This window comes from Benincasa hispida, chromosome 5 (genome assembly GCF_027475165.1).
Source record: "Benincasa hispida cultivar pf3 chromosome 5, pf3_genome.v1.1, whole genome shotgun sequence".
Taxonomy (NCBI): Eukaryota; Viridiplantae; Streptophyta; class Magnoliopsida; order Cucurbitales; family Cucurbitaceae; genus Benincasa; species Benincasa hispida.
In genome coordinates, this window is record NC_143482.1 from 26328072 (window position 1) to 26400160 (window position 72089).

Genomic DNA, 72089 nt, shown 5'->3' on the forward strand with positions numbered 1-72089 from the left:
TTCTTTAAAACATTGTAAATATTTAGTCACTTACCTGGGTCGTTTAGGAACCTTTCTCTCTAGAAGTTCCTTGGTTACCTCGGGCTCCCTTTTGAACCCTAAGATCTAGATTCAATTTAAAGCTCAGATTACTCATAGTTCTAAGCCTTATCTTGAGATACTTCCTTCTGTAAACATGCTCTATAATGTCTCAGGAAGCCTACCTTAAAATATTAGCTTAGAACTTCTCATGGTTTGACCAGAATCATCAAATCCTCAAGACTGGCCCAAGCTCACCCGACAGCTTGATCCTTCTGTTTTTTCTTCACTTTCCAGCCCTATTCCTTCGAGCTTCTTCTCTAGAAACCCTACCCTGAAAACTAGACTCGCGGAGTTTTTAGGTGGCTTTGAAATCACTCCAAATGCACGAGTATGCTGGGAGATATCCTCATCCTAAGTTGATGTTATTTCCAGACTTCACTGTCCAGCTGCGTCTCCTCTTAAAGCTTTATGACCGAAGCATTGTTTTGCTACCAACGCATGCGTTCTTCCATCAATGCATAGTTTCCTCACAATCAGCCTTCATACACTCTTCTTAATGTCCTTTAAAGAGAATTTGATTTATGATCTAAAGTCCTTGTCCCTATTTATAGGCATCCAAAAATCTCTCTAAGGCCGACACCTCCTACTTGGTTGCATGTCCAAGTGTCTTTTCCCCACATTATCAATGCAACCTTCATGCCATCGCAATCTAAGGTGTCCTCCTCTTCCTTAGCCAACACATAATGCTTAACTTTGCATGTCTTCTTGTGCATCCACCTCATTTGCTTAAGGCCTAAGATTTCTCCCTAACAAGCCACATATCCGGATGACGACCTTGAATGCATCCATTGATGACGAGAAATTAGGAATCAATTTTACTCGACAACCAACTTTCTTTCATCAAGTTTTTGGCGCGTTGCTAGGGACTTGGCAACTAAATGTTTGTTAAGTTTTGTGTCTCTGCGAGCAAACTTTTTATCTTGGGTGTATTGCAGCTTGTGCGACCAGGTTGCAAACAATATTGAAGTGTAGGTGATGCGCTGAAAGTCAGTATTGACCCAAGGTAGAAGGGCAATCAGTCGCAAAAGAGCCGAAGGCAGTTCTAAGCTCATGGTGGCCAATATATGCCCAACAATTGTCGGAAGTTCCAATGGTCAAGGCAACTTGACCCAAGCAGTTGAAAGCCATCTCCTGCATGGAAGACTCCTTGCGGTGACAACACTCTTATTTTTCCAAGGACGTCTTCTACTCTATCTTTACTTTGCTTTCTTAGTATAGGTTATTTCTATTTTATTTTTATTTTGGATATATGGCTGCTTCCTTGGTTTTTGGTACATTTTCTCTTATAGGTGCAACAATAAGTCTCCTCGGTTCGTAGTTCAACGGAAGAAGTCCTTTCACCCTTCAACGCAAGGCTTCAATCGCATGGATTCCAACGCATGAGCGCATGCATTGTTCCGCCTAAGGTCTTTTCTTGTTATTTTGTATGCCTTATCCTTTTGAAATTCTCTTTGTTCCCGATTGCATTGTTTTGCGATGTTTCTATGATGATACGTATAATTCACCACATTTTCTAACTAATCAATGCAAGGCATTCTTTACTTTTATTAGCTTCTTCAAATTTTGAAAGTCTTAAGTTTTATTTTGCACAAACCCGTGTTCAAACATTTATTATCGCATTCTTGTAACTTTGTTTCTAGCTTTGCGGTGAGAATGTTGCCAACCTCTAAGTTTGGGGGTGGCAGCGGTCTCGGAGAATTGCATTCATTATATTGCGATCATTTAAAAAAAATGAAAAATGAACAAAAAAAAATTGAAGTGAGATTTTGGGAATAATAACTCCACTGTCAACGTAATAGGGAAATCCATGTTGATAATAGTTAAGTTGTGAAAGGCACTTGCTCGTACTTGGATGTCCGCATGACACACGTGGGGGCAAGCCAAAACGAAGGCAAGTCACCAGGATCAGTGCATTAGTGCAACTCCTCTGTCCGACGCAAGCCAAAACAAATGAGACAAGAGTTGAGTTGAATATAGAACGCAACCGAAGTTGGATGCCCGCATGACACACGTGGGGGTAAGCAAAAACGAGGGGCGTAACCAGGTTCAACGCCACATTTGAATAAGTCATCGCAAAGTTTTGAAGTACTTTTTTTTTTTTTTTTAATGAACGCAAGCTTAGAAGCTAAACAAAAAATTGCGGTGAATGAATAAAAATTTTTTTGAGCAAAGGCTTGTCGGATTTAACTTAGACAAGATCTTTTTTAAGAAGCGGTTAAAGTGGAGGAGAGCATTGCGTGATAGTCAAAGGTGCGTGTAAATTATATTCTGAGAAGCTGGTCATCGCAAAAGAAAGCAAGAAGGTGAGTTAGAATTTCTTGAGTATAACGCATGCTTGAGGACAACCATGATTTTAAGTTTGGGGGTGGCCAAAAACTTGATGATGGGAAATTGGGAGTCAATTTTACACGACAACCAACTTCCCTTGGACGCGGTATGTGATGCATGTTCCTAATATATGTGTTGATAGTCATGCGTTGGAATGAAAAATGCGTTAATCGAATGTATGCGAGGACCATACGTCCTGCCACAACTTTTCTTGTGTTCACGCCAAGTATAACATGAACACAAGTTTCTTGGGTAATCCGAGGTCGAACACAGGGACTTGTACTATATCTTTGCAGTGATTGTGCATGCGGCAGTTGAATAAAAGAATGGAGGGGATGTTGTTAAGTTAATCCTACTCCTACTCCTATCTATTAGGCAACGCAATGAGAATATGTATGAAAGATAGAGATGCGACAAACCTTGACATGAAATAAATGTGTGGGAAAATAGATAAAATGCGGAGATGTTTTCATTGCAGAACTTAAGAGTGATCGCAAGGGCAACCCTAGTCAATGCAATCCATGCAATCATGCCACAACCATACACGGTAAGTCATTTTCCAATGGAAATGTGGTGCTCTTAATTCTAGGACGAATGTGTTGAATGCAAAAGTGTCCATAGAGCTTATTCCTAAGTCTCTATTCTTGTCCTATGCGATGATGCAAAATGCATGAAAGCAAGGTGACCGCATTCAATTGTATCCTATCTCAAAGATGCATGCGATGCATTAATAACAAATAGTGCTTATTTCTAAGCCTACCTTTTGTATTATGTAATCTAATCTGGCTTTCCCAAGCCTAGATTCTGACCTGACCTTCCCTAGATCCTGTCCTTAGACTATCCTCCGAGTATCCTTAATGGATGAATGAAGCATACATAATACAAGATAATCGCATAAACTTTGTTGACCTAAGATTGTTACTATCCCTAGTGAACAATGCATACTTTGCTTAATGCGTCCAACCACTTAACCTCTCGGGCAGTTGATTGTTGCTGACTTCACTCATAGACAAGCAATGTGTTAGCCCATAGACAGGCGTTGCAGTAGCTTCACACTAAGCAAATAAGATTACTCACATGCTCACACAATGCACACCTCTTGGTGGGGTGCTATATGCTTTATATTTCGAATCCACATGACTAAGTATGCAATACCCAAGCACTCCTACTAAGTGTTGCAATGAAAGTAAAGATGCTAAGTAAGAAGATAAAGATGAAGTCAAAGGAATAGATAAATGCATTGAAAAACACATTGTATTAATTTCTTAATTCCAAAATGTCATACAATACAATATAGAAAAAGAAAGGAAAAAGAAATGACCAGCTGGAAGCAAAACTTTACTTCCAGCAGATGCGCGTCAAGGCTACCGGTGGTGCCATGGATGGGTGGAAAAGCTGACTCTCTCGAGATCTAACTCCGGTCGAAGTCTCCGGTCATCACTCGGAATTGATGAAGGAGGTGAAGAACTCTCAGTCATCTAGTTGTCTGGATCGCGGGAAAAATCCCGGTTGAGGGATAATCTTTGGATCCAAGGATCCTCCCCGGATGATCTGAATTTCTACTCATCGGCTTCTATTTATAGAGTTTGGATCGCCGACAACATTAATTGAACTACTCTGACTCTAACATTCAGACGTAGTTCTTTCTGAACCTCTGCCACCAATGGCGCGGTAGGTAAAATGTCAACATCAGCTTTAGATTTTCTCGAGGTAGATACGTTGATACATTCATTCCGCCTACCTTGTGTTGATCCCATTAGAATTGTTGTCGTATAGCCGATGTCATTCAATGGCCGCATTCACTTAACACCACAACTCTATATGATGACCACAATCGCTTGACGAGTGCAATTCCCATGCGATGTACGCATACGACTAATTACCGCAACATCCATGCGTTGATCGATGCGTTTGCCTTGCGATGGAGTGTTTCTCTGCATGCGATCGTCTATGCGATGGTTCGGTTTCCGCGTTTGTGTTCACTTCCTGCATTGGCTACAAACATAGAACATTGAACGCATAATTAACGCAAGTAATGGGTTAGCTGAGATTCGACATGCTGATCGACGCAAACTCTTTTTCTCATGAATTCCTAGCACGATCGACGCAATTTCTACCTAACAACCTTCATAATTCTAAGAAAAAGGAAGATGACATGCATATCTGCATGTCATCATCCATCCAATCTCATATGCGCCTATTTACCACAAATGCGTTCATATGCGTCCAACCTCATTTGCGTCCATCCATTTGGCGCAATATACTTATGTCCGGACACCACCCCTTGGCGCATACGTCCATCCAACATCAAAATGTGTTCATTCAATCTTACCTTGTGCATCCAATTGACACAACTTGGTCACATATGCTAGATGCTTGCAAGGCTCATCTTTGGCCGCATATCCTTCTCTTTCGCATGGCTTACCTTTCCCTTATGCGCTCATCTAGGATAATGACCAACACTTTTCCAACGCATAGTATTAGTCTTGTCCTATGCACCCACATGCCCTCGAATGTCCAACGCATATGGCACATCACCAATGCATAACAACCTTATGTACCGCAAGCCTTAGCAACACAAGACATTTCACCATGCGTCCACCATGGCTCGTCTCATCGCCGTATAGCTCATCGTCTAGTTCTGTCGCTGCATAACACCATCGCATAGCGTTGCCGCATAGCACTATTCTACCGCAAAGCTCTTACTCATCGTGTAGCGCTGACGCCCATCATCTAGCGAAGCATGGCTATCGTCTAGCGCACACGCCCATTGTCATCGTCTAACGCTGATGTCGATCGTGTAGTGCCAACGCCTCATCGTCTAACGCTACCGCCCATCGCATAGCACTATCGTTTAGCGTGACTCTCTACATCATCTAGCGTCGCACTTTATCGCACGATCGCATACCGCATCACTTAGCTCCCCGTATTACTACATGATCGTCCAGCGCCCACTTACACGATCGCCTACCTCATCATGTAGTACCACTCCTTTGCTACATGATCGTCCAGCAACGCCCATGCCCGCGCAAACTTGAGGCTGTCGCATGCTTTGCTAACCTCTCAAGACATTGGCTGCCGTATGCGTTTCTCTTGGCCACACTTTGGCTTTCTTCAACGTCTAAAATGAGCAAGGCCAATGCATGGAATAACACTTAGCCAATTTTCTAGCTTCCAACGTATGTGTTACACTTGGCCAATTTTTCCAAGCTTTATCCAAGAGTCAAGCTTTCAAATTCACACCCTTCTTCTAATTTTTCACCCTTTTCTCTACAATTACACATTAGTTTCCACATCAACCTACTCACCACACTAGTCTCAGTAGGGAACATACTCAAGTAGAGAAATTAGGGCTTAGGGTTCACATTCACTACCCTCCCTTCCGATTTCTTCCCTTTTTTTAAACCTCAGCTTCTCCCAACGGCATTGACAATATTATTTTTTTGATATTGCAACATAATTGGAGACCCATCAATAGCAAACAATTTAATTGTTAGGAAACTGATTCTTAATAAGACTTTGATTAACGTAATCGGTCGGCACAACAACTAAACGAAGACTAAGTTCTTTATTAAACGATAAGCGTCAAATAGGACTAAATGATCGCTTACAGTTGTTACCCGATCGTTTATCAAATGTTAAACAATCGTTTATAAATTCTACATGATCACTAAGAAATACTAGACGATTGCTTACAAAATACTCCGCGATCGCTTACAAACTCCTACACGATCTCTTACAGATTATAACACGATCGCTTACAGATTAAAACACGATCATTTACCAACTACTACACGATCACAGGGCTTTGCTACACGATCGCTTAGAAGAAGTAAACAATAATCATTAATTACACTTATAAAAGGGAGAGCGAGATATGCGAGAGCGAGTCATTTCCAGAATGGTTCACAAATAACCAATAATTTAATTACACTTATAAAAGGGAGAGCGAGATAGACGAGACATCTAAAGAGATTCATGAATAGACAAACTTTAGTAATCAAACTTATAAGCGAGGCATTTTAAAAGGGATTATCGTTCAATCGATTGTCCCGCACATGGATCCTATAACAATCAATCAGCTCAACTCGATATCGTCTGCCTTTGTCACACTCAGTTGCTAATCGATTTTCATAGTAGTCTGAGTGTGATGTCATTCGAGATGCCCAATAATTTCTCCGTTCATAAAACCATGACTGGATGAGGCCTCGAACATATTCCAACAAGCACATTATGGGTAGTTGTCGATATTCTTTGGTCAATGAATTGAAACACTCTACACTATTGGACGTCATGTTATCGTATCTTCGTTTTGTTTGATAAACACGTGCCCACCTTTCAAGACCAATATCCTCTAAATATTTCGATACTGACTATTTCAAAAAGTACGTAGTTGGTCCCACTGTGCTTGGAACTCTGACATGCGAAATGCCCTGGCTGCATCCTTGAACATCCCAACAATCGTGTTATTCTTAAAGTTGGAAAGAATATTATTTTCTAGGTGCTAGTTGCACAATCCATGAAATGTTGTGTGAAAAACTGCACGAATGGCATTGCCAATAGATACCGCTCGATCGGACACAAACACCAAGTTAAGAGGTTCTCCAATGGCACACTTGAAGTTCGACATAAACCACTTCCAAGCTCGATCAGTTTCATTGTCCACTATGGCATATGCTAGTGGGTAAACTTGGTTGTTGCCATCCATGGAGACATTGACCAACATGATCCCTTTGTATTTTCCTTTCAGATGCGATCCATTAACAATTATCACAGGCCGACAACTTGAAAAACCTTTAATTCAAGGTCCTAATGCCATAAACATGTACTTGAAATGGACATCATTTTCAAGTTCGATTTCAAACCTTGTGCCTGGATTCTCCATCTTTAACGTTTCACCATATGTATGTAAAACATGTGTACGACTCTTCTAGAGAACCCCTGGTGAGAGCATAAGCGGTTTCCCTTGCACGCCACGCCTTACCGTAACTTATGTTTACGTCGTACTCTTTCCTCATATCCTCGACGATGTGACGAGGTTTATAAACACGTCCTATGCCTGTAAACTTGTCTTTGATTAGTTCACCAATTACTGTAGTCATTGCTTGTCTATAGTCATGATTTAAAATTCTAATAGAACATGTGTGCGACCGCATATACTTCATGATCTTAAATATGTCACACTCTGGAATTTTAACTGCATGAAGGCTCCACTTACAATTATCCCCTATACATTTAACAGTAAATAAAGACTTAGTTGACTTCCTTACCTTATATTCAAAATTATTGTTTATGCACAGAATAAACAATCTCATTTTTAAATCACTCTTACTAAAAAAAAAATTGACCAACTTCAACATCTATCTCGGATGAAGAGGTGTTAGGCATAATCAATTCCCCTCTACGACATGAAGACATGGAATTCAATCCTGCTGATCTCTCAGTAACAACCACTATAGGTCTATGCACCTCTGAAGGACTACAGTCCATAGAATTTAATCCTACTGATATTTCATTATCGACCACGAAAGGATCACGCTCTTCTGAAGGATCACAATCCATAAAATTCAAGCGTGCTGATCTCTCATTACCAAGCGCAGGTCTGTTACATTGAGTTTCTCTTTCCAAGTTCATTGCACGAATGCTGTCATTGTCTATTAATAATGTTGATGGTTGAATTTTCATAGACAATGAAATATCACCCTCTTCTCGATTAAGCTCATATGATGCCTCATATTTTCTGTCTACACCTATACAATCATCACTCATATTCACATTTTCATCGTGGTATGATTTTAGTGTTACATATAACTGAACTGTAGAAAGATCGTCCCGACAAAGAAGGAAGTAAACATCACCGTCATTCCGTATGTACTGTGGAGGGGCTTCAAAGTCAAGCTTATATTTAACTCTCATAACAACATCAAACTCTGAGAATTTACATTTGCAATCCTGTAAATGTGAGCTTTAAGTTCTTCATACTTCAAGGTAATAGGCACAACGATTCCTGTTAGCTCGCCTCCAACATACAAATTTTGGTTCTCATCCTAATGACCTCCATATCAAATTAGTAAACACTTTTATGTCATCCTACAAAGCAAGAGAACAGTTTTTATTAAGCAGATAGCAATACACATGGATCTCTCTCGTTGTCGCTCCCATGTGCTCTCGCTCTCGCGCCTCTCGCTGTTGCTCAATCTCACTCTCTCGTTTTCGCTCAATATCGCTCTCTCCATCTTTCTCGCTGTCGCTCAATGTCGCTCTCTCCACCTTTCTCTTTGTTCCTCTTTCTCACACCCCTTTCGTTATGCTATTTTATAATGTCTATTTACATACCTGTTTTGAGACCACATTTCTACAAACACCAATAAAACCAAGTTCAAGAAAAGTATGTTCCATTCTGAAAAACCCGTTCTGAAAACGCCGTTTGGTTCCAAAAAACCCCACTCTGGAAAACCTCGTTCAATAAATCTCCGTTCAACAAAATGAGAAGTTTAGATTTTAAAGAATTCACCATTTTGCTGTATGTTAACGATTTTATGTTGTAGACATATTTCATGAAAATTGTCAAATCAATCGTACAATGACAAACAATCACATCACGATGGAAGATGAATAGACAGCGAGAGCGACATTAGCGAAGTGAGAGTGAGATGGTTATCAGGGGCAATTCATGTGATCTCATCCCGTGATGACGTAAGCAGAGGATCAATTGACATTAATTTTTAAAAAGGGTCATTTGACATTTTGGACCCAAAAATTGGGTCATCCATACAAATTTCCCTTATTATTTTGAGGATTTTGTATGTTACTATAGGGATGTTGGGGGTGCTGAGATATGATGTCTGAAAAATTGTTTGGTTTGAGTTCATATCTCTCTTTTTCGGTTAGAATTGAGTTCATATATATGGACTGATTTTTTTAACTCTAAGCCCCCATTGAGTAACCATTTGGTTTTTTTTTTGTTTTGTTTTTTAGAATTAAGTTTATATCATTTACATTTCTTATAATGACTTGTATCTTTCTTAAGTACCATGGTTGAATTCTTAGCTAAATTCTAAAAATAAAACAACTTTTTGAAAACTAGTTCTCAAAATTCAACTTGGTTTTTTTTAAATTATTGGTGAAAAGTACATAACAAATGAAGAAATTCGGAAGTGGAAGTAATGTCTATAAGCTTAATTTTCAAAAACAAAACCGGAAAATAAAATAGTTACCCCGAGGTCTTATAATTTGATTTTATGATTGCTAATTTTGTTTTGAAACTTTTTTATTCAATAATTCTACTCATCTTTGTTTGAATAAAATATGGATTGCAATTTTTTTCTTTTAATTTTTAAAGCTTTTCTTTCTTTCTTTTTTTCTTCTTCTTTCTTTTTCCGGTAATGAACAACAATTAATCCACTACATTTCTTGCAAAAATATATGGTTAAATAAAATGAGAAACCACAGAGAAATCAAAACTTTTGATCCCTATTTTTTCTACATGAATTTCATCATCACATCTTTTTTTTTCCTTCTTCTTCTTGTTGCTCTGTATTTTTACTCTGTCATGATTTTTTTAATTGAATCTCCTCCATCATCTTAAGAGCCAATGGAATGTCACCACATTTCTTTCAACAACTTCACTTTCAATTACTTTAAATTTGGAGGCAAACCCTCGACTCCTTTTTCCCTACATTTAAGCTTAAGATGCCCTATACAAACACTTGAGCCAAGAATTTAAAATGGGATGCATGCTAGAATTTTTTTAAGGTAAAAATTTGGCTAAGTGTCCAAACTACGCTTTGAAGGAAGCAATGGTACTTAGAAAATTTCTAAGTGTTGGGACCATGGAATGGTATTTTGGACATCTAGAAGGTTATTTGAACACTATCTTGGACACATGAGAAGCATAATCGAAGCATGAAACAACTACCTTGAGGAGAGTTGTACCAAGAAACCAAAGGAAAACTTCTTGGACACATGCTTTGAGGAAATGAGAATACTTGAGCACATACTAGGGGAAAATATGAGTTTGGATGCATATGAGCTGTACCATTAGATATCAACACTAAATAAGAGGAGGGAAGGTCATCTTGGATGCATAATCTCAATGATTTAAGATATGCATTGATAGTCATGCGTCGATGGTCATACGTTGGAATGAAAATTGCGTTAACGAATGTATGCAATGACCATGCGTCCTGCCACAAGTTTTCTTGCGTTCACGCTAAGTATAACATGAACGTAAGTTTCTCGGGTAATCCGAGGTCGAACACAGGGACTTGTAACTATATGTTTGCAATGATTGTGCATGCGGTGGTTGAATAAAATAATGGAGGGGATATTGCTACGGTAATCCTACTCCTCCTATCTATCAGACAACGCAATGAGAATATGCATGAAAGGTAGAGATGCGACAAACCTTGACATGAAATAAATGTATGGGAAAGTAGATAAAATGCGGAGATGTTTTCATTGCAACCCTTAAGAGTGACCGCAAGGGTAACCCTAGTCAACGCAAACTAATGCGATCATGCAACACTCACACAATAGTAAACCACCTTTCAGTGCGAATGTTACGGCTTCTAATGCTAGAACGCATGCGATGTATGTGCAGAGGTGTCTATAGGTCCTACACATAAGCCTCTAATTCTTGTCTATGTGATGATACACAAACAAGGTGACCACATATCATTATTCCTATTCCTAGGATGCATGCGATGCAGTGTCGACAAACAGAGCTTATCTTTAAGTCCCTATCTCTTGCTCATGCCAATCTAATCTCGCTCTTTCGAGTCTAGATTCTAACCTAGCTCTCTTGAGTCATTAGGTTCTTTCTTTAGACTCTCTCTCGAGTAGCTCTAAAGGGGTGTTGGGCACAACATAAGACAAGATAAATGCATGAACTTGGTTGACACAAGATTGTTACTATCCCTAGTGAACAACGCATACCTTGCTTAATGCATCCAACCACTTACCCTCTTGGGCAGTTGATTGTTGTTGACTTCATTCATAGACAAGCAATGCGTTAGCCTATAGACAGGCATTGCAGCAGCTTCACACTAAGCAAATAAGGTTACTCACACACTTGTACAACGTACACCTCTTGGTGGGTTGCTACATGCTTCATATCCCTAATCCACATGATTAAGTGTGCAATACCCATGCAATCCCACTAAGTGTTGCAATGAAAGTAAAGATGCTAAGCAAGAAGATGGAGATGAAGTCGAAGGAATAGAGAAATGCATTGAAAAACACATTGTATTAATTTTTTAATTCAAAAAGTTATACAATACAATATAGGAAAAGAAAGGAAAAAGGAATGATCGGCTGGAAGCAAAACTTTGCTTCCAGCAGATGTGCGTTAAGGCTGCCGGTGGTGCAATGGATGGGCAGAGGAGCTGACTCTCTCGAAATCTAACTCTGGTCAAAGTCTCTAGTTGTCACTCGGAATGGATGAAGGAGGTGAAGAACCTCAGCCATCTTCTCACGTGTTTGTCTGGATCGCGGAGAGAATCTCCAGCTGAGGGATAATCTCCGGATGATTGAATTTCAGCTCATTGGCCTCTATTTATAGAGCTTGGGTCACCGACAACATTAATTGGACTGCTCTGAGTCTGATGTTCGGCGCGTTCGTCCTTTCTGAACCTCTACCACTAACGGCGTGGTAGGTGAAATGTCAACATCATCTTTGGATTTTCTCAAGGTAGATGCGTTGATGCGTTCATTCCACCTACCTTGTATTGATCCCATTAGAATGCGTTGTCGCGTAGCCGCAATCATTCAATGGCCGCATTCGCTTAACATCGCAACTCTACATGATGAAAACAATTGCTTGACGAGCGCAACTCCCATGCGATGGACGTATATGGCTGATTACCGCAACATCCATGCATTGATCGATGCGTTTGCCTTTGCGATGGAGTGTTTCTCCGCATGCGGTCGTCTATGCGGTGTTTCGGTTTCCGCATTTGCGTTCATGTCCTACATTGGCTACAAAAATATAGCATTGAACGCACAATTAATGCAAAGTAATGGGTTAGCTGAAATTTCGCCATGCTGATCGACGCAGGCCCATATTCTTGTGAATTTCTATCATGATTGACACATATTCTGCCTAACAACCTTCATAATTCTAAGTAAAAGGCCTAAGATGACATGCATTTCTGCATGTCATCAGTAAGCTTGAGCACTTAGGAAAATAATCAAGGGGAGAAACCATGCTATGAGAAGGAGACCAAAACCAAATAAGGAAGAAAAAAAACAAGTTGGGCACATGGTATGGACCATGCATCCAAAATAAGTAGGTAGGATGCGTTGAGAGAGGTTACTTGGGGAACAAGGCTAAGTTGACAGTTAGAAAGTGTATGTGGCGAATTTGGAAAAAGTCTTGACTAAGTTCAAATGGGACGTGGCCACCTATGGAGCAAGGAAAAACCATGCTACGAGCTGGTGAACATACCTCAAAGGGGAGTATTGTGTTGGGATGTGCATGTGAAGTCACCTAGACATGCATGCAAGAAGGAGGTGTCAAACAAAATGGTGAGCTAGGAGTGACAAGGATGGTTTGGAAAGGCCTATAAATACCAAGATGAAGAGATCATTTACTTCATAAATTTGTGAAGCTCTTAAAGAAACTCAAAAGAGAGGTGTGAGAGGAATAACTTAAGAAATTGAAGTGAGAAAAATGAGGTCGACCGTCGTCGACATCGTCCGTCGACATGCTTTGTGCTCAACTGGTGACTAGGATGCATCCAAAAGGCTGAGTATGAGCTGAGGAGTTCATCTAGGCGTCCAACTTAAAGGGCTATATGTCCAACCTAGCCAGGGAAGCTGGCTATGTGCCCAATTGAGCAAATTATGCACCCAACAAGTCTGAAAATGTCATCTTTGTGCCCACTTTTGCTGTTGGTTACCGAAAGTCTAGTTTTACATCCATTGGAGTTAGTAAGCTAAATTAGGGCTAAGAAGGTATTCTGAGGTTATTTTTACCCCTAATTTTGGATTCTATGCTAAATTTCGACAAACTCAGGGTAAGTTGGTATTTGGAAGAAACTAAGAATCCAAGAGGAAACTAGGAAGCTGGAGAGGCTTGGAGAGAGAGGAATCCTCGCCGGTGAACAGTCAGTGGTTTACTTTCAAATTTTTTTATTGATATTATATACATATATATATGTATGATTTGGAATGTTGGCATGGTTTGTTTTATAAGCCTTTTTGCTAATATAAACTATGGATTTAGATAAAAATACTTTATCTATGAGAACATGTTTTAAGTCATATTTCATTTACTATTTTAACATGGAAATGGTTTATGAATTTAGAACTCTAGAATTGGTTGATTTAGAATTAATGGTGGTTTTGATGGAACTGGATATCAAACCACTGGAATGCCATCATATTTTGTACCCTGAATGAAATAAGGATTCCCTACACTTAAGTACATGGAGAAGATATAAGAGAAATCCATAACTTCCTATACTCAAGTACAAGGAGAAGGTATATGAGAAAACTTATAACTCTCGATACTGAAGTACGAGGAGAAGGTATACGAGAGACCCGTTACCGAAGTACGAGGAGAAAGTATATGGGAGACCCAATACTAAAGTACGAGGAGAGGGTATTTGGGAAAGATCTCTAGAACCCACCTTGGTACACATATAGGCTTTGGACTATGTGCAAGAGGTGCTTAGCCTTTTGGGGCATTTCTGCATACACATATGAGAGTTAGAAAAATAACAATGTTGAATTTTAAAGGTTACTCTTCATTAGTCAAGGAGATGAAGCTGATGATTGACAGTTCTCAGCTTCAATTAAGGCTTGAGAGTACAAGATTTGGTTTGGCTTTCGAAATTTGGATATGTTTGAGGAAATTTATGATCATGCCATATTACTATTTATTATACCTTATCGGTTGATGCTCGTGTTTTGGAAAATAATTGAATATTTTAGTATTCTAGTTTTGATTTACATTTAAAATTATTTGAAAAAGGTTTTCAAAAGAAAAACCTATGTTCATATTAAAATCACCATTCACTGGGCTTCCCAGCTCACATTTTCTAAATGTTTTGTCTCATCCCCCAAGTAGCGAATGAAAGGAATCGAATTTCCGTGGAAGTGTGAGATCGCCTTGCATTTTAAAATTCGATTTTACAAAAACAAAATGCAGCAAACAAAACGTGAAGAACAGAGGATAAACATCATAATAAGCATGCTTTAGAAGGAGAAGCAAAGGCATAAAAGGATCTTACCTTTGTCGAATCTCGATCTTCATGATTTTCTCTCCGTCTTCTCACGAACGCCTTTTCAACGAACAAGGACACCACCATGAGTGTTACCTTGTTATTCTTTAGGATTCCAAGAGTAGAAATGTGGTCTCTAGCACTTAGAGGAGGAAGAGGTATGGAGGAATTGTTGAGAGAGTAGATAGGTTGTTTTGGTGAGGACTAGGATTTTTCACACAAATGAAACCTTTGGCCCTAAATGGGTCAAAATTGTGAATTTATATGGAGAAGGGTTAACCCATTCTCCAAGTTTTCTCTTTTCCACCATTTTAAGTTAATTAATTATATAACCTTTTATTTAATTAATTGGCATATAAATTAAATAACCATATATTAAATCCACTTTAATATATAGTTAATTAATTAACATAAATATTACATATTTACAATATATAGTTAATTAATTAACATAAATATTACATATTTACACTAGCCTCTAATCTCCATCATAATCAATTAAATAACTATATTAAATCATATTTAATATAGAGTTTATTAACATATAAATATCATATATTTATATGTATACATCTCTTTAGGAATCCAATTCATATAAATCTAGTATTTGAATCTCATTCAAATATATCTCTTTTATACTGCAATCCTATATGAATCTAATTCATATGCATTTAATATTCAAATCTCATTCAAATATAATTTGGATTACATATCACATCTATAATTAATATAACATTCCCTCAATTGATTTGAACAATTCAAATCATTCCTTATTACTATCCTCAGTGAGCTAATAAGGGGACCTTATGGACTTATATATTAGAAGCTCCAAAGATATGAGATTAATTCATTAAACTCTTTAATTAAATTAATCAATATTCATTAACTGTCGGTCACTCTACTAAAGATCAATAGCTGCATTTTTTGCACTGCAAATATATTTTTGTGTCCATGGATATAACCAATTAACAGTGTGTTGACCCTTTACAAATTGCTCATAAATACAATTAGGCCAAAATTATCGTTTTGCCCCTGTAATTACATCTAACTCCTTAAGTATCACTGATCTCTCTAATGAACAATTAGTTATAGTTCAACTATAACCAAACCTTTCTGAGGCCAATGAGAGGGTGAGGCCTCATTGTTCAAGACCCGAAATCAGCTATTAAGGGAGCAATTTCTCTACTTGTCCTAAGATTAGAAGGACTGAATTCCATCTTGTGTATTTGTGTTCCTAGCTCCCTACTCGGATAAATCCCCAAAATGATAGGCTTGTTGAGTCGATTAACATGGCCACTCTTAATTGTACAAATCAAAAGATTTCCTTCATAAACAGGAGTTCACAACTCACTCATGATTAAGGTTAAGTCACCTATGATCATCCTAGTGAAATGTAAATCTCTTCTAACACTGGTTTTTATATGGAGAGATTATTCATTTCGTGGTTTGATCTTATACAAACTCTTTGTATAGAATACTCCCCTCACATGTCTCCACATGAATGATTAGGATCAGATCATTTGTAGCACTTTGCAACAATTGTAACAACTACAAAGTGGGTCATATTCGTAGTGTCACCAGAATAAGGTATCCAACCTTATCCATCTATTATAGACCATTTAGGTTATTACTTAAACATGATCCACATGTATGTCAACCATATACGTGTTTTAAGTTTCATAAAATAACCTTGTATCTTAGTTTATTGGATTGAATTAATGCAGTCTAAACATTAATAAAATACCTCTTATTTTATTAAATACATATTTTTTTTTTTACAAACTACAAGATATATGAGATTTAGGACACAAATCCAACAACAAAAGAGTAGAGTTTTGGGTGCCATACAATGACGAGGACGAGGTCTGCCACACCAGAAGATTAGTCTTCTTTCTATAAATTCAATTATAAGGGTTAGGATAATTGAAGGGTTTGGAGTTTGTAAACAATTTATATGAACATTGAGTTGTATAAACCTTGATTTGTTGCAACACAATAAATAAATTTTCAAGTTCAAACGTCTATTTGGTTTTAAAAGTAGTTAGGTAGGACAGGTCTAAACAGGTAGTAAGTATCACAAAAGGGTGGTATTTGTTGTCTTCACGCCTCCTTTTGGGTGAAAGAGATAAGCCTAGGAAAGGGTGTGACAGAGGATCATCATAAAATATATTTCCATTTTTCACTAATTATTGCTAGAAAATTTTCTAGGAAAAAAGATCTCTATTTTATGGTTTATATATATATATATATATGTTACATACTTTTCAACTCCATACATACTTTTCCAAATATCCTTATAGTGTTTGATATGTGAATTCAATTAAATAAAACATATTTTACAAATTTCTACGTATAAATATTGCACTTAATATAGACAAAACACTATTATTATATAATTAACAACCCTACAACATACTTTAACAGTCATCAATCTTATAATAGTCGGAAGTGGTTGTTGAAGTTGATTATCGAAGATGATTTTCACTGAAGTTCGTAGTTGGAGGTGGTTGTCGGAGCTTGAAGTTGGTCGCATGAAAGTGGTATTGGAGTTTGTCGTCGAAGGTGGTTTTTGGAGCCCATAGTTGGTCCCACGAAGGTGGTCATCAAAGTTTATCATTGAAGATAATTTTCGTTGGAGTTTATAGTCCTAGGTGATTGTCAAAGCCTAAAGGTGGTATTGGAGTTGGTTGTTAGAGTTTGTCCTCGAAGGTGGTTGTCGAAGCCCAGAGTTGGTTATCAGAGTTTCTCACTTGAAGGTGATCATAAAAGTTGATCATTGAAGGTGATTTTCGTTAGAGTTTGTAGTTAAAGGTGGTTGTCGGAGTTGGTCATTGGAAGTGGTTGTCGAAGCCTAAAATTGGTCGTCGAAGTTGGTAGCATGAAGGTGGTCGTCAGAGTTGGGTCACTGGAGTTGTCATCAGAGGTGGTTGGAGCTTGAAATTAGTCGTCAGAGTTGGTTGCACAAAGGTGGTTGGAATTGGTCACGAGATCAAAGGTGGTTGGAATTGGTCGCGAGATTTGCCATCGAAGGTGGTTGTCGAATCCCGAAGCTAGTTCTCGGAGTGTGACAATGATAATCACCGATGGGTGGAGCCATGAAAACATTGGAAGAATGGAGAATTGAAGGTGAATTGTGGTGAGTTGGTAAAATATACCAACTCAACTCTACCAATATTTAAAGTTGATGGATCAAATATTGAGTTGGTATTATACCAACTCAACTCTACCAACATTTAAAGTTGGTGGGTCAAATATTGAGTTGGTATCAACTTAACTCATGTTGGTGAGCAAAACATCCCCTTAAATATCATATTTTGTCAACTACATAAATTAAGCAAACTTATTTTTTAATTTGTGCATAGATCAACGACACTCAAGTTTATACCATTTATTAAAATTGGACCCAAAGACATGCAAATATTTATATAATTTTGGTCCTTAAACTTTTAGTTAGTTATATAAATGTTAAATGTGTATTTTTATTAAAATTTGTGTTTGTATTGGAACTTTTTTTCATACAACTAGATAAAAATCTAAAAAACAATCTTTTTCCTACTTTTAGATATTTTTTACGGTTCATACACCAATTTTGATGCCTAATTTTTACAATGGCAGTCTATAAGTTGGATGTTTCAAAATGTTACACAACTTGGTTTCAAAAGTGTTTTTATTCACAAGTTTTGTTTGATTTTTTATACTCAGTGTGTTGGGATTGATGCCCTAAATCTCGTAGAGTCCTATAGTTTGTAAACCTTGTATGAACAAACATTTCTGTGATTAATAATATATGATATTTTATTCACTTTGTCTATGAAATATTTGATATTTTAGTTGCATTAACCACAAACCAATAAACTAACATCCATGGTTATCGTTGTAACTTAAACATGTATGTGGAGACATACAGGTGGATCATGTTTAAATGATAACCTAAATGGTCTATAGTATATAGATACGGTTGGATACCTTATCTTGGTGACACTACAAGTATGGCCCGCTTTGTAAGTGTTACATATGTTGTAAAGTGCTACAAATGATATCCTGATCATTCATGTATTAGACATGCGAGCGGGGATATTCTATACAAAGAAGTCTGTATAAGACCAGACCACAAAATGTTTAGTCTCGTTATGCCGTTCATAATAGAGACTTTCATTTCATTAGGATGACCATAAGTAATATGACCTTAATCTTGAATGAGTTGTGAACTCTTGCCTATGAGGGCGGTCCTTTGATTTGCATGGGTGAGAGTGGCAAGATCGCCGACTCAACAAGCCTACCATTCTGGGGATTCGTCTGATTAGGGAGTTGGAAACTCAGCTACACAAGATGGAATTCACTCCTTCCTTGAAGTAGAGGTAAGTAGATAAATTGTCACACCCCTCATAGATTACCCTTTAAACCTGCAAGGAGGTGTGATCGCAACAGTTACCAACCCTCTTGCTTGCACTTACTGCCTACTAACCTGTTTAACCTAACTTAGAACCGTGAAATGCATATATATAAATATACTCAATCATCAACTTAAGAACAAATGACAATCATTAACCGAGTTATACACTACTCTTCAATAATATGACTTATACACTTTACATAAGCAGAAAGCCCACCAAACTCAACTATAAGATCGTTTAGTACGCGCGCGTGTTGAACGACAGCCGAGCATCCGATACTCAGCGATCGTCTACCTCATCATCTACACGACTCGACCAACACTTGATCGTCTTCTTCCATGAAGAACAACAACCCTTGCTCCGAACTTCATCACGAACGACTCATGACTCAAACAAACTTTGAATTTACAAACTCGAAAGCAATTAATTGTGCCCAAAAAAATGCAGGGGCCTTAATAATTAACTAGAGAATTCCACAAACTGAGGTTACATCCCAAAAATTTCCATTAATCCACATATCCATAAACAAATTAAAATTAGAACAGAGAGTAGACATGCTGCACCCACCGCGAATGTAAATGCAATTCTTTTGCAGCAATGAATTGGAATATCAGAAACCTGGCTCTGATAAATTGAAGGAACTCTCATTCAAGAGTACCTACGAGCAGAAGCGGATCTTTTCCAATTCATTGTGATATAATTACCACATATACATTCAAACATACTATTATGCATTCATAATGCTAAAGAGATCAAGAGGTCATACCAAACGAAGATTTCTTCTTCATAGTAAGTCTAAAACCCAACCATCTACCTTGAACAATCACACTCGAATAGAATGAAACGGATATGACACCACCACTCAGAGACCTCAGTATTCTTGGAGTGAGAATCCAAAGTGTGGGCTTTGTTCGGATTTGGTAGAGGAAAGGTGGAAGAGAGACCGTACACAATGATCAAGCAAGATGAGGTTGTCTATCGCATAGACAAGATGCTTGATCGTTTAGGTGAAGTATACGATCGTGTAGGAAAAAGTAAGCGGTCGTCTAAATGATCGTGTAGGAAAAGGGTGAGCGATCATCTAAACGATCGTGTAGGAAAAACTAAGCGATCGTCTAGTAGATATCGGGAGCTAGACGATCGCTTAAGAAAAGGTAAACGATTGTTTCGTTAATAGCACGCGAAGGTGTAATTGATAACCGATCGCTTATCAATATCGTATATGTAAGCGATCGTGTAGGCATTATCGTATAAGCACTGATTTTCTAAGCGATGACACTCTCTTTCACACAATATCCGTGTATCTCATGCTTAAAACACCGTCAGCTATTTATGGATCTCAAAGTGATCTTTCAATACACTCATCTATTATTAGAATAGAAGAGACGCCGTCTCATTTCCTTTATAACTGTCCAATGAATGTGATCTCATCATATTCATAACATATAAATTAATATCATATATTAATTACAATATTTTCCTCTACTAGATATAAATCATATTTATATTCAATTTCCTCCAAATTAATGTATCTCATACATAAAGTTAATCATATCATATTTAATTAACTCGTTCAATTATATCATATATAATCGAACTCCCTCTTGTTAATTTGAATATTTCAAACTGACCCAAAAACTACTCTCAATTTGTATCCAAGCTACCAAGGGGACCTTATGGACCTATGGCTCGAAGCTCCAATCGTACGTGAATAACTGACTAAACTCTTTAGTCACGATATCCACCATCTGTTAACTGCCAGGCATTCCATTAAAGATCGACAGTTGAACTCTTCTTGCCATAGATATATTTCTATATCCATTGAATATAATCAATCATTAGTACGATGACCCTTCACAGATGCTCGTAATTACAGCAGGCTAATTTATCGTTTTGCCCCTGTAATTACATCTTTCTCCTTAAGTACCACTGATCCCTTTAGTGAACAATACAACATAGTCCTACTATGTGTGAACACCTCTCGAGCCATGAGAAGGTGTGTAGCGCCACATCGTTCAAGCCCCGGGATCAGCCTTTAAGCGAACAATCTATCTACTTACCCCTACTTTGAGGAATAAGTGAACTCCATCTTATGAAACTGAGTTCTCAGCTCCCAAATCAGACGAATCCCCAAAATGGTAGGTTTGAGTCGGCGCTCTGGCCACTCGCACCCATGCAAATCAAAAGGTCACCCTCAATGGCAGGAGTTCCCAACTCACTAAGGATTGAGGTCATGTTACTTATGGTCATCCTAGTGAAGTGAAGTCTCAGTCATGAACGGAGTTATATGACAAGACATTAACACTTCAAGGTCAGGTCTTATACAAACTCTTTGTATAGGATGCCCCCGCTTGCATATCCACTACACGAATGATCAGGATTAGACCATTTATGACAAGTCACAACATTTGTAACAATTCCACAAAGCGAGTCGCGTCAGTAGTGTTACCATGATAAGGTTTCCCTCCTACATTCATATACTACAGACTATTTTGGTTGTCATTTAAGACATGATCCACTTGTATGTCACTACATACATGCTTAAGTTACATAAAGACAACCAGAGATATTAAGTTTATTGGTTTGTGGAAAAACATCTAAATGTGCAAAGTCAAGAGGTGAAGTAAATATCATATATTATACATCACAAGTGTTCGTACAAAGTTGTTTACAAACTACAGGACACAAGACTTTAGGGCACAAATCCCAACAGTCCCTACAAGACATAGTACATGTGTACTACTTATTACAAAACCCTCACATAGACTTCTAACATTTTGGTCTTGAGTGGCAGAGCAACAGCAGAGCCATCCTCTGGGAATGACCGCTACATGTGGAGAAAACATTTAAAGAGGGGAGCTAGAAGCCCATTGAGTGACTAACCTTTGAACATAAACGACATATACATCAGTCATGTTTAACAAGGAGATCATGAAATGAAAAGCGTTGCTGAAAATGAGAAACTAGCCAAGCAAGTAATTACATAAAACTCTTCTTACTAGAATTTAACCATAACATACGCGTCATAAGCCTCAACTCTGGGAGACTCGTAGGCCTCAGCTTCCACATTAAATATCTTTACAAGAGAGCGACTCCTCTAGTCTACTCTTGTACATAACCTTACTGAACCTCAACTTGGTTGGGGGAGGGACCCTCCGGCCCAACTACCACTATTACCTTAGTCAAAATGTGTCACTTATGACCAATACTTAAACCATTAACTGTAACTCATCGAACAGCTTCATAACACTCGAAGCATAAAACATGGTAACGTTATGTGTATACGTTTTGAACCTTAGTTGAGAATGAGCATTCATTGCTCAAGCCTCCAACGTCTGTATCACTATAAGTGACCCATACTTCAGCCTTAGTTACTAATATGGCCTAGGAGATCCACACATCGACCTTTCGCTTATGGCCCAAGAGACCCATACTTCAGCCTCTTCTTCCGAACCTTCTATGTGCACGTGGAGTTATTAAGTATCGTCAACACCTTAGGTACTTCCTGGACACCTTCCATGCTTTCAGTGTCCGATTTACTAAAGAAATATCATGCTTAACATCATATCTTTTATAAAACCTTCAAGAACGTAGCTTTACACTTAGAATTGGTGGAAACTTAGCTACAATCCTTATAATGCATGCTTCAACATAGGATACCTTTTATGCAATAAGGCTATCATGTTACCTTGGAATGCGATCACCCAAGCACATACTTGAGGAAGATGCTAAGCAACCTCATGTAGCTTATTTTCTTGAGACCTATGAACTTATCAACTGTTATCAATAAATGACATAGTCCATCCCTCTTCAGTCCTTGCTAATACGGAGCCAACTCAACGCATAACATTCTTCATTAACAAGTTTTACTAAAACTTGAATTCATCTCTTGGGATGTGGATCCTCTATCCATCACCTTCCTAGTTATACTGACCTTACGAGTATGTAGCGAGGATTCCGTCATCAATCGTCTCTAAACCCAATTACCACTTCGAGGTATTGAGCTAAACATGCATTACTAGGAGTCCTTCGCCTATACACTACAAGAATTTTGGGCTTTAATGTCAGTTGGGAAAAGTGAAATCGGGTATATAATGTCGGTTTAAAAAAATGGATCTTTAAGGTCGGTTTTGAACCGACATTAAAGATAGGCTACAATGTCGGTTTAAAACCGACATTAAAGATCCACCCTAAATTTTTTAAATAAAATATAAAAATGTAATATTAAAATCGAACAAACCCTAGCCTCTTTCATCTCTTTCCCTTCCTCTTCCCCTTCTCCATCGTCTCTCCCCTTTCTCCACCGTCCCTATGTTGAAATGGTGTTTTAGCCCTAAGGGCATTTTAGTCTTTTTCTTAGTGTCTACTGTCTAGGGTTTCTCTTTGTTTGGTTGTTTATACCTATCTTGTGTTGAGTACCGTGTATCAGAAAAATTAAAAGAATAAAAATTCTCTTATCGTGGTTTTTCTCCCTGATCTAGGGTTTCCACGTAAATCTGTGTTTCTTTTCTTCTCTTCTCTTTTCAATATGGTATCAGAGCATGGCGACGAAGCCCTGGTCATCATTGATGAGAACAAACCAGAAACTTCAACAGAAACCTCCATTGGAACGAAGGGATCCATGAACGCTGAAGTTGCTGTAGCCATAAGAGAAGCCGTTAACATTATTTTCACGCTGCTTTGCCTCAACTCCTCAAATCCATGTCTGATCTAACTTCCAGCCATACCCGACCCAATCCTCAAATCTGTAGCCAGTGGACTTCCTTTGCAGACCCGACCACCAGAACTCCTAGACTCGATCGGCACACAGATTCGAGCTTCTCCACGATGCACGGACCAATGGATTACACAGATCTCATCAAACCAGTAATCGATCGAAGCTGTGCTGACCACGACCCATCTGATTTCCACCATATTCTGCCTCAGATCCCACCGATGCACGGGAAATCATCAACCTTGGGAGTTTTTGCACAACCCGACATCACTGCTCATGACTAGCGGTCTTCAGCCGATCTTCAGCCTGCGTTTGCAAGTCAGTCGTCGGCCCTATCATACGTTCCAGCTCGTCCATGGATGACCCACTCTTCTCAGCCGGTCCAGCCGAACCAACCGATTCAACTAAACCCAGTTCAACCGAACTAGGTCCAACCAAATTCGGTCCAGCCGAACCAGTATAGTCAGCCAGTTCCCAGCCCTTCTTTTGGTTTGTCCTCGAGCCAAAATGAAGCTACCTTTCCAGGGATTTATGGGCAAAACCAACCTATGGCAAATTCTGGCGAAACCGTTGGTTTTGAACAGTAGTTGGCAAACTTATAGTAGCAAATATCGACCCTTAGATCCACGACAAATCCTACGACTGGTTTTCATCCACATTCAAACTTCTCTTTATGCTCAGAAACGCCGGTAAATTCTTACTCTACTTTACCTGTAGCAAATATTATGTCTGGTTCTGTGGGAAACTCTGCAGAGATGTCTATTGGTGAGAAACTTAATGGTGAGAATTACTTTTCTTGGTCCCAATCGGTAAGAATGGTCTTTAAGAGACGTCATAAGTTTGGGTATCTAACTAGATAAATACCAAAACCAAACCCCGGTGATCCCCAGGAACGATTATGGAAAGGAGAGGACTCTCTTCTTCGCTCAATTCTGATAAACAGCATGGAACCCCAGATCGGGAAGCCACTTCTATACTCAGCCTCTGCTCGGGATATTTGGGAAGCTGTCCAGAAGCTCTATTCACAGAGGCAAAATGCCTCATGTCTTTATACCTTGAGGAAACATATTCATGAGTGCAAACAAAGGACTCTTAACGTAACGTCTTATTTTAATAAATTGTCCCTGTTGTGGCAAGAAATGGACTTGTGCCGCGAAGTCGTGTGGAATTGTCCTGTTGACGGAGTTCAGTACTCAAAGATTGAGGAGGCGGACCGGGTGTATGATTTTCTGGCTGGCTTAAACCCTAAATTTGATGGTGTCCGAAGTCGAATTTTGGGACAGAGACCAATACCATCTCTAATGGAAGTATGCTTAGAGGTCAAGTTAGAAGAGGACAGAACCAGAGCTATAAATGGCACTAGCAACAACCACTTAGATTCTGCTGCGTTTGGAGCCAAGTCTTCGGGACCAGAGAGCAAAAATAAAACAGAAAATCCCCACCAATCTGTGAGCACTGTAAGAAATCGTGGCACACCAAAGATCAATGCTGGAAGTTACACGGTCGCCCACCGAATGGCAAGCGATGGTCTGTGAATGATAAGTCAAAAACCGGTCGGGCCCTTATCAGTGAAATAGGGGATGGTACATCATTAGCCACTAGCCAGGTAGAGTCCAGCATGGTTGGAACCAGCAATGTCGCGTAATCAGGTACTTCTCAGTCTTTTAGCTTCTTGGTCGAAGGGGATGAATCGTGGATCCGACCACCTAACTGGATCACCTGATCAATTCTTCTCTTATTATCCAAGTGCGGGAAATGAGAGATTACGAATTGCAGATGGGTCCTTTACTTCTGTTGCTGGGAAAGGTCACCTATCTCCGATTCAAGGGTTGATTTTACAGAATGTCTTGCATGTGCCAAAGATATCTTATAATCTGCTATCTTTCAGTAAAATAACCAGAGATCTGAATTGTAATGTCGTTTTCTCACTGTTAATGTTTTGTTTCAGGACCTGAGCTCGGGGAAGACGATTGATACTGTCCGGCACAGTAGAGGGCTCTACTTCCTCTCGGAGGATGCTTTATCTAGGAGTTTATATAACACTTGTTTACTATCTTCCCTTACTATTTCTGAAACGGATTTCCTGTTATGGAATTTTCATCTTGGACATTCGAATTTTCATTATATGAAGTATTTATCTCCCAATTTATTTCGTAATGTTAATATTTCATCTTTATCTTGCGATATGTGTATTCGTGCAAAACAACCTCGGGTGTCTTTTACTTCCCAGCCTTATAAACCTTCCCAACCTTTCCACCTGATACATAGTGATGTGTGAGGCCCATCTAATATCACAACCGTGTCGGGTAAGTGGTGGTTTGTCACCTTCATAGATGATCACACTCATCTTACATGGGTGTTCCTTCTTACGGATAAGTTTGAAGTGACTACAGTCTTTTAGCAATTCTACACCACGGTCGAAACCCAATTCAATACCAAAATTGCTATCCTTCAAAGTGACAATGGCCGTGAGTTCGTTAATCAGTCCCTCCGTGAGTTTTTAAATTCTAAAGGTATTATTCACCAGAACTCCTATGCCTATACCCCACAACAAAATGGGGTGGCCGAACAAAAAAATCGTCACCTTTATTGAGGTTGCTCGGGCACTCATGATTCTTGCATTCATACCCTCGTACCTATGGGGCGATGTTGTACTCACTGCAACCCATCTCATTAATCGAATGCCTTCCCGTGTTCTCAAGTTCTAGACTCCCTTAGCCCATTTCAAAGAATCCTTCTCTTTTACCCGGCTTTTCCCAGATGTTCCTCTTCGGGTGTTTGGGTATACGGTGTTTGTTCATAATCATGGTTCCCACAGTAAATTCGCTCCTAGGGCTAAAAAATGTGTCTTTGTTGGGTATCTGCTCCATCAACGGGGCTACAAATGTTATCGGCCATCTTCTCAAAAGTATTTTATCACCATGGATGCTACCTTTCAAGAAGATAAACCTTTCTTTCCTATTAGTCCTCTTCAGGGGGAGACTTCGAGTGAAGAGACTAACACGTCATCCACTTATTCCATTCCTGTAGACTTGTTTCTTGAACCAGTTCTTGACACTAATCCTGGCCCTCCCATTCCTGACAATCCTATCCTTCCTACAAAACAAGTTCCTTGGATAACCTACTTTTGGAAGAATCTACGAAAGGAAATAGTTTCCCATGCTGCTCCACCGGAAAGTGTTCAAGAGCCAGAACCCGAGCCAACTCAAGGTAACTATATTCTTGATAATAATAACTTTTTTGAAAGTAATGCAGTGAACACTGACGATGCAGCGACTCTTGACAAAATTAGAGAGGATGAGAGTAATGAATTTCCCCTTGATGATGTTCAGGAGACTGAAAATGTGCAGCAGATGAATGCAGAGGAAAAGGGTAACAAGACCAGTGAAATTGATACCACCCTAGACTTACCAATTTCCCTGCGAAAGGGAACAAGGTCCTGCACCAAGAACTCTATGAAAAGCTTTTTATCTTACAATAGCTTGTCAACAAGATTCAAGGCCTTCACCACTAGTCTAGAAATTGTGACTATTCTGGGAAATGTGTACAAGGCTCTGAAAATTCCCGAATGGCGAACTGCAGTCATGGAAGAAATACGAGCTCTCAAGACCAACAAAACATGGGATCTAGCTATTCTTCCCAGAGGTCACAAAACCGTTAGGTGCAAATGGATGTTCACAATCAAGTACAAATCCGATTGGACTCTCGACAGATATAAGGCCAGATTAGTCGCGAAAGGGTTTACTCAAACATATGGGGTGGACTACTCAGAAACTTTCTCGCCAGTGGCAAAACTCAACACTATTCGGGTTCTTCTCTCTGTTGCTGTGAACCTAGACTGGCCTCTATATTAGTTGGATGTAAAAAATGTGTTTCTAAATGGTGAGTTGGAAGGAGAGGTTTATATGACCCTTTCTCCAGGGTTTGAAGGACAGTTTGGGAGTCAAGGTGCAAGCTAAAGAAGTCTTTGTATGGTCTGAAACAATCCCCTAGAGCCTAGTTCGATCAGTTCACTACCTTTGTCAAAACCCAGAGGTATATTCAAGGTCACTCTGATCACACCCTATTCACTAAGAAATCAGCATCAGGAAAAGTAGCAGTGTTAATCGTATATGTTGACGATATTATTCTGTCAGGGAATGATTTTGTAGAAATTGACAAGCTAAAACAGAAAATGGCAGAGGAGTTTGAAATTAAAGATCTTCGTTCCTTGAGGTACTTCCTAGGCATGGAGGTAGCAAGATCAAAGGAAGAGATCTCAGTGTCTCAGAGAAAATATACGTTAGACCTTCTACAAGAGACTGAGATGACTGAATGTAAACTTGAAGATACTCCAGTTGAGGTCAACAATAATTTGGTAAACTCAGTAGACAACGTACCAGTGAACAAGGAGAGATATCAATGTCTTGTAGGGAAGCTGATATATCTCTCACACACCAGACTTGATATTTCATATGCTGTGAGTTTGGTAAGCCAGTTTATGCAAGCCCCATGTGAGAGACACATGAAAATTGTTACCCGGATTCTGAGATATCTAAAGTCAACACCTAGGAAGGGCTTGATGTTCAGGAAAAATGATAGAAGATGCATCGAAGCCTACACTGACTCAGACTGGGCCGGTTCTGCTACTGACAGGAAGTTAACCTCGGGGCATTGTACCTTTGTATGGGGAAACCTTGTTACATGGAGGAGTAAGAAACAGGGTGTTGTGGCTAAAAGTAGTGCCGAAGCTGAATACAGAGCTATGAGCTTGGGTATCTATTAGGAAATTTGGTTGAAGAAGGTATTAGTAGATCTTCATCAAGAGAGTCATGACTCGATGAGACTCTTCTGTGACAACAAGGCTGCTATCAATATTGCTAATAACCTTGTCAGCATGACAGAACCAAACATGTTGAGATTGACCGACATTTTATCAAAGAGAAACTTGAAAACAGTAGTATTTGTGTTCCCTATGTTCCATCCAGTCAACAGATTGCGGATGTTCTAATTAAGGGCTTACCTAGACAGTTGTTTGACACTTGTATTATCAAATTGGGTCTCGTTGTATTTATGCCCCAACTTGAGGGAGAGTGTTGAAATAGTGTTTTAGTCTTTTTCTCAGTGTCTACTGTCTAGGGTTTCTCTCTGTTTGGTTATTTATACCCGTCCTGTGTTGAGTACTGTGTATTAGAAAAATTAAAAAAATAAAAATTCTCCTATCGTGGTTTTTCTCCCTGATCTAGGGTTTCCACGTAAATATGTGTTTCTTTTCTTTTCTTCTCTTTTCAATACCCTCCCTGTGATGCAACGGTGACTTCTTTGCCTCCATCTTCTTCCCTTCTCCCTTGCAGCCGTTGATCACACTGCCCTCTTCTCAGTATTGTTCACCGCCAACTACACAGCACAACCCACAAGTTGCAACGGTGACCGCTGGCAACTTGTCTTTGCGCATTAGACCCATGCATTCTTGTGCGTTTCCTTGCTCCATGATCGACGATGGAGCTAGCCTGCGACGTGAACACGAACTTCGAACAAGTTTCGTGACACCGTTTCTTCTTAGTCTGATACTCCAACGTGGGCAATAAGTTGTGCATCACGTTCTCGACAACTGGGTGTCTTGCAACAACATTTTTTTACTTGGGGATTCTGCCCACACTCCGATTGGCTTCAAATCAATTTACCCATAACATTTTCGGACACTAAACAGCAAAGATTAGATATTGATTCGGTAAGGATTATTGCTTTACTTTTCTTTTTGAAATGGATTTAAGTGTTCAAATGTTATTCTGAACTCTTGGAACTCATTTGTTGTCATGTTGAGTAAATTTCTAAGTATTTGATTAGTGTACAACTAGGGCGAACACATTTCGGACTAGTTTGAATTTGATTAATGTGCCTTAGATCAGTCTTTGAACTCTTTGTTTCCTTCCGTTTCATTTGCACACTCTTAAGTCCCACGTCTTCCATTTTTAACTGGTACCAATACTATTCTCCTCTTCTTCCCTTTCTTCTTTTCTAATATTGATCACCTCACCCGTTTTCACTGTTAGTTATATTTTAGTTGATAGCGTATGTTTTTCTAATATTGAGCACCGTGGGTTGATAGCGTATGCTTGTTTTTTGATTTTCACTATTAGTTATATTTTAGTTTTAATATTGCAACTTCGGCTTTGTGATTATATTGACATTCTTTGTTTCTTACGAAAAGAGGGAAAAAGAAGAAAAAAGCAAACACTCAATATTGAAAATTTTGTTACCATATTGAATTACTAGGTAAAGTTTGATTCATGATGGGAAGGGGAACTTATTGAGTCTTATTGAGTCTTTTTTCTAAAGTGTTAAATTAAAATACGTGTTGGAGTGTTTTGACTATCCTGTAGTTATGGTAGTCATAACTTAATTATTATTTATGGTTTTCATTTATATTTATGTATTTGTTCAAATGAATTTGATTGTTATTAGTCTTTTTTCTTAGTTTTGATAAGCTTACATGCTTAGGTTGATAAGTTTGTTTATGGCTTCCATTGAGTTGTTTATGTTTATAAGTTTTTTAGTTTATGTTTATAAATTTTGCCAAACGAAATTAATCTTTAGAGTTCCCCTTTCTTATTTGATAGATGGTTATTAAGAGTTCTCCTTTCTTATGCTAACTACTTGCGTTTGTTGGTTTTTGAAATCACTTCTTTTTGTAGATTTTGTGGTTTATTGTGATATTTGTTTGGATTGATGGAATTTTGAATTTTGCTGAGTTTTTGTTTAAACCGACATTAAAGACCCGCTTAATTTATCCTCCAACTTTCTATTTTCCCCCTATTTTCTTTTTCCTCTCATTCTCACACTTCCCTCTTACCCTACCTATTGAGTTGTTTACCCATATATATATCTCAACACTCTCAAGTTCCTTCTGAGTTGGAATTTCTTCTTCTTCTTCTTCTTCTTCCCCTCTGCTCGTCTTTGCCGCTTCATTTCTTTGCTTCTGTAAATCTTGTTTTTCTTCTCTCAAAGTCTCACTGTAACACATTTATCCCTCTGCATACTATTTTTCTATCTCATATTTGTCAATGAAGTCAGCTTTGCAATTGGGGTTTAGGAGTTTCCTTCATCCCTCCAGGTTTGCCCTTTCACCAAATTTCTTTTCTCTTTTTTTATTTTTTTTTTAAAATTAATTTTTTTGTATCCATCTTTATTCATAAGTTAAGGAAAATTCAATCAAGTCTCTTCAATTTGAATGAAAGTTTGGCTCATTTCATATATGAAAAACAAGTGTTAAATTCTTAGGAAGAGTGAGCTCATTCTCTTGACTGAAATGCTCTCTGCATCTCCTAACTAGAATATGGTTTTGTTACTTGTACTAGTAGTATTTCAATTGACTCATTGTTCATCTGGACTAACCCGGACTCCCCTTAGCCTTGTAGTGAATCAGAATAGGTTGAGAGTTGCAACATTGATACCTAATGTGCAAAGGAATGTAATAGCGTCGGATCAATCCTCTATAACTTTATCCACACAGAATTCAGAGCCTGGCGGGATAAGGAGAGATATAAGTCTGGTAACAAATTTCGGAAGAGACTATTGTGAGATGGTTTTTGTTTGAGTATATTTCAATTACCTATTATGCTTCTCTTCTTTATTCGGATTTAGGGCTTTTACTCAACTTTTACATATAGGAAAATGACTGTAAAGCGGACAATCAAAGTTTTAAGGATGACCCGTCAAGAATTGAGGCTATGACGGTCCAAGAACTGAGAATGACATTGAGGTAATAAGAGCTTTATCTTTGAAGTAACACGTTTTGATGCGTTCCCCCTGTTGAGAATTCTTCGTTGGATTTTCAGTTTGGATATTGGCTTGGAGTTTTTGTGCTGCAGCTGCTGGCTGCTGTGTCTCGGCACAAGTGCATTCCAGTTCCATATGTAGTTTGTAATAGTCTATAGATCTCTAGCTTACTTTCTTATTTATCATTTATGTTCACATTTTTCAGAAGCGTAGGTCTTCTAGCCAAAGGGCGTAAGCGTGAACTTGTAACTGCACTGCAATGCTTTGTGGAGAATAAAACAGTTGGTATGCATTATTTGTCTACTGCTTAACATGGCTAGAGATTGGATGTATTGACATGAAACAACAGTTGGTATCATTTATATTCATATAATCATATCTCCTTTTTTTTGCTGTTGGTTTATTTATGAGGCTCAAGAAGAGAAGGGAAGGGGAAAAGAGGACAAATATTTTTAGTCTAGATATTATGAATGGCTATGATGTATTGACATGAAACAACTGGTGAAATTTTATTAGTTGTGTCTATAGGAGATTGGATGGATATTACTGTCTAATAACTGTTTGGCAATGATCATTGGAGCTATTGGCTCTATTGAGAATTAATGTCTATGCCTTCAAAATTACGGAATGAAGTATCTACCGGTTTTGTTTTCCAATCCATGTTGTACCGTCATTTTCTAAAAATTTATTGAAGAAGTCATGAAACTTCTAGTCAAAACATTTTAGCATGGGATTTATTGTGAAATTCTATTAATCCAATCCTTGTAAGTTCCATTCATTACTAATCTTAAGAGCGTTGTCAGAGTTCTGATATTAAAGGTTTAGGTGTCAATAGTCTGTTATAGATATAAGCTCAGTCTTATTATGAAATTGTATGGCAAGTTCTTCCAACTGATTTGTAACCATTGGCCTAGTACTGATTTCAACACTATTAATGAAGTCAGCTTATGCTGTTATTAGTTGCTTACTAAGGTAAGTCAGTTGTTTGTGTGTCTACCTTGCGTTTAAATTCTAATCTTCTTTTACGTATTGCTGGCTTGTTTTGATTTATTTTTAACCTTTTTTTTAATATATACTGTTTGTTTTTGGATCAATTTTTTGTTTGTTAACTCTGTAAAAGAATTGTAACTCATAAATTTCCCCTCCCTTCTTCTTCTTCTTCTTCTTTTTTTAATAATTTATTTCTTCGTCTTTTAGCCTCCAAAAAATTAGATCATTCATCAATAATGTCACATATGTTCCACTTGCGGATATTGAAGAACCTCTAAAAGGTTTCATTTGGGAATTTGATAAGGTGATTCTGAAACTGCATCATCATTTTGTTTTATAGTTACCATGCATAATATTTATGACCTATTTTATTTTATTTTTAATATGCAAGGAGATTTCCATCATTGGGTTGACCTCTTTAATCATTTCAATTCATTTTTTGAGAAGCATATAAAGAGAAGGAAGGATTTGCAGGTTGAGGATAATTTTGTGGGCTCCGATCCTCCATTTCCAAGAGATGTGCCAACTAGTTTGCGATTTTCTCTTCTAACAAGGATGCGATTTGCAAGAGCATTTCATTCTCTATCTGCTCGGCAGCAATATACCTGCATTCGCTTGTATGCCTTCATTGTTCTTGTTCAAGCAAGTGGCGATGCTGATGATCTAGTTAGTTTCTTTAACTCTGAGCCTGAGTTTGTAAATGAGTTAGTTGGCTTATTAAGCTATGAGGATGAGGTTCCTGTAAAAATACGAATCCTTTGTCTATTATCATTGGTTGCACTTTGTTTGGACCGGTTGCGCCAACCAACTGTGTTGTCTGCAGTGACTTCTGGTTGGCACTGTGGCATCTTGTCCAGCCTCATGTAGAAGGCTGTTGATTCTGTGATTACTGATACTACAAAGTGGTCGATGCTGTTTGCTGAAGCAAGGTGTCCTAGATGCAATTCCCGAGGATAAAGAAGTTGGAAAGGAGGAGAATGGAAGTAATGGGTTGATTCGCACAAGAAAGTGCAGGTAAAATGTTGTTCTCAATTCTCTAGGCGTTTTGTGAGTTCAGGAATTTTGGGGTTAATCAAGGTGCTTGAGTTTGTAGGTTGCACTATGGTAGTTTATGGATTATTCATGCATTATGGTAGTTTTTGTGACAACTTGAGATTTGAAGTACATTGTGAGCTAAATTTGCTTATTGATGTATGTATTCTTGAATATTCATTTTTTGGAAATTCTGATAATTCGTTGAGAACACGTGGTTGTGAAATATTTTTGGGAATGTGTTTCTTTGAACAGGTTGAATATAAATTTTTGGTTTTGTTGTGGTAGCATCGTTATGTTGTTGAAAATTTTGAAAAAGAAGATTCTTGAAAAAGGAGTAAAGATTTTGAAAAAGAAGATTCTCTCATTTATTCAACTATTGAGTTTTCTTGTTTTGCAGGTGCAACAAAGGAGTAAAGATTTGGTATCGCGACCTCTTTATGTTTTTTCTTGGGGAACTCTAGATCCAACACATTCACTACAAGAATTTTGTCTTGAATGTACCATTTATGCACATTCCCAATAAACACGGTTAGTTGAATATGAATTCTGATCATATTTTCACTTTCAATCCTTTGTCTTAAACCCTTTTTGTTTATGATCCTTTGAACAACAGTGGTCAGACAAAGATGCCTATAACTAGACACTGCTGAAGCTGGAGGGGTCTGTTCAAGAAGAATTATGAAGGGATCCATACTTACCAAGTGGAGAGGGCTAGTAAACTCATAGTGTTTGTAAAATCATAATGTTTGTATTACTTGTAATTTGTGTTTTCAAGGTCTGAATTATTGTACGACCTTTTAAATTATAATTTTATAGTAGAATTTGTGGATTAAATGTAATAGATTTACAATCCATACATGAATAATATGTCATAGCCACATCGTTCGATGATGATGTGTCATATTATACTTTTTTACCATAAAAATGGATTCAACAACGAAATTTAAATAAAACGGATAGATTACGACTTCAATGTCGGTTAAGAATTAAAAAAAAAAAAACACAGGCTTTAATGTCGGTTGGAAATTTCACTGAAGGTCTTTAATGTCGGTTGCAACCGACATTGAAGGCTGTGTTATTGAAGCCCTTTAATGTCGGTTTAAAATCGGCATTAAAGGCAATCGACATGAAAGGGCTTTAAAAATACTATCTTTAATGTCGGTTTAAAACTGACATTAAAGCCCGAATTTCTTCTAGTGATACCTCCCACTTAGCTTGTCTTATAGACCCAGTTGTCCCTAATAGCATACGCTAACCATTAAGATTCTGTCTAGGGTAACATACTTCATAAGCACTAGAAATTAATTACTTAAGAACATCATGCCCGAACAATAACTATCCATACTCTATAAGTTATTAATCTACCAAGCATTCGTAAACATCAACAAGGTAAATAGCTGTAAACGTTTGAGGTTGGCTATCAATAAGTGACTTTTCATAAAATCATGACTTGTTAAATCATTCATAAATGTTTGTAAGTATTATAGTCACTCACAGCCTTTGAGAAATCCTTTTAAGATTGATGAGCTTCTCCTACTAATGTCAACCCTGTGAACACATCAAATTACTTTAGTTACTAGTCATGGTTTCCTTTTTTTTTTTACACTCGCTTTCAGAATTACGCTTACCTTTATACAATTCGCTTTCAAATCTTCTTAACTTACTTTAGGGCGTCAGGTACCTAGTCAAATTTAAAAGGGTTTAAACTTCAGTGGGTCGCCTTCTTTCTGATGCCCACACCCAACACTTAGTAGGGTCTTTGAGGTGCCAAGCCCACGTTTTGCAAGTAGTTGTCTGTTCGCCCAAAAAATTCCAGATTCAGATTCTAATGTCAATAGCTCAAAATCCATAACTCATTTTAAGAAAATTCCTTCTTCAAACATGCTCGGAATCTTGTTAGCAATGTTACCACAAAGTTTCAGTGTAAAAATCTTTGTGGTTTGATCTGAAGCTTTAAATCTTCCCCAATGGCCCTAGACTGCGAAGCTGCCTATAAATATAATATGGTAAGTTGGTTATCCATATATATATTTATATTAATATTAATTATTAGATAATTATCTCTTTTTCTCTAATAACCAATTGAATGGGAGGTTATCGGTGGTTTTATGGTAACCGTGAGATAAAAGGAAAAATATTTTCCTAAATTTAGAAGAGTTGCTTAATTCGGAAAGGAACTCACGGAGAAGCCATCAAGTGAAATGATTTCACTAAACGATAACTCTATAGAGGCTAAACGATCCTAGAGTGTTACTATATGATAGTTCACTTAGCTAGTCGTAGCTAAGTGATCATAGGGCATTATCTATACGATAGGTTGTCGTCTTCTACACGATTGAGCATTCGTCTATACAATAGACACTTCTTATCTCCTACCTGCTCAATCATCTACACAATTGTTGTTCCTCCAATCTCTTCCTCTAACCAAGTCCACACAAAGCCCACACTTCTGGATTCTCACATCGAGAATACCAAAGTTACCAATAGTGGTGTCCTCACTCAACTTAATTGAGTTCAAGGTATTGAAGGTCGTTCGTTGGGGTCATGATCTTGGATGTCATTATGTGTTCACGGTGTTCGTGTGGTGGTTGTTGTTGATCGTGTTGTGTTGCAGTTGTTGTGTTCGAGCGTTCGTGTTTTGCTGTCTTGGAGATTGAATGATTGTTCATGATCAAGAGAGTTTGAAGAATGAGTCTTCAAAGGTATGTATTTGTTATCCCTTGAAAATCTTAAAGCATGTTATAATTTCAATTGTGCATGACCTGTAAGTTTCCATTTCTTGACTGTAATTATTAATGTTCAATTTCGAATGGAATTTGGAATGATCATTCTGCTGCTCATGGAAATCCTCGTGTTTGATTTCCTTCAATTGGTATCAGAGCCAGGTTGTTCTGATATTCCAAATTTCACTTCTGTTTTGAACTTCTTTTACAGTCATGGTGGGTTTTCTGCATTTGTGTTTAAGTGTTAAATGCATTTGTGGATGGTGTTGATGAATGTTTACAGGGTATTGCCTCTGTTTAAAGCTTTCTTTTCAATTACAAAGTGTTAATTTGTAAGGGCCCCTATATTTTTTGGCATAATTAACAAGCAATCAAGTATGTAATTCAAAGTGTTTGAGTTTTTTGAGTCGCTCGTGATGAAGTTTTGAAGCATGGAGATGCGGTTCTTAGTGAGGAAGAAGACCAAGGGTTGGTCGTATCGTGTAGCCTCAGGTAAACAATCATTGGGATTTGGCTAAACAATCGTGTAGATTTTTCTATGCGATCGTGTAGTATTTACTAAACAATCGTTTAGCTAATGCTAAACGATGGGGTAAAGTGTTTGCTCTATCGCGTAGCGTTGGGTGCCCGATCACGTGTACGCTGGAGGTAAACGATTGAGTGGGAGCATTGGATACTCATCATTTAATAAAAGACGCGTACACTAAACGATCATGTAGTTAGCATGCCTCATTGGATAGTTATTAACTACACGATCACGTGGTACGATACTTTGGCGCTCGCTCAATGATTGTTTAGACGATTGTGCTTCATTGCATCGTTGTCGTTTAGACGGTTGTTTAAGGTTTGCATTATACGTTGCGCATTGCATGATCGCGTACCTCATGCTTCATCGCATAGTAAAAGGTACACAATCATACCTCATGCTTCAAGTGTTGTGACTTGCTACAGATGGTCTGATCCTAATCATTCATGTAGGGACATGCGAGTGAGGGCGTCCTATACAAAGGAGTTTGTATAAGACCAGACCACGAAGTGTTAACGTCTCGTTAACGGCGTTCATGACAGAGACTTCACTTTACTAAGATGACCATAGGTAACATGACCTCAATCCTGAGTGATTTGGAAACTTCTGCCTTTGAGGGCAGTCCTTTGATTTGCATGGGTGCAAGTGGCCAGATCGCTGACTCAAACCTACCACTTTGGGATTCGTCTGATTTGGGAGCTGGAAATTTAGCTACACAAGATGGAATTCACTCCTTCCTTGAAGCATGGGTAAGTAGATAGATTGCTCCCTTAAGGGTTGATCCGGGGGCTTGACGATGTGACACCACACACCTTCTCATGGCCCGAGAGATGTCCACACATAATAGGACTATGTTGTATTGTTCATTAGAGGGATCAGTGGTACTTAAGGAGTTAGATGTAATTATAGGAGCAAAACGATAAATTGGCCCAACTGTTATGAGCATCTGTGAAGTGTTATCGTACTGTTGATTGGTTAAATTCGATGGACACAGAAATATATCTGTGGTAAGAAGAGTTCAACTATCGGTCTTTAGTGGAATACCTGGCAGTAAACGGATGGTGGATCTTGTGGCTAAAGAGTTTAGTCAGCTATTCACGTACTGTTGGAGCTTCGAGCCATAGGTCCATAAGGTCTTATTAGTAGCTCAATGGATTCCAATTGAGAATAAGTTTTTGGGTCAGTTTGAAATGTTCAAATTGACATGAGGGAGTTCGATTATATATGATATGATTGAACTGGTTAATTATATATGATATGATTGACTTTATGTATGAGATACATTATTTGGAGGAAAATGGATATAAATATGATTTATATTTAGTGGAGGAGAAAACACTATGGTTTATATGTGATATTAAACCATAGGTTAATGAATATAGTATGATTATATTTATTATTTTTAATTGGACAATTATAGGATAATTGTGCCGGCGTTTTCTCCGTAACCGTGTGTTAATGGGAGGTTTCATCAGTTTTTGTAATTGAAGAATAAAATGAAAATTGTTTTCATTTTGCAAAGATATCACATAATTCGCTCACGGAGTGTATACAACCTATCACATAGAAAACTGAGAGACCACACGATAGCTCAAAGTTTCTACGCGATCGTATACACACGCGCCTCTTTTTAAACGACCGTATAGGATTTGCTAAACGATCATCTAGCCTTTTCCTAAACAATCGTGCACTCAAGCATTTACTAAACGATCGTCTATACGATCGCAACGTATTTACTAAACGATCATGTACCTTTTTCTAAATGATCAAGCATTGTATATACGATAGACCCGATATTCTCCCACTTGCTTGGTCGTGGTATACGATCTTCGTTTCCTCACCTCCTGGATTTTCACATCGAGAATATCGAGGGTTCTAAATGGTGGTGTCATCCCCATTGCTGTGTTCGTGTAGAGGTCGTTCGTGAGTAGACGACTGGGTGATTTGGTGAACGATTGCTTGGACTTTCCCAACGAGAGCAAGAGGAATAATCCATTCGAGAGAGCGAGAATTCTGTGAAGAAAAGTTCTTCAACTGATATGTATTTCTTGTTCTCTTGTTATTTTGTTTGACAGCATGCCGGTAATTTGTTATATTTTGCACAACTTGTCTACAGATTGTAAATGTGGTAATTCTGTCACACAGAGTTTGGAACTATCCACTTCCGCTTAGAGGTACTCTTGTATAAGAGTTCCTTCAATTAGTATCAGAGTCAGGTTCTGATATTCCAAATTCATTGATGAAAAGAATTGCATTTACATTCTCGGTGGGTAAAAGCATGTCTGCTCTCTGTTTAAGCGTTAAATATTTGTGGATGTGGGATTAATGGAGTTTTTGGGATGAAGTCTCTGAATTGTTTAAATTTTTTTACATTTGGAGTTAATTGTAAGGGCCCTTGCGTTTTTGGGCATATTAACTACCATCAAGTCTATAATTTCAAAGAGTTTGAGTCTGTGAGTCGTTTGTGAAGAAGCTTCGTTGCAAGGGTTGCTGTTCTTTAAGGATGAAGATGACTAAGCGTTGGTCGAGTCGTGTAAACGATGGGGTAGACAATCATTGAGTATCAGATACTCGGGAGCTGGTTGACACGCACGCACTAGACGATCATGTAGCTCAGTAAGCTTTATCGCTTAGTTACTGACTATACAATCGGGGGGTAAATCATTTACCTATCGCTTGTTAAGTGATCATCTAGACGATCGGGCTTTGCAACTACGTTGTCATTTAAGTGATCATTTAGAACTTGCATGTTTTTGTCTTGTGCACTAAACGATCAAGTACCTCATGCTTCATCGCATAGTAATTGGTACACGATCATAGCTAAACGATCGTATACCTGGTAGCATTTACTAAATGATGGGAGCTTTGCCCAGGTGGTTCAAGATCCGGTTTGTTCGATGGAAAATGTAATAGATAGAGTCTTTCCTTTCGGTTTTGAGGTGGTTCATCCCGGTCCATTAATCCTTGTGAATGTACATAGGATGTATGTTTATTTATATGTCATATGGTATGCCATATAGAAGAAATCCCACCTTAGGTTTTGTATTGGTCATACATCATCTCTTTATTATAAGTGTTATGATTTAGAGAAGCGTGATTTAAATTACGTAAGAGCATGCTCATACATCATATAATATAAGAGTTATATTTATGCATGCATAAAGCATTGACATGCATCATCTTTATATTATAAGTGTTATAGTATAAGGGTGTATGGAAAGCATGTGTGCTCGGTTCATTACTTGTATGTAAAAGTTATGTCACACCCCCTCCCAGATTACCCTTCTTAATCCAGAAGTGAATGTGACGACAGTAGTTACCAACCCTTTTGTGGCACTTACTTCCTAACTAACATCCTTAACCTGCTTAGACCCCTGGAGTACATATATAACATTCACTAAACTAATGAAACTTTAAAAATAACCTCACAACACCAGGGATCAACAACAACATAGTTACATCATATTAACACATACAAAGTTCAGCGGTCCCAATATATTTTACTAGTCCCTAAGATGAGCAACACATATGTACAGACATTTAAAGAATAAACACCTAAAACTTCTCTCTAGACTTTGGACTTTTAACTGGAGTCATTGAATGGCAGAGTAGGATGACAGCTACCCTCTGGGGAGATGACCACTATCTGGGAAAAGAAAAACATTTGAAAGAATGAGCTACTCACCCAGTGAGTGACTTAATAAAAACATAAATCTCATGCTTAAACTGAAAGCTAGAAAACATAATACTGGAACTAAAACATGCCAAGCAACGTGTATATAAAACTTTTAAAACCATTGTATTTGAAAACATAGCTAAACTGATTCTCGGTTGAGAGAGAACCCTTTTGCTCGATCTCTCAACGTCGGATATCATGTTTAAGAGAGAACCCTTTTGTTCGATCTCTCAAACATAAGCTTGGGTAGAGGTGAGAACCCTTTTGTTCAATACCTGAGAGAGAACCCTTTTGTTCAATCTCTCAAACGTTAGCCTGGCCTGGGGTGAGAACCCTTTTGTTCAGCACCTTACAGCCAATGCTAGGAAAGAACCCTTTTGTTTAATCCTACTGAACTGATTAACTGTCATATGTGCACGTAAAGCAAACTAAATCCTGATGTCAAAGATCATAACTAAAGCAGGGTACCACTGCTTATCACTGAATTGAATGTATTATTCTGATACCTTCTCTAAGTACTTCAGTATCAGAATCATAACATAACTGAAACTAGGTAGTACAGCTCAGATACCTTCGCCTTGTACTTCAATATTGAGATGAAAATACCTGATAGGAAAACATTTTCATAAAACATGCTTACTAAAAGCTTGATCTCATAAATCATAGTTTTTATAAGAATATCATTTGCTAACACATGCTCAACAACATTAAGAACACATATGCTTTAAAACATAATACAAATACTTGTAACATAAACATGTCATAGAATCTTCTTTTGAAAACTACCATGGTTCAACCATTGTACCAAAACATATTTCATAAACTTTGTAACTAGCATGCGTTTATAAACTTTAGAAAAATGCGTTGCTTGGAACTTCTTATAAAATAACCAACATAAAAGTAACTGTCAATAAAGCATGGATTATTAAAATATTTATAAACCATTTATAAATGATTCATAGTCACTCACAGGTCCTTCAAGTTTGCTTCCTTAAGGCTTGATAGGCTTTTCCAATGGGAGTTGAACCTACACATATAAGCATACTACTTAGTGTTTACATTAGCTTTCCTTTTAGGCCTACTCAATAAATTAGGTTCACATGCCAAATCATCACATTGTGCCTCCTACTATTCACCTTGAGGGTCGGAGCGGGACGTGCGACAGTATATCCCACGGTCTCTCTCGTTAGGTTGAATAAAGTTTCTGTGCATCGCCTCGAGGCACCCTAGGTCCCCCTATAGGATGGTAGTTTTGCAAGTTTCTTTATTTGATCTTCTATATAGGATAAGGTTACTTAGTCTCTTCTCCTAATATGCCTTTTCCCTATGGTGGCGCATTAGGGTGGGACTCTTGCGCCGAAAATGAGGGGTTACACTTACACGAAATTGTTAAGAGTTAACCGTTTTGGACCAAACAAATGGTGACTGTTAGGTTCAGTTCCAAGAGTTGGTTCTGCCTAATGGTTGAGAGTGTCTCATCCTAGTGAAGGGCCATCTGATCACCCCACCGGTGATGTTTGTCCTGCCTCGCTGGGGCATCATTGCGAAATAGAAGTCTTATCACTTAAGGTAATTGGTATCTACTTTGCTAAACCTAATTAGTGTTAAAATGTGGTTTCACAAAAGACTTATAAATGTTTGTTCGTTTTTTAGCAACGGTTTTAAATGGCTATAACCATAATTGCTTTGCTTAGCGTCGATAAGCTAACTGGCAATAATTACGCTAGTTTGATGTTGGATTTTATGACCTAAAACTCGTAGTTTGTAAATTAATAAACATATTCTGTTTTGTTTTTCGATAAAATTGTTATTGAAATTGTAATCTTGAATTCAATAAACTAAGGTCTTGAAGCTATTTAATGTAGTTTGAACTTTATGTAGTGAAATAAATGTGGATCAAGTTCAAATATATAGCCAAAATGGTCTATAGTATATGAATAAGATTGGGCGCCTTGTTCTGGGGACACACTATAGATGAAGCCCACTTTGTAGTTAGTATAAACGATGTAATCCTGAATCGTTCATATAGAGATATGTGAGTGGGAGCAACCTATTCAATGAGTTTGCATAAGACTGAACCACGAAATAGTCACTTTTTACGTTCTAAATGTTGTTTTATGTATAAAACTAACTATTTCGTTAATTGATGACCTAGGTAACTTAATCTTGATCCTGAGCTAACTATGAACTCCTGTTTACTCAGAATTATCCTTAGATTTGTATAGGTGAGGACAACTCATTATCGCTGGCCCAATAAGCCTCCCATTTCAGGGGTAAGATCAAGTGGATAACTGGGAATATAGGGTGTAAGACGGAATTCACTCCTACCCGTTATAGGGATAGTAGATAGGTTGTTCCTTTTAGTACTGAATCCATGTCTTGAACAAGGGGCCCCACCCTCTCCTTGGCCTGAGAAGGGTATGGTTTATAAGTTGGACCTTAAACCAATTGTTCATTAGAGGATCAGTGAAACTTAAGGAACAAAATGTAGTCTTGGGGGTAAAACGGTTTTTATGACCCAGCCGAGATTACGAACAACCTGTGAAGGATTAGCTTACTAATCATGGTTATATCAAATGGACATATATATATATATATATATATATATATATAGTGAGGGGAGTGTAACTACGAGACTATAGTGGAATGTCTGATAACTGGATGAAATGCCAGTTATTATAAGCCTTTTATTTAGAATTATAAGGGCTAACAAGTAGAAAATGCGGTGATAATACTAAGAATTTGTGAAAAATTGAGTTTTCCATCGATTAGCACCTAAATCCTCACTGACCTCAATATTATTCGTTACTCTATGCCAAAGTGTCTATTTTTGTAGCTATCGCAGGAATCAAACGCATGCATTGGAAATAAGTAATCGCAATCAAATGCATGCGCTGAAGCCAGGTGACCACAAAGATAAATGCATGCGCTGAAAGCCGTTATCGCATAGACAAACACTTGCGGTGATTGCATGCGCCCATCGCATGAAAGTTGCGGTGATCGAATGCATCCATCGCATGGAAGTTGCGGTGATCAAGCGAATGTGATAATCACTTGGAGATTGCGGCCACGGAGTGATAACCATAATTGAAGGGTGATCGCAAGATGGGTAGAATGCATTGATACTTCAGTTGAATTAGGCTCGGATGCATACATTGGGAGTATCAACAAGATAAGATGATGTGACATTGCCCATACCGCGACAAAGGCAGCAATGAGACATAACGCAATCATGATAGCTGTCGGCGTTTAAACTCTATAAATAGCCCTTTGGACCTTCATTTCAAGACATCCGAACTTTTGCCCCAAGGTAGAGGTTTGCGATCACAGATGAGAGCATGAGCGAGATTTTTAGTGAGAATTCTTCATCTCTACAAACTAGACCGAGTGATGACCGGAGATAGAGCTCGAGAGAGATATCTCCACCATTCATCCATGGCACCACTAGCAGCCTTGATGCAGAGTCTACCACCAGTAGCCTTGATGCAGAGTCTTTCATTTCTCCTCTAACCTCTGTATTGTATTACATTTTAGCTTGGGATATTAAGACATTTTGTAATCAATGCATATCTTGCTTCCTTCAATGCCATCTTCTTCATCATCTTTATCTTTATCATCGTTTACCTTCATCGTTTATTTATCAAAGGCGATCACATACTTAATCGTGTAGCCTAGAGATAGGACGCATGTAACAACTCACCGAGAAGTGTGCGTTATGCGACTATACTGAGTTAATCCTCTTTGCTTGGTGAAAGGCTATAGCAACGCTTGTCTATGGGTTGTTGCAATGCTTGTCTATAAGTTAATTAGCCGCGTCTAATTGCCTAAGAAGGTAAGAGATGGAACGCACTAAAGCAAAGTATGCATTGTTCCTAGAGATAGGCACAATTTTATGCTCGACGCAACCATGCACTATAGAGATATAGTCATGCGGCTGACCATCGAGAGGTGTGCGATGCGTTAGTGCGACGAGCTAGGATTACTCGAGCGATTTAAGATAATAAACATTAGTATGCATTAATAGTTGTTGTGTATCTACCAATTCTCATCGTAAGTCTTACATTGCTCAATCTGTTTAGTTAGGAGTAGGAGTAGTGTGTAATCCATTAACTTTCTTCTTTTTATTTTTTTATTCATCGCCTCAAACGCATTTCTTCACAAGCATTATTGAGTGACAAGCCCTGTGTTCGACCTCAGATTACCCGAGAAACTTGCATTCTCGTTATACTTAACGCGAACGTAAGAAAACTTGTGATAGGAATGCGTGGTCATTGCATACTAAATTAACGCATATTTTCCATTCCAACGTATGACCTCCGATGCATGGGTATAAATGCATAGCTTAAGCATGTACCATACATGATTGCGTGCATAACCCAATCATTTTTTCGTCAACAATGACCTGTGAGTTAACGAATGTTGATTAGCTCTATCTAAAGAGTTTAGCCAACTAATCTCGTATTGTTGGAGTCCATGATCTATAGGTCCATTAGGGTCCTCTACTAGCTCATATGGAATAAACTTAGACCATATGATAGAATAATTCGAATTAATCAAATTAGGTGAAGAGAGAGAAACTGACAAGTATATGTGATATAGTGGTCCGTTTTTCAGTTTAGAGATACATCTTTAATATTTAAATGTGATTTAAATATTAAGAATATGAATACGTTCATATTCGAAAGCTCGGAAATAATGGAAATGGTCAAAGGTGTACAAAGTCAAAGAGTTGACTTTTGACTTTGAAAAGTCAAATTTTGACCGACCTTATATTCAAATGTGATTTCAATTTCAAAAAAATGAATGTGGATTCATGCTCGGGAGGTCAAAATTAGTCAATGAAAAAAATCATAAAAAGTCAAAATATTGACTTTTCGGTCAAAGTTTGACTTTGACAAAATGACTATTTTGCCTTTTGACTAAAGTTAGTGGAAAAATCCAAACTTTTGTTGGATAATTCCACTAACAAGATAGTGGGCTATGTTGGCTTATAGTGGAGACATTAAGCTCAATTAGATAATGGATTCTAGGTGTTGGGTTTTTATGAATTTGTTACATGCAATTTTGCATTGCCCTTTTCTATAAATATGAGCTTTTCAATTTGGATTAAAAACTTTTGCCACTTTTGCTAAAATAGTTTTCAAAATTAGGCTGAAAAATAAAAACCCAAACCCAACCTAAAATCTATCTTCTAATTCCATCTCTTTCTCTCTCTCGGGTTTCTTCATCCATCGAGTCCTATAATCCGGTTCTGAGTCCAGAGGATAGTAGGTCAGCTTTATTGGTGGTCCGTTCGTGTTCGGGTGGAGATGAAAACGTTTCGGGAGCTTCAAAGGTAATTTCTTAAAAAAAAAAAACCCTAATTAATTAAGTAGAGTTGCATGCTATTTTTCTTTTAATTAAAAGCAATTAGAGTGTAATTAGATCTTTATTCCGCTGCGTATGTCTCATGTTCCATCATGTGATATCAGAGAATGTTTTAATTTTACTCAATTACATGTGGTGAGTTTCAATTTATTAGATAAAATTAAGATTGGAAACTAAAATGGTTTTAGGTTTTGGCAATTAAATTAAGTTTTTGTAGTATTAATTTGTAATTGCTCACATATTTATGAGCATTAATGTGTGAAAAATGGTCTGTAAGTTTGTTGGAGTCATTATAGTTGAAATTAGGATGTAATTACTCGATTTCGGGAGAGAGGACAACATCAAAAATTGAAGTTTTTTGCTCATAGACCCGAAATAGCCTCCAGACCCGAGAGAGTGCTCCCAGACCCGACTCGAGCAGCGATCCAACCTGGTTCGGAGAAGCCCCGCGCGTGCCAGCTGTCGATAAGTATTTGGCCCATTTTGTGCTCTGACCCAGTTTCTCCACCCGCTCCGGTCCGACCCGTTTTGAAGCTGCCTCGCGTGTGTCGTTCGCCCGCGACTCGCGCATGTCCTGCCTCCATGACCCGCGTGCCCGCACGTTCAGTTCAACCCGACCTGCCCCGTGGCTCTGTTGACCGCACCAGCGTGCGTTGACCAGTCGGTCCAAACGGTCTGGACTCGTCCGTTTGACCGGTTCAACTTTGTTTTTGGTGTTTTTGGTGTTTTTGGGCTGGTTCGAGTGGTTTCTGAGCAGTTCCAGATGGTTCAAAGTGTTTGAAGCCGGTTTCGGGAAGTTGGTTGCTGATTTGTGTAATAAATTAGTTATTTGTTTGTTTTTAATGCCAAAATCGGTCCACTTTATTGTTGTTTACCTATTATGCATGTGATGTATAATGTTGTTTGATTATGTGTGCATATAGTATGCCATATAGTTTTAAAACCCCACCATAGGAAAAGTATGTGACATGCATTTGTTATATATTATAAGTGTTATAAAATATATACTATGCATGCTTAGTTTTAATATAAGTGTTATATTAAAACATCTTTGTTTGAAGCTGGTTCGAGACCGATTTTTTGTACTACACCAAATTATTATTTTAATAATTTAGTTGTTAGCTTAATTTAAGAGCCAAAACCAATCCATTTTAGGGTGTTTAAATAATTATGCATGTTGATGTATGTTTTAATTAAACTTTGAATCTTGTTATGCATATAGTATGCCATATAGATTTAAAATCCCACCATAAGTTAACATGTACATGCATTTGATATATGTTATAATTGTTATAATGTATATAGTATGCATGTTAAGTTTTTTTTTTTTTTTTTTTTTTTTTAATATAAAGTGTTATATTAAAGCATGATCATCAAGTATGAATGTATGTTATAGATGTATGATTCTAGGGTTATAATTGTTATAATTTTATTTTATATTTGTTATAAAATAACCTAGACTTCTAAAATCTATAATAAAGATAAGATGCATGCTCACTTAGGGTTAACCATCGAGCAATCCCAATTTTCATAGAAAACAGGTCGATATCTTGTAAAATCGAAGTTACAAGAAAAATCACCCAGCAAGATCTTAACAAAAAGTCAGATAAGATGACTAAGGTTGAAGGTTTTTAAGTTGACGGTTCACAGAACACCTACTACCTGGAGATCGAGCCGACGTCTGAGTTAGGTTAAACCGGTTTTATGAGCATGCATGAGTGGTGTGAGGTAATCACCTAGACATTGTAGGTTAAAAATCTAGTATAAAAGTTATACTCGGATGAATCACCTAGACTTAGGATATGTTTAGTTAGCCGAAATGTATCGCTAAGTATTTTATACCCTAACCGTCTAGAACTTTCAGCTGGAGAGAAGTAATGTACTTTTAGCTCTAGCGTTCCTAAGAGTTCACACCATGAGATTCATGCTTGGCTTTAGGACGCCCTGGGACCGGACTCCATTCGGAGAGTGTTTGCATGAGTCAATACCAAGGTGAATAGGGAAAGTTGTTCATAGTAAGTGGGAGAAGGAAGTGTGTCAACACATCCTACGGTCTCTTCCATTAGGTTGCACCGTGAGATTCCTATAATGTGCCTGCATGTCTGCCTTGGAGCGACCTTACCAATCGGAGGGTTGAATTATAAGATTCAGAACTCCACGAACCCTAGAAATTGATAGGGTCTCTCAGGTCCGTTTTCATTCTTGTCTTTCCAACCTCGGGAGCATAATGATTCTGATCTTTGAGGTCTAAAAATGGAGGGTCACACTTACAAGAATTACTAAGTGTTAGTAAGTTATTGACCAAAGTAGCAATAACTGAGTTACTATAGGAATAAGAGTTATTCTGGTGATAATATCTAGTCAAGATAGTCTTGGTTCAATGGAGGAATAGTCGATCACCCCTCGGTGGAGGTTATTCTAAACCATTGAAATATCGTTGCAAAATATAATAATGAAGGGTACATTATTAGTTTTTTTTGCTAAACTTTATTGGATTTAAAAAATTAATGGTTTTACTAAAAAGGATATGTTTTTCTTTTCAGCATGACTAGCTCTTTAGTTCAACTATTAGCTTCTGAAAAACTTAACGGCGACAACTACTCAACATGGAAAACAAATCTGAATTCAACACTAGTAATAGATGACTTGAGATTTGTCTTAACTAAGGAATGTCCTCAGGCCCCTACCTCGAAAGAAGCACAAGGTAAATATGATTTACTAGTTGCTGAAACATGTTTAGTAGAGTATGATACCTCAACCTGGATATTAGATTCAGGAGCCACTAATCATATTTGCTTCTCTTTTCAAGAAACTAGTTTATGGAAAAAGCTTGAAGAAGGCGAGATCACCCTCAAGGTTGGGACAAAAGAGATTGTCTCGGCCGAAGCAGTGGGAGACTTGAGGTTGTTTTTCAACGATAGATATATCATACTTAAAGATGTTTTGTATGCTCCTAAAATGAGACGGAATTTGATATCTATCACATATATATTGGAACAAATGTATAAAATATCTTTTGAAGTTAATGAAGCATTCATTTTCAGAAAAGGTATTCAAATTTGTTCTGCTATACTTGAAAACAACTTATATAAGTTAAGACCAACTAAAGAAAAATTTGTCTTAGATACTGAGATGTTTAGAACAGTCAAAACTCAGAATAAAAGACAAAAAGTTTCTTCTAATGCCTATCTATGGCACTTAAGACTTGGCCACATAAATCTCAAAAGGATTGAGAGATTGGTTAAGAATGGACTCTTAAATCAATTAGAAGACAATTTTTTACCTCCATGTGAGTCTTGTCTTGAGAGAATAATGACTAAGAGATCTTTTACTGGAAAAGGTCTCAGAGCCACAATATCCTTAGAGCTTGTACATTCGGACTTCTATGGACCGATGAATGTTAAAGCTTGAGGTGGGTATGAATATTTCATCTGTTTTATTGATGATTATTCAAGGCATGGTAATATTTACCTAATGCATCACAAGTCCGATTCTTTTGAAAAGTTCAAAGAATATAAGGCTGAGGTTGAGAACCAGTTAGGTAAAACAATTAAGACACTACGATCAGATCGAGGTGGGGAGTACATGGACTTAAGATTCCAGGACTATATGATAGAATACGGAATCAAGTCACAACTCTCTGCATCTAATATGCCATAGCAGAACGATGTATGTGAAAGAAGAAATAGAACCTTGTTGGACAAGGTTCACTCAATGATGAGCTTTCCTAAGTTACCTAATTCCTTTTGGGGACATGCATTAGAGACTACTGTCTATATTTTGAATAACGTTCCCTCTAAAAGTGTTTCAGAAACACCTTATGAGCTATGGAAAGGGCGTAAAGGCAGTTTACGTCACTTTAGGATTTGGGGATGCCCAGCACACGTGTTAGTGCAAAATCATAAAAAATTGGAACGTCGTTCAAAACTATGCCTATTTGTAGGTTATCAAAAAGAAACAAAAGGTGGTCTATTTTATGATCCTCAAGAGAATAAGGTATTTGTATCGACAAATGCCACATTCTTAGAGGAAGACCATATAAGAAGTCATCAACCTCACAGTAGACTAGTATTGAATGAAATTTCCAAAGACGCTACAGATAGAACTAGTTCATCTACTAAAGTAATAGATAAAACTAGTATATCTGGTCAGTCACATCCTTCTCAAGAGTTGAGAATGCCTCGACGTAGTGGGAGGGTTTTTCATCAGCCTGATCGTTACTTGGGTTTAACAGAAACACAAGTCGTCATACCTGATGACGGCATAGAGGATCCATTGACCTATAAACAAGCGATGAAAGATGTAGACCGTGATCAGTAGGTCAAAGCCATGGACCTCAAAATGGAGTCTATGTACTTCAATTTTGTCTGGAAACTTGTAGATCAACCAAATGATGTAAAACCAATTGGTTGTAAGTGGATCTACAAGAGAAAATGAGACCAAGCCAATAAAGTACAGACTCTTAAGGCTCGACTTGTGGCAAAGGGTTATACCCAGAGAGAGGGAGTGGACTATGAAGAAACTTTTTCTCCCGTTGCCATGCTTAAGTCGATTAGAATACTCTTATCCATTGCCATCTTTTATGACTATGAAATTTGGCAGATGGATGTCAAGACAGCCTTTCTAAACAACAATCTTGAGGAGAGTATCTATATGGCTCAATCAGAGGAGTTTATTGCACAGGGACAAGAACAAAAGGTTTGTAAGATTCAAAAATCCATTTATGGATTGAAACAAGCTTCTAGATCTTGGAATATAAGATGATACTGCGATCAAATCTTATGGCTTTGTACAGAATGTTGACGAGCCTTGTGTTTACAAGAAGATCGTCAATTCTACTATAACGTTCTTAGTTTTATATGTTAACGATATTCTACTCATTGGGAATGAAGTAGGTTATCTAACTGACATCAAGAAGTGGCTAGCAACGCAGTTCCAAATGAAAGATTTAGGAAATGCGCAGTATGTTCTCGGGATTCAGATTAGTCGGAACCGTAAGAACAGAACACTAGTCATATCTCAAGCAACTTATATAGACAAAATATTGTCTAGGTATAAGATGCAGAATTCCAAAAGAGGTCTGTTACCTTACAGATATGGAATTCATTTTTCAAAGGATCAATATCCTAAGACACCTCAAGAGGTTGAGGATATGAGATGCATTCCCTATGCTTTCGCAGTAGGGAGCCTGATGTATGCAATGTTATGTACTAGACCTGACATATGCTACGTAGTAGGGATAATCAGTAGGTATCAGTCCAATCCTGGATATGATCAGTTGATAAAACTCGTCGTTTGTAAATTAATAAACATATTCTGTTTTGTTTTTCGATAAAGTTGTTATTGAAATAGTAATCTTGAATCCAATAAACTAAGGTTCTGAGGCTATTTAATGTAGTTTGAACTTTATGTAGTTGACATAAATTGTGGATCAAGTTCAAAAGTATATAGCCAAAATGTGTCTATAGTATATGAATAAGGTTGGACGCCTTATTCTGGGAACACTATGGATGCGGCCCATTTTGTAGTTAGTATAAACGATGTGATCTTAAACCATTCATGTGGAGACATGAAAATGGGGGCATCCTATGTAAAGAGTTTACATAAGACTGAACCATGAAGTAGTCACTTTTTACGTTTTAAATGTCGTTTAATGTATAAAACTGACTATTTCGTTAATTGATGACCTAGGTAACTTGATCTTAATCCTGAGCTAACTATGAACTCTTGTTTACTCGGAATTATCCTTAAATCTGCATAGATGAGGGTAGCTCATTATCGCTAGCCCAATAAGCCTCCCATTTCAGGGGTAAGATCAGGTGGATAGCTGGGAACATAGGGTGCAAGATGGAATTCACTCCTACCTGTTATAGGGATAATAGATAGGTTATTCCCTTTAGTACTGAATCCAGGTATTGAACAAGGGGCCCCACCCTCTCCTTGGCCTAAGAGGGGTTCAATTTATAGGTTGGATCTTAAACTAATTGTTCATTAGAGGATTAGTAGAACTTAAGGAACAAGAGGTAGTCTTGAGGGTAAAACGGTTTTTATGACCCAGTCGAGATTACGAACAACCTGTGAAGGATTAACTTACTAATCATGGTTATATCATATGGACATTAATATATCTATAGTGAGGGGAGTGCAACTACGGGACTATAGTGGAATGATTCGTGAATTAACGAATGTTGATTAGCTTTGTTTAAAGAGTTTAACAAGCTAATCTCGGATCATTGGAGCCTATGATCTATAGGTCCATTAGGTTCCCCTACTAGCTCATATGGAATAAACTTAGAACAGTATGATAGAATAATCCGAATTGTTCGAATTAGGTGAAGAGAGAAAAACCGACAAGTATATGTGATATAGTGGTCGGTTTTTCAGTTTAGAAATACAACTTTAATATTTAAATGTGATTTAAATATCAAGAATATGAATATGTTCATATTCGGAAGCTCAAAAATAATGGAAATGGGCAAAGATGTAAAAAGTCAAAGAGTTGACTTTTGACTTTGAAAAGTCAAACTTTGACCGACCTTATATTCAAATGTGATTTGAATTTCAAGAAAATGAATGATGATTCATGCTCGAGAGGTCAAAATTAGTCAACACAAAAAAATCATCAAAAGTCAAAATGTTGACTTTTTGGTCAAAGTTTGACTTTGACAAAATGACTATTTTGCCCTTTGACTAAAGTTAGTGGGAAAATCTAAACTTTTGTTGGATAATTCCACTAATAAGATAGTGGGTTAGGTGTTGGCTTATAGTGGAGACATCAAGCCCACTTAGATAGTGGATTTTGAGGTGTTGGGTTTTTATGAATTGGTTTCATGCAATTTTTGCATGGCACTTTTCTATAAATATGGGCTTGCAATTTGGATTAAAAACTTTTGACTATTTGCCAATTTTAGTTTTCAAAATTTTGTTGGAAAAATAAAAACCCAAACCAAAAAATTCTATCTCCTATTTTCCATCTCTTTCTCTCTCTCGGTTTCTTCATCCATCGAGTCCCACAACCCGGTTCTGAGTCCAGAGGAAAGTAGGTCAGCTTTAGTGGTGGTCCGGAAGAGTTCGGGTCAAGATTCAACAAGGAAAAGCATTTTTCGGGAGCTATAAAAGTTGTATTCTATCCCTATTAATTTACTGTTTTTTCCTTCATTTACCTATTAATTTCCTTTTAATTAAAAGCAATTAGAGTGTAATTAGATCCTTATTCCGCTGTGTATGTCTCGTGTTCCATCAGTTATCACACCCCCAAATTTAAAACGATGGTTGTCCTCAAGCATAAACTAAAGATTTTCTTTAAAGAGTTAGCCGCCTTTTCCCTACCTAGATTTCTCGAGGTGCCTTATTCAAATTTTATGAACCAAAATCTTCTTAATTTCTATCCTAGTTTCTTCCTAAAATATTTCTAATACTTAGGGACTACAAGTTTAACCTTTAAAAAGACTTTATTTGTTTCCAGGATATCGCATGATTTATTTCAAAACTTTTTCAACTGGGGTGTTTCCAAATGATTTTTATCCTTGCGCGGTTTAGACATTTTTTTTGTGACCTTGCGCTGATCCAAGTGCCTAACCTTCATTTTGGCTTACCCCCACGGGTATCATGCGAGCATCCAACCATGAGCAAGGCGCTCTTTTTCAGTCTAAACTCATGCCCATTTGGCAGCGGAATTGCGATCACTTGATTTATGCGTTGATCATGATTCCCACCTTCATTTTGGCTTGCCCCCACGGGTGTCATGTGGACATACAACTACGAGTAGAATGTCGAGATAAGAAGCCCAGTAGCAATGTCTTGCTTCTCGTGGCCTTTTACATTGTCTTTTCACTCCAACTCTGCCTAGATGAATATCCTTGCTTTCGCAAGTGTTGGCCCTCTCTCCTTTTTTAGCGCTTCTCGGCAGTTTTTCGAGCTATCCAAGAACGATCTCTCGGCGCCTTCTTCTCTTCGCTCGTCTCCTTCTTCTCAGTATAAGAATGACTATGAACAGACTAATGGCTATCTATCTTATATATGGTCTATATTCTACATGGTGAACTCCTTTAACGATGTGGCCTTCGGTATTTATAGAGCTCAAGGTGAAAAAGCTTTTCTCTCTAATGATTGCAATGATGGGCAGTAATTAAATCTCCTGCTCTGATGCGCCGATTAATGGTCACCGAAAGTTAAGTGTACTTACTACAGTGTGTCGTTAACGGCTTGTTATCTAAATTCGGATTTGACCCTCATCAGCTTTCCATCCCATCATCATTTATTATGCTATCACCTTGATGCGCAGTATTTATGTGGCCACCTTCTTGAGCAATTTCTCGCGAACGCATACGATCCCATGACTTTTCGATCACAATCTTTCAATGTGCGTGGACGCCTAATTCCTTGGATTGCAATTTAACTTGCGCCAACGCATTTTTCCTGCACAAAATAAGTAAATTCGCTGCTTTTATGCGATGGGCACATGCGATCACAATTTCTTCAATTTAGCACTTTTGGACATGATTTTGTATATTTTTATCATCGCATTCCGTCATTGTTTTACTTATTTTCACTGTAATAATGTGCATTTCTACCCGTTATCACTAAGCGATGAAGCTTGCTATCCAAAACGATCGTCTAGGTAAACGATTTACCTTGCGTTACTAAGCGATCGTTTAGTCAGTTAATAAGCGATGAAGCTTACTGCCCTAAACGATCAACCAGATTTACCTTGCGTTAAGCGATACGCAAGCATCATATCATCTACACGACCTGTTACTCAGTGATCACGTAACCGATCTTCGACACAATGCGATCAACCCTTGATCGCTTATCTGATCGTCTACACAATTCGATCATTAGTGATCGCGTACCCTATCGACTGATGATGCAACCAACACTTGATCGTATACCCCATCGCTTAACTGATGCAATCAACAGCGATCGCGTACTCCATCGTCTGCATGATGCGATCAACCCTTGATCGTCTCCTTCCTCGAAGAACCACAACGCTTGCTTCGATCTTCTTCACGAACGACTCAAAACTCAAACAAACTTTGAATATAGACTCGATAACGATTATTAATGCCCAAAAAACACAGGGGCCTTTACAAACAACCGTAAATGTAAAAGCATTAGATCAAACCGAGGTTAACATCCATGAAAACATCAATAAATCTGCACATCCATAGCAATTTAACGAGTAAACAGTGTAGAAATGCACCCACCAGGAACGTATTTGCAATTCTTTTGCAGCAATGAATTGGAATATCATAAAACCGAGTGCTCTGATACCAATTGAAGGAACTCTTATTCAAGAGTACCTACGAGCGGAAGCGGATCTTTCCAATTCACTATAATAGAATTACCACATATACATTCAAACATACTTTCATAATGCTAAAGAGATCAAGAAATCATACCAAATGAAGATTTCTTCTTCACAGCGAGTCTGAAGCCTAACCATCTACCTCGAATAGTCACCACTCGGACAGAAGGAAACGGAGAAGGCAACACCACTCAGACCCCTCAGTATTCTTGGAATGAGAATCCAAAATGTGGGCTTTGTTCGGATTTGGTAGAGGGAAGGAGGAAGAGTGACCGTACACAACGATCAAGCAAGTGGGAGATGCGGTCGTCTATCGCATAGATAATATGCTTGATCGTTTAAGTGAAGTATACGATCGTGTAGTAAAAGTAAGCGATCGTATAAACGATCGTGTAGGAAAAAGGTGAGCGATCGTCAAAATAATCGCGTAGGAAAAAAACTAAGCAATCGTCTATACGATCGTTTAGTAAATATCAGGAGCTAAACGATCGCTTAAGAAAAAGGTAAACGATTCTTTAGATAATAGTGTGCGACAGTGTAATCGGTATGCGATCGCTTAGCAATATCGTATATGTAAGCGATCGTGCAGTCACTATCATATAGACACTGATTTTCTAAATGATGACACTATCTTTTTCACAATATCTGCGCACACCGAGATCAACACACCGTCTGCTATTTATAATGCACTCATCCGTTATTTAGAACGAAGAGGCGCCTTCCCATTTCCTTTATAACCGTCCAATGAATGTGATCTTATCACATTCATAACTTATAAATTAATATCATATATTAATTATAATATTTTTTCTCTACTAGATATAAATCATATTTATATTCAATTTCCTCCAAATTAATGTATCTCATACATAAAGTTAATTATATCATATTTAATTAACTCGTTCAATTATATCATATATGATCAAACTCCTCTTGTCAATTTGAACATTTCAAATTGACCTAAAAACTGACTCTCAACTTGTATCCAAGCTACCAAGGGGACCTTATGAACCTATGGCTCGAAACTCCAACGGTACGTAAATAGCTGACTAAACTCTTTAGTCACGATATCCGCCATCCGTTAACTGCTAGGCATTCCACTAAAGACTGACAGTTGAACTCTTCTTTCCATAAATATATTTCTATGTCTATTGGATATAATCAATCATCAGTACGATGACCCTTCACAGATGCTCGTAATTACAGCAGGACAATTTACTGTTTTGCCCCTGTAATTACATCTTCCTCCTTAAGTACCACTAATCCCTCTAATGAACAAAACAATATAGTCCTACTATGTGTGAACACCTCTCAGGCCATGAGAAGGTGCATGGTGCCACATCGTTCAAGCCTTGGAATCAACCCTTAAGGGAACTATCTATCTACTTACCCCTGCCTCGGGGAAGAAGTGAATTCCATCTTGTGAAGCTGAGTTCTCAGCTCCCAAATCAAACGAATCCCCAAAATGGTAGGTTTGAGTCAACGTTCTGGCCACTGTACCCATGCAAATCAAAGGACCGCCCTCAATGGCAAGAGTTCCCAACTCACTCAGGATTGAGGTCATGTTACCTATGGTCATCCTAGTGAAGTGAAGTAAACGGTGTTATATAACGAGACGTTAACACTTCGTAGTCAGGTCTTATACAAACTCTTTGTATAGGACACCCCCACTCTTATGTCCCCTACACGAATGATCAGGATCAGACCATCTATGACAAGTCACAACACTTGTGACCATTCCACAAAGCGGGCCGCATCCGTAACGTTACCAGGATAAAGTTTCCCTCCTATATCCATATACTACAAACCATTTTGGTTATCATTCAAGAAATGATCCACTTGTATGTTGCCATATACATGCTTAAGTTACATATAGATAACCAGGGATATTAAGTTTATTGGTTTGTGGTAAAATCTAAATGTGCAAAGTCAAGTAGTAAAGTAAATATCATTTATACTATACATCACAAGTATTCGTACAAAGTTGTTTACAAACTACTGGATACGAGACTTTAGGGCACAAACCCCAATAATATCAACAACAATTTATTGAATAAAATACTCAATAATACTTTTATTGATAAATAGAATATGTTAACAATATTTATGAACTGAGAGTCTAGGACATTCCCAATAGGTAAGAAAAGGTCTTAGAGACAAAGAACCCTTAGAGCTAGTACATTCAAACCTTTATGGTTCGATGAATGTTAAAACGAGAGGAATATTTTATTGGCTTCATCAATGATTATTTAAGATATGGCTACATTTACCTAATGCATCATAAGTTCGATACACTTAAAAAGTTCAAGGAATATAAGGCAGAGGTTGATAACCAATTAGGTAAAAAAATTAAAACACTTTGATCAGATCGAGGTGGTAAGTATATGGACTTAAAATTCTAGGACTATTTGATAGAACATAAAATTTAGTCACAACTCACAGCACCTGGCACACTTAACAGAATGGTGTAGCAGAAAGGAGAAATAGAACCCTGTTGAAGATGATTCGTTCTATGATGAGTTATGCTCAGTTGCCATGTTCTTTTTGGGGTTACGCAATAGAGACTGCGGTGTATGTATTGAACATGGTTCCCTTGAAAAGTATTTCAGAAACACCTTACAAGTTATGAAGAGGACGTAAAGGTAGTTTACATCACTTCAGGATTTGGGGATGCCCAACACATGTATTGGTGCAAAATCCAAAGAAACTGGAACATCGTTCAAAAGTATGTCTATTTATAGGATATCCTAAAGAGACAAAAGGTGATTACTTTTATGATCCTCAAGAAGATAAAGTGTTTGTATCGACAAATGCGACATTCCTATAGGAATACCACATTAAAAATAATCAACCTCGCAGTAAGCTAGTATTAAGTGAGATGTCCAGAGAAACTACAGATAGATAAACAAGAGTTGTTGATTGAGCATGTCCTTCAACAAGAGTTGTTGATGAAACTAGTACTTCACATCCTTCTCAAGATTTGAGAATGCCTCGACATAGTGGAAGGGTCGTGCAACAGCTCGATCGGTACATGGATTTAACTAAAACTCAAATCATCATACCTGATGATGGATTAGAGGATCTATTGACTTTCAAACAAGCAATGGAAGATGTGGATAAGGACCAGATGATAAAAGCCATGGACCTTGAAATGGAGTCAATGTACTTCAATTCAGTCTGGGGTCTTGTAGATCAACCAGAAAGGGTAGAACCTGTTGGTTGCAAATGGATCTACATGAGAAAAAGAGACCAAGCTGGTGAGGTATAGACCTACAAAGATAGACTCGTGGCAAAAGAGTTTACCCAAAGAGAGGGGGGTAGACTATGAAAAAACTTTCTCTCCAGTGCCATGATCAAGTCTATTAAGATACTCTTATCCATTGTTGCTTTTTATGATTATGAAATCTAACAGATGGATGTCAAGACAATTTTTTTTTTAATGACTATCTTTAAGAGAGTATCTATATGTCTCAACTAGAGAGGTTTATTGAACAGGGTCAAGAAAAAAAGGTTTGAAAGCTTAGTAGATCCATTTATGGGCTAAAACAAGCATCTCAATCCTGGAATATGAGATTTGATACTATGATCAAATCTTATGGTTTTGAACAGAATGTTGACGAACCTTGTGTTTACAAGAAGATTGTCAACAAAATTGTAGCTTTTCTGGTTCTGTATGTTGATGATATTCTACTTATAGGAAATGAATCAAAATTTCTTGCTGAAGTTAAGAGATGACTAGTTACAATTCCAAATGAAAGATTTAGGAAAAGCACAGTATGTTCTTGAGATTCAAATAGTTCAGAACCACAAGAACAGAATGATAGCCTTGTCTCAGGCATCTTATATAGACAAGATGTTGTCTCGATATAAAATGCAAGATTCCAAGAAAGGTATGTTGCATTTTAGGTATGGAATTCATCTGTCTAAGGAACAGTGTCCTAAAACACCTCAAAAGGTTGAGGTTATGAAACAAATTCCATATGCATCAGCAGTAGGGAGTTTAATGTATGTCATGTTGTGTACTTGTCCCGACATATGCTATGCAGTTGGAATTGTCAGCAGATATCAGTCCAATCCTGGATAGATCAATGGACTGCCGTTAAAAACATCCTCAAGTATCTTCGAAGAACAAGATACTATATGCTTGTGTATCGTGCTAAGGATCTGATCCTTACTAGATACACTGATTCTTCCAGACTGATATAGATTATAGGAAATCTACTTCAGAGTCAGTATTTACTCTAAACGAAGGAGCTATAGTGTGAAGAAGTATAAAGCAATGTTGTATTGTTGACTCCACCATGGAAGCTGAGTATGTAGCTGCATGTGAAGCAGCCAAAGAAGCAGTGTGGCTCAGAAAGTTCCTGACTGATTTGGAAGTAGTTCCAAATATGCATCTATCGATCACTTTGTATTGTGATAATAGTGGAGCAGTTGCCAACTCAAAGAAACCTATAAGCCATAAGTGCGGAAAACACATCGAGTGCAAGTGTTAGTATAATGCATCTGCCGATCACTTACAAAAATACTAAGTGTTAGTAAGTTCTTGACCAAAAATGGAAACTAAATGACTATAGAAATAAGAGTTATTCTAGAGATAGTATTTAGTCAAGAACATCTTGCTTAGTGAAGGAGTATTTGACTGCGCCTCGGTAGCACTTATTCTAAATCACTATAGTATCATTGCAAATAAATAATGAAAATTAGGTACATTATTACTTTTGCTAAAATTGAATTGGGTTTAAAAGAAATTTACTCATTAGAATTTATTTATTTGGGATTATTCGGGATAGTTAATGTAATTAAATGACCCTTATTAATAAATAGTTATTAATGTTTTTATCAATAAGTGTTATTGATTTTTTATTTAATTTTGTCGTATTAACCCTAAAATCCAATAATCTAACATCCTAGGTTGTCTTATGAGTTTTGAACTGTATGTAGAGACATATAGGGATCAATGTTCAAGATACAACCTAAAGGGTCTATAGTATAGGGATAAGGTTGGGTATCTTATCTTGGTAACACTATGGATACGACCTACTTTGTATTTGATACAAACGTAGTGATCGAACACATTCATATAGGAGACACGTGAGTGGGGGTATCCTGTGCAATAAGTTTGCACAAGACCGGACCGTGAAATAGTAACCACTAGATGTAACTCCATTGACTAATTAGGTTTCTATTTCAATAGGATGACCTAGGCAACTTAGTCTTACTCCTGAGTATATTATGAACTCTTGTTCACGAGGAATTGTCCTTTGATTTGTATGGGTGAGAATGGTCAGTTCGCCGACTCAATATGCCTACTGTTTTGGGGATAAGACTGAGTGGGTAGCTGGGAACATAATCATACAAGATGGATTTCACTCCTCCCCGACTTCAGAGTAAGTAGACGAGTGTTCCCATAAGTGATATCTCCGGTGTTGGGGTTGATGCCCTAAATCTCCTAGGGTCTTATAGTTTGTAAATATTGTTGAATAAACTCATTATGTATTTAATAAAATATTTTATATTTTATTCATTGTCTATAAAATATATGATATTTTAGTTGCATTAACCACAAACCAACAAAATAACATCTAAGATTATTTTTGTAACTTAAACATGTATGTAGAGACATACAGGTGGATCATGTTTAAGTGATAACCTAAATGGTCTGTAGTAGATGGACAAGACTGTATAACTTATCTTGGTGCTACTGCGAGTATGACCCACTTTGTAGATGTTACAATTGTTGTAAAGTGCTACAAATGATATGATCCTGATCATTCATGTATAGACATGCGAGTGAGGATATACAAAGGAATTTGTATAAGATCGGACCACGAAATTTTTAGTCTCATTATATAACACCGTTCATAATAGAGACTTACATTTCACCAGGATGACCATAGGTAACATGACCTGAATTCTGAGTGGGCTGTGAAATCCTACCTATGAGGGCAGTCTTTTGATTTTTATTAGTGAGAGTGGCCAGATCGCCGACGTAACAAGCCTACCATTTTAGGGATTCGTTTGATTGAGGAGCTAGGAACACAGCTACACAAGATGGAATTCACTCATTCCTCGAGGTAGGGGTAAGTAGATAAATTGCTCCCTTAAGAGCTGATTCTGGGTCTTGAACAATGTGGTCTCACCCTCTCCTGGCCCGAGAGGGGTTTAGTCATAGTTGGACTATGATCTATTATTCATTAGAGGGATCAGTGATACTTAAGGAGTTAGATATAACTACAATGACAAAACAATTATTTGGCCTAGTTGTATTTATGAGCAATTTGTGAAGGGTCATCATATTTGATTGGTTATATCCAATGGACACAAAAATATATCTGCAGTGAAAAGAGTGCAGCTGTCAGTCTTTAGTGGAGTGTCTGATAGTTAACGGATGGTGAATAATGTAATTAAAGAGTTTAATTAATTATTCATGTATCGTTGAAGCTTCAAGCTACAGGTCCATGAGGTTCCATTAGTAGCTCAATAGGATTTAGTTGAGAATCAGTTTTTGGGTTAATTTGAATTGTTCTAATTAATAGAGGGATTTAATTATATATGATATAATTAAGTTGTTTTAATTATATATGATATAATTAAGTTGTTTTAATTATATGTGATATAATTTTCATAATGTATTTGATACACTATAACTCAATGGAAGGAAATGAGTATTTGAATGAGATTCAAATATAGTTTGTATGGATTAGATTCATAGTTGTTAAATTTAATATAAATAAGATTTATATTAAATTCCATATTTAAAAGAGAAAAGAAATTATAGTTTATATTGTATGTGATATAATATTAAAACTATAGGTTATATGTTATATTCAATATAACATGTAATTTAATATATATATATATATAATATGATAAGTTAGTTATCATACTTATATTACTATTATTTTAATAATAAGGAAGGGAGTTACAACTTCTTTCCCCATCTTTTCTCTCCACCCACATTAGTGAGTGGTGGTTATTTTATGGCGAGGAGAATAAAAAGAAAGATGTTTTCTTCTTTTTATAGGCTGTTTTTTGGATAATTGAGAAAGAGAAATACATAAGTGTTTTGTGTGTTTTGTCTTGGGTTTTTTTTAGAGTTCTCAATCTTCCTCATCTACATTAAGTTTTTCCTCTTAACCAAAATAGTCAGAGCTCACCACTCCTGGATTCTCACCCTGAGAATACCAACGTAACTTTTGTGGTAGTGTCCAATTTTGTTCGAGGTTAATCTTGAAGAAGGTCTTCAAGTTGTTCGTGATTTGTTCGAGGGAAAAACGTGAAGAAAAGGTCTTCAAAGGTGAGGTTTCATGAAACCCTTTAATTCTTTCTAAAGCATGTTGTAATTTAGAAACAAATACATATCTTGTTTATGAAGAGTAATATAACATGCAACGGAAGAATTCATATCAATAAACACTCTAACTACACTTAATTTGAGTTTTAAACATGCTACTCATGATATATTCATAAGAGGGTTTGAACAAAACATTACCTTTGTAGATCTCTCTATGAATTCAGCAAATTTACACAAATTTGAGCTTGATCCTTCAAGTAGACTACCACTAAGATCTTCTCCACTAATCTCAAGAAGGAATGTGTGGTGGAAATACTCAAATTGAGCTGAATTGGTGATGAACTTAGGTGGGTTTTGTGGTTTTCAGTTTTTCGGTTTTGCAGCAATTCAAGTGTGTAACTTAGGTTACCCTCTCAATTCCTTGCATGAAGCTTCAATATATAGAATGAATTCATGCAGGAAGGAGGGCTGCATGTAGGGCAGCTCCTTGGAGTTTAATTGAAGATCAAAATGGATTTGGGTGATTAACCACCCAAATGATGTTAGTGGATCAATTTTTAGAAAAAATCTACTAACTCAAATCAATTTCTATTAAATTGATTTTTTATTTAAACAAAACTATTCTATTTAAAAAATAGTTTTATAAAATTAATTCAAAATAATTAATTTAAATAAAACCAATTCTAATTTTAATTAAATCTTTTTAATTAAAAATTATTAATAAAACACTAATACCACCAATATGATTCAATTTCATATAATTAATATTTAAATCATAATTTAAATATTAATTGATTCTCCAATTTCGTTTAATTTCGACTAAATTAAACGTTTTAATTGTATCGTATACAATCAATTGAAAACCTTAAAATTGAATTTGAACATTTCAAATTCATAATTCTAAATTCAAATTTTATCCAATCAATACTCAATTTGGTATTCCAATTTATGAGCTAGTAGAGGGACCTAATGGACCTATAGATCATGAGCTCCAACGATTTGTAATTAATTGGTTAAACTCTTTAAACTGAATTAATTACTATTCGTTAACTATCAAAGCATACCACTATAGCTCAATAGTTGCACTCCTCTCACTGTAGATGTATTTATGTCCATGTTAACCATAAGCGGTAAGTCGATCCTTCACAAGTTGTTTGTATTTACAGCTAGGTCAAAATTACCGTTTTAACCTTGTAAATGCATCTTGTTCCTAAAGCTCCCACTGACCCTCTAATGAACAACTGATTCATAATACCACTTATGAATCATGTCCCTCTCTATCACGAGAGGGCGGGGCCCCATTGTTCAAGACCAGAAATCAACACTTGAGAGAACAACCCATCTGCTAACCCTAAGACGGGTAGAAGTGAATTTCATCTTGCAAGGCTATGTCCCCAGCTATCTACCCGGTCTTATCCCCAAAATGGGAGGCATATTGAGTAGTGTTGTTGGACTACTCTCACTCATATAGATCAAAGGATAATCCTGAATAAACAGGAGTTCATGGCTAGCTCAAAATTGAGATCGAGTTATCCTAGGTTATTTTAGTATGAAATAGTTATTTTTAATAGTAAACGATCGTTATAAAGAAAAGTGACTATTTCAAGGTCCTCCCATTCACATGTCTCTACATGAATGATCTGTGGATCACATCATTTGTATTACCATACAAAATAGGTTGCATTCAATAGTGTTACTAGGATGAGATACCCAATTTCATCCATATACCTATAGATCATTTAGGTTTTATACTATCAACTTGATCCTGTCTATGTGACCACATAAAGTTAGAGTATTCATACTATAGCCATGGATATGTTTATTGGATTTTCATAACATAATGTAATATCAACAACTTTATTGAATAAGATACTCAATAATATTTTATAGATAAATAAAACGTTTAACACAAAATTTATAAACTTCGAGTTCTAGGACATTCCCAACAGTTTATTTGTTTACTGTAAACTTTGTATTCAATGAAAATGAAATTTAGTTGATCCGCTTCCGCTCAAGGTTCTTTCCCATTAGAGTTCCTTCATCCGGGACTTGAACAAAGAACCCTACCCTGTCACTGGCATGAGAGGGGTTTCTGTTTAATGGTTGGACCATAAACAGGTTGTTCATTAGGGAAGCACTGGTACTTAAGGATGTAGAGGTAACCAAGGAGTAAAATGGTAATTTGACCCAACTTGTGTTACGAACACTCGTGAAAGACTAACTTGTTGTGTTATTGGTCTATATTCGTGGATATAGAAACATATCTGTAGTGAAAATAATACAATTGTGGGTCTTTAGTGGAGTATACCCATAGTTAATAAATATTGATTAATTTGGTTAATGAGTTTAGCCAATTAATCTCACATCCTTAGAGCTTCTGATTTGCAGGTCCATTAGGTCCCATTCCTAGCTTATAAAAGGTATTGAGATAATTTGTCATTAAATTGAATTTGAAATGTTCAAATTCAGAATTGAGAATTTTTTAATGTATGTTGATACATTTTAATATAAAGTTTAATTTTAGACTTTATTATTAATTTTGGAGAACGAAATATTTGAAAATAGTTCAAGTATTAATTTCTCGAAAAGTATAGATGTGCAATGGATACGCATACAAACTATAGGTTAAATGAGAGAAATATTTTTTAATATGATTCAAATGGGAAATTAAATTAAATATGTGATATTTAATTGAATAATTAATTAATTATTTAATTAAATTGATTAAATCAAAACTATATGTTAAAATTAATGTACATTAGATGCACATTAAAACTATAGGTTATGTGAGAGAAAATCATTTAAATATGATTGAAATGATCAATTAATTAAATATGATTTAATTAATAAATTTATTTCATTTAAATTAAACAAATTAACTCCTCATTTTAGGGAAATTAGGAGAAAACGTGGGATCAATCTCACGTTTTTCTCTCCCTTTCTCACCATCTCTTTAACAAAAGGGTTTTGTTTTTGCATAGGGAGGACAAGGCTCTCAAGCTCTCTGTGTGTGTTCTCTTCTTCTTGAGAAAAGAAAGAAAAATATATTCTCAAATCCTAAAAGAGAGAATCCCACAATTCTCCATAGCCTCAATTCCCTACAAAAATAGAGAGGTTTCCAAGTGGTGATACTCAATCCCAATTCAATAGATAATTTCTACACAATTGTCAAAAGATTTGCAAGATAAGGTTTCTTCCCTTGTATAATTAGTCTTTTTGGGAATTGCATGCTTAATCGATATTATTTTTTATTCCAATACAAAATTGTTTTGATTTTAATACCAATTTGAAAAAAAAAAGGAAATGATTTTGTGTTTTGGTTTTCGCTATGCCTTAGGATTTTCATCCCTTCACAAACATGTTGACATTTTTCTATAAAGATCAATTATGTTTAAATTCATTTCATTTCATTTCTTTATTATTTTGAGTTAAGATATTTGCAAGTTTTTATTTTCTTTTTTACATCACAGTGGTATTTGTAATTTATTAATTCGATTTGTTTTGATTAAATGATATGTTTTCATTATTGACGTAGTTGACATTAGTATTTGATATAAAATGTTAAGAAATACAAACATAGCTCGCATATAACATGCATTCACTAGAAGAAATTCGGGCTTTAATATCGGTTTACATTATTGACGTAGTTGACATTAGTATTTGATATAAAATGTTAAGAAATACAAACATAGCTCGCATATAACATGCACTCACTAGAAGAAATTTGGGCTTTAATATCGGTTGGCAACCGACATTAAAGATAGTGTTATTAAAGCCCTTTAATGTCGGTTGCCCTTAATGTCGGTTTTAAACCGACATTAAAGGGCTTCAATAACACCAATAACACAACATTCAATGTCGATTGCAATCGACATTGAAGGCCTTTAATGTCGGTTGCAACCGACATTAAAGGTCTTTAATGTCAGTTGCAGCCGACATTGAAGCCTTTTTTTTTTATTCTTAACCGATATTGAAGCTCGAATCTGTCCGTTTTATCAATTATTGTCCGTTTTTTAAAGTTCCCTTGCCAAATCCATTTTTTTGGTAAAAAAGTATAACATGACACATCATCATCGAACGTTATGGCGATGACATATTATTCATATATGGATTGTAAATCTATTACATTTAATCCCGCAAATTCTGTTATAGAATTATAATTTAAAAGGCGTACAATAATTCAGGCCTTGAAAACACAAATTACAAGTAATACAAAGATTATGATTTTACAAGGGCAACAGAATCTTCCGTATAAGGGAAACACAATTTTATTTGTCTATAAATTTGGGAGGGTTTGAGAGATTAAGAGATGTAATATACGTTGTTGAGATGGACTTCATTATCAGAATTCTTCTTCTTCAGCTCATCCAGCAACTACTGAAGAATTAGAAAGATTTAGAATTTAACTTCAACTTAACAAGTAAAGTTACTGCACACAATAAAAGTTAGCAGCAGACCTCGGCCAAGCGCATGGAGGGTCCTCCAAGCTGCATTTTCTCCATAATAATGTTGCGAGTTGCCGATAATAAACTCTCCCTTCGCATCCCTTCGCTTGTCGTACTCCCGTGGTAATCAGATCCATGCCAATAGTTCCTGAAAGTTTATTGCAAAGAAGCAAAATTGAAGTTAGGATATGAGTTAAGAAAACACACATCACAACACACAAGAACAATATCAAGTTCTAAAACAAAATTCTCTTAAACCTAACTTCTAGTAGAGAGCCATACCTTGAACATATAAATTTATACAACACAAATTAAGCACCTACCTTCAAACGATGTTTTCCAAGAGGAGGCCGTAATTCTCCAAATTTTGTGGGTAATACTTTATCATCAGATGATAAGTTTAAGAGTTTTAACAAATCACCTATGAGACAAGTGCTATCAGAAACTAATAGAAGAATTTTACTTCCCACAAGTAAATCAAATATTTGCAATTATGGAGACCATGCTGCTGTATTCATAGTGCTACTCACAATGTTGCTTTCCTGCTATGTACATGCATGCCAAATCAATGGGCTAGATGTATAAGAGAAACCACAAAGCGCACATACCTATCAATATCAGATCAATAACAATTAAATATTTCTCTGAAACTTTGATGATTATTGACCTAATATTGATAGTTGTATGCCTTCTATGGTTTCTTTTATACATCTAGCCTATTGATTTAGAGAATATAGAGAGCACGAGTGTAAACTAAGACACCATCAAATAAATGAAACTAGCATCATACACTAACCAAGTTTAGGGAGCATTGCATCAACAATCTCTGGGTCAACAGGAACTGGACATTCATACATATGTTGATTTCGGAAAGAGTGAAAAACGCTATTTGCCAAATGCATAAATCAATGGCAGGGGGAAAGAGATTCCGCCGACGGGGATTTAAGGCGTCGCGGATTTAAATATAACTCCCGATGTTGTATAGCTATTGTTGGGAGATATGCACTATCTCCTAACGCTGTATCCTCACCTGTCGACCAGCCTTGAAAGCAAATTACATTTATAGGAACTGTCGACGGTATAGAAGTATGCATCGGGAGTTCTATATATAAAGCCCTAACTTTCCTCTCCAATTTCATTTCATCTCGCAGCGTCTGATTCTTTTCTCTTATCCAGCAACGTTTTCTCCCACCTCCATCTGTTGCGCTCAGTCTCCCGTTGTCACCCCAAAGTCTTCTTTATCGCCGACCGCCTCCTCTCCCTGCAAGATTGCCGATTGTCTCCTCCCCTATTTTAGATTTTTTATTGCGTCTCACTGCTGCTTGAGCCTCCGTCGATTCAAACGTTCGTCGCACGCAGTCCCTATTGGTCAATTTCATATCTCCCTCAGCAGTGAGTATTTTTCCCTATATCGTATGGATTGGGAATGAAATGGTAACTTTACCCTATATTCAGAGTTAAATTTTTGTCAAAAGTTATGAGTTTTGGGCTAAATAAATTTCATAGTTAATTTGTGCATCAATAACTTAAATTTGTGCAAATATTAGTGGCATTAGTCATGAGTTTATAGACATCTTAACGCAGTGGGTGAGTGTTAGTAACATAACTAATTCTGTAGTATAGTTTGATGAAATTGAAAATATAAGGTGAAAATTGATAGTACACACAAGTTTAGATATAAAAATTGGATTTATCACATTTCTTTCTTTATTTCTCTTTCTTTTTTCCCCAAAATTTCATGTTCTCATATTTAATGTACAATAAAAAAGACTGGGTTAAATTATAGAACTCTTTCAATTCTTCTCACTTGAGCATTTATTTAAAAAGGAAAAAAAAATGTCCCAACTATATCCATTAGGCATAAACCAAAAGGAACAAAACTGAAAACAAAAAAAATATATCCAAAAATAGACAGTCATAATAAGAAAAAAAGAGTAAATAATCACAAATAAAAATGAATCCAGGCTACCAATGCACAAGCATTGAAAATAGCGGGGCTACTAATACTATAACCATCGTCCAGTTAGTGTCAGGTATTATTTCATTTATATATTTATTTCGTTATCATTTTATGTAAGAATATAAATTAATTATATTTTTTATAATTTTAGATGGAGTGGTGTACTAACTGCTTCTGAACAGCCAACAAATATGTTGTTCGTCTACCGAAAAATATTTGACAAACTGATGCACAATCAGGTAACAAATGTATATATAAATGAATATTTAAAACATTTTGAATGTATACTTTTTTTTTTTGTCAAATTATTTGGATACCATACACACAACAGATTTGGTCATTCCTACCTAATTACTGTCATGATGGTGAAGACATTTGGTTGACTGTTAGCCCTCTTATATGCTTCCATATAGTAGAGTGACATCATCCAGATCGTGTATTGAGACAGTTCGGTCTGCGACAAACGATACCTTCATTGTCCTATACACTCCTAGCACTACACCAGATTGATTTGAGAGGTAAGCACTACTAAGACTGGCGTCGGAATCCACGCGGAATATATATCCTACTAACATGGACGACATGATCGTTATGCACAGGGAGAATTAACAAATGGGCCAGCTATATCCGATGACTACTTTTCATGGTACAATTCAATCACAAGGCAATTTACCATATTTGATGGTGCTTACTATTACTGCATGGTAAGAGATTTAAAATCAGACATTTTCCATATATATGATATGAATATTGTTTAATATTTATTTTTTTTCATTATATAGAATAAATTTATTGGAGATGTACAACAATATTCAGTGCAGCACAACTTACTAGACTTGGGTTCAATGTGTCAGCAAACATTGCTCAACATAGAAGGTATTATTCAACAAACAAGACGACTCAATGTTACTAACACTGATCAAGGACGTATTCATCATAGACGACAACGACAACAGGGTCAATTTAATTTAGAGGGACACGAAGAAAACCCATGAGGGGTAAGGGCCAGAGGGGTCGTTTTAAATTTCATGTAAACTTTCATTTTCAAATTGTAAATTAAAGAACTAATTGCAAATCTTCTTTAATATCATGAATTTTTTTTTAATGAGTGCAAAATAATTATGTTTCCATTGAAGATTAAATATATAATTAAATTTAATAATGAAGGAATTTATGGACCGTTCCTAAAATCTTAATATTGTTGTACATCTCCAATTAAAAAAAATTATTCAATTTATTTAAAAAAGAAAAAAGAAAAACACTATCATGGACCCTGTCCACGAGTTTTCATGCGACCGGTCAACCAAGTCAGTCGACGTGGTGCTGACGGGATTAAACGGTAATCGTGTACCCCATACACAATTTTTCCACATGGCAATCGTGTACCCCGTACATGATTTCACTATCCTACTTTTGTCAATAGTTTCAATACTCACCTATTTTTAAAAATACTTTCTCATATACCTTATTTTTATCGATAGTTTGAAAAAATACTATATCTTTTAACAAAATCCTCTTACACCTAACATTGAACATATATAACAAACACACAATAATAATAATTACTTCAAGTAACCACTCTTCATCTACTTTCAACTTAATGACTATAACTTTGATATCTCTCGGGTTCTACTCTATAATATTTTTGCATTTGAATGTCATGCAATGCTTTGTATTTCAATGTGTCATGCGAAAGGAATTCATCCACTCGATACTAATCTACGTAAAATTTTGGATTATTCTTGGTTTGCTTTTAGGTTTAAATGTATTCTACTTTCGTTCAAAATCCAAATGGGAGGGTAAGATGGATAAAATGCAACCTAAGTTTTTCTCAAAATGTGACAATATAGAATCTGAGTTATCATTGTAAGCCTAAAGTGTCTCAGTGGGTTACACTTGTATAAATCACTAAGTTTGTTTCCGGTTAAGGTAAAGAAATCATTTTCCCTCATTTTTATCTGTCAGACTTCTCTGTAAATGGTTGGCAAATATTTTCAAACTATGCTCAAAACTTCTAGTCTGCTTAATTTTAAAATTATGTTTGTGGCCTTAAAAAGGCAAATAAACCTTGGAGGTCTTACTTTATTTTGCAATTTAGTTTGGTTTATCTTAAAATTTAAACAAATGTTTCCTCCTCTATAGACAAAATATTCATATACATTGGCTCTATATATATAAATGGTTACAAGCCATAAATTAACCATAATTTTTTTATTTAAATAATACATGTTATAAATCTATCACCAATTATCAAGTTGGTCTGAAAAAAATATTATAATCAAGGATGAACAAAAAATAGATCAAGCATAGAAATAAGTTATCAACTGAGTATAGAAGGGATTGACGAGTTTTTAGATGTGACGAAATCTCATGTTAATGATTATAGACAAATAAGATGCCCATGCAAGAATTGTATGATCGCAATGTAGGAGTCATTAGATGTTGTGGAACAACATCTACTAACATTTGGAATATCTCCCTCTTATTATGAATTGGTATATCCTAGAGAACCAGTCGACTTATCTAAAGGATTTGAGAGTCATACAACTCACTCAATATCCAACGATGAACCAAATACTGTAGAGTGTAATATTGTTGAAGAAAATGAAATATTGAATCTTTTAAATGATCTACAAGTTCCAATTGAAAATGAAGATACAGATCAAGAAGACATTGAGAATGAGATGCACCTTGATGATCAGGAAAGAGATATCACAAACTTTTTTTAGGATTTAATAAATGAAGCAAGCAATGAACTATACCCTAGTTGCTCACAACTTTTATCGCTACACTTTTTGGTAAAGTGGATGCATATCAAAGTTCTCAATGTTAGAGTAACAAATCGTTTGAATGCTACTAGAACTGTTAAAAGCAACATTTTCAACCGGAACCACTATATCTACTTCATTTTATGAAGCCAAGAGAAAATTATGTGACTTAGGGTTGGTTATTAGTACATTCATGCGTGTAAATGCGATTGTGTATTTTATTGGAAAGAATTTGTTAATTGGCAACATTGCCCAAATTGTGGTGAGTCTCATTATAAAGTTAACAATGACAAGGATAAAAAATCACACATAAGATTCTTCGCCATTTCCCATTGATATTGAAGTTAAAGCGATTGTTTGCATCAAAAGAAGGCACTTCTTACATGAGATGACATAAAGATAAATGAGTTCAAACAGAGGATGAATTACGGCATCCAATCGATGAAGAGAGGTGGAAACATTTCGATCGTGAATTTCCCAATTTTTCCATAGA

General features: G+C 36.8%; 2 protein-coding genes and 2 long non-coding RNA genes across 12 annotated transcripts; 3 read left to right on the forward strand and 1 right to left on the reverse strand.

Annotated features, from left to right (window-relative positions):
- Window positions 1-25378: 25378 nt before the first annotated feature.
- Window positions 25379-28509, forward strand: LOC120077258 (uncharacterized). Its single transcript, XM_039031154.2, has 4 exons — window positions 25379-25597; window positions 25693-25774; window positions 26505-27571; window positions 27778-28509. The coding sequence occupies exons 1-4, from the start codon at window positions 25379-25381 to the stop codon at window positions 28507-28509; spliced, it is 2100 nt and encodes a 699-aa protein (XP_038887082.2).
- A 1953-nt stretch (window positions 28510-30462) lies between these two features.
- LOC120078792 (uncharacterized) lies at window positions 30463-34415 on the forward strand. 9 transcript variants are annotated; one of them, XR_016529580.1, is made up of 10 exons: window positions 30633-30837; window positions 31134-31275; window positions 31394-31485; window positions 31562-31620; window positions 31708-31787; window positions 32700-32796; window positions 32967-33158; window positions 33316-33506; window positions 33925-34055; window positions 34141-34415. XR_016529580.1 is itself a non-coding variant. In XM_090313703.1 (6 exons), the coding sequence occupies exons 1-5, from the start codon at window positions 30788-30790 to the stop codon at window positions 32768-32770; spliced, it is 435 nt and encodes a 144-aa protein (XP_090169829.1). In that variant the 5' UTR covers window positions 30633-30787; the 3' UTR covers window positions 32771-32796; window positions 32967-33104. The 9 variants fall into 9 exon arrangements, 4 of the variants coding, with proteins under 4 accessions (XP_090169829.1, XP_090169830.1, XP_090169832.1 ...); XR_016529579.1 differs by having other exon boundaries at window positions 31562-32796; XR_016529577.1 differs by lacking the exon at window positions 31562-31620 and having other exon boundaries at window positions 32700-33158.
- A 32081-nt stretch (window positions 34416-66496) lies between these two features.
- Window positions 66497-68896, reverse strand: LOC150036002 (uncharacterized). Its single transcript, XR_016529809.1, has 3 exons — window positions 67665-68896; window positions 66881-67289; window positions 66497-66797 (listed from the first exon to the last, which is right to left on the reverse strand). It is a non-coding gene; the product is annotated as an uncharacterized LOC150036002 (long non-coding RNA).
- LOC150036003 (uncharacterized) lies at window positions 68888-69811 on the forward strand. Its single transcript, XR_016529808.1, has 4 exons — window positions 68888-69067; window positions 69242-69346; window positions 69428-69532; window positions 69611-69811. It is a non-coding gene; the product is annotated as an uncharacterized LOC150036003 (long non-coding RNA).
- The last annotated feature ends 2278 nt before the right edge of the window (window positions 69812-72089 follow it).

Coding starts and splice junctions, on each gene's coding strand:
- LOC120077258 (XM_039031154.2), top strand. CDS start 25,379: ATGTCGCGTAATCAGGTACTTCTCAGTCTTTTAGCTTCTTGGTCGAAG. Junction 25,598..25,692: donor TTTTACAGAATGTCTTGCAT/GTGCCAAAGATA, acceptor GTTTTGTTTCAG/GACCTGAGCTCGGGGAAGAC. Junction 27,572..27,777: donor GGGTTCTTCTCTCTGTTGCT/GTGAACCTAGAC, acceptor GTCAAAACCCAG/AGGTATATTCAAGGTCACTC.
- LOC120078792 (XM_090313703.1), top strand. CDS start 30,788: ATGAAGTCAGCTTTGCAATTGGGGTTTAGGAGTTTCCTTCATCCCTCC. Junction 30,838..31,133: donor AGTTTCCTTCATCCCTCCAG/GTTTGCCCTTTC, acceptor GACTCCCCTTAG/CCTTGTAGTGAATCAGAATA. Junction 31,486..31,707: donor GAACTGAGAATGACATTGAG/GTAATAAGAGCT, acceptor CACATTTTTCAG/AAGCGTAGGTCTTCTAGCCA.